The sequence below is a fragment of the Pagrus major genome, chromosome 18 (genome assembly GCF_040436345.1).
Source record: "Pagrus major chromosome 18, Pma_NU_1.0".
Lineage (NCBI taxonomy): Eukaryota > Metazoa > Chordata > Actinopteri > Spariformes > Sparidae > Pagrus > Pagrus major.
The window spans coordinates 15209450-15281538 of NC_133232.1; the positions used below are offsets into that span (position 1 = coordinate 15209450).

A 72089-nucleotide genomic window follows, 5' to 3' on the forward strand; every position below is an offset into this window, starting at 1 on the left:
TGGCCACTAGGAAAACTGTCTTCAAAGCCATGTAATTACATCATCACGTGATGCACTGCGGCCTAAAAAGACTTGTTCCCATAAACTTACCCCCTCTTCACCCCTCTTCAACCTCACTACTGAGGAAAGGAAGGCCCTGGCATCACTCAAAAGAGACCAGAACCATATTGCCAGCAGACAAAGGGAGATGCACTGTAGAGCTAAACACAGTGGACTACCACACCACAGTCACTGATCTGCTTAGTGATACAAACAACTATGAGACACTGAGGTGAGATCCCACCAGTAGCTACAAAAAGAAGGTTATAGAATATCTGCAAAAACTGGAAAAGGACAAAACTGTTGACAGGCCATTATATTACCGACTGTACCAGGGGGAAGCCATCCCATGTATCTATGGACTCCCCAAGATACACAAGGAAGGAGCACCACTCAGACCCATCAGCAGTAGCATCAGCTTAGTTACCTATAACATATTACTTAGCCAGTATCCTAGCTCCTCTGGTCGGTAACACTCAACACCACATCAAAAACTCACAGGATTTCGCCAACAAGGTGAGAGAAATAACACTGGACTCAGTCAAAACAAGGGTTTCTTATGATGTCACATCACTTTTTATATGCATTCCCACTCGAGAAGCTGTTATGATGGTGAATAAACACCTGCTACAGGACAGCACTCTGTCCAGCAGAACAAACTTCAACACAGACTACATTTGTGCCTTGCTGGACCTCTATCTGACGACCGCCTACTTCCAGTACAGTGAAGGTATGTATATATATATGTATATAAGTCATATTGGTTTATTCAGATTTACAGAGCAATTATGTTGGAGTGACACAAAATGGCAAGTTTTCATATAACCACTTAGAGCACATTATTCCATGAATCATTGACTCTATGAATACACATTAAATACATAAACAAAAAACATAATGACTTTTTATGTTTTTGTACATTCATTTAAACACGTGTACCGTCTGATTGTCATTGGTGTTACCTTACTTGTTTGTATATATCAAAGGTTTGTCTGAAATATTTTTTCTCAGTTGTTACGTCCCTGTAAAGCCAGGGGACGAGGGGAGCAACATAGTGAATGTAAAAGAAAGAGGATAAACAGGATTAAACACAAAAATTATTTATTTACAAATAATAATTAAAATAAAAGTAAGTTCAACGAAAACGAGCGCCTTCAAAAGGAAGATGCCGTTGGCCTACGAAGGATGGAAAGACAAACAGTGTTAGCAGAGGTTTAAGAACACTAGGCACACAAACACAAACTCTGGTGTTAACGGTTGAATCACTAACCAAATATTAACACCTGACAGATCATACACTAGCTCACGAGGAACGTCACGGCTGCTTTGGCCCACTGGCACCTGTTGTAAGTCACACAGAACTTTTAACATCACCAAGTCTAAATGGTCATCGGGATCAGGTGTGCACCTCCACCAGCAGGTAAAGAAGAGGGGGAGGAAGAGGGCAGCACCTGAGGGAAAACAAGAACCCAGAACACAACCACACCCACAACACCAGGGCCGTAACATCAGCCTCTGTACAATGTGATTGAATGATGTTTGTTCAGTTGCGCAGCCATGTTTTTGCTATAACTGCTATAACTATATAAAATAGTTGAATCAAGTTGTGATGCAACCATTTAAATCTCCTAAAGCTTATGGAAATAGTCTTTTGGGCTCCAGTGCGTCACGTGACGATGTAATTACAGAGTTTGGCCACTACAAAAACTGTCTTCAATGCCTGGCGCTCCTCCTGGGGACTTGATTTAAGCCTGCAGGTGCTTCTCAAGGTCTGAGGAAGGATCCTCATTGGCTGTTTTGTAAGGATGCCATGTCATCGAATGCTGCTGAAGGACTGTTCCAATGTCTAGGAGCCTACAAAGGGCCGAGTCCTTTACACTGAGAATTCTCAAGGATGCTACCCACAATCCAATGTGCACCGTTTGCCGGGTCTTGGAAAAAAAACTTGGGGAGCGAGACAGAAGCTACCGCAGCCGGTATGCAATATGCATTTAAATGTAAGTATCTTCTGTTTCTACCATAAATTTGCTTGCACCATAAATACATGACATCACAATAAAGCTAAACGAGTCAATAGATTGATTAATAACAGTTATACTTTGGTGACTAAAGCTGTCTGGCTAAGTGTGTGACCTCCAACTTGTTTCTTGCACCAAGGTGACATTGTGTCTTTCACAGGACGAAGGAACACAAGTTTTTATGCCTCTGTATTCAGCATCAGCACTTGTTCACCGGGGAGAGGGACGTGGCGGCCAATGGCTAACAGTGAGAAGCAAATAAAGTGAGATTGTTTAGGTAGTGTGTTGTTCAAAAAGGCTTACTGGTTGTATAATCTGCTTTGCTGTTTCTCTCATTTACGCAGGATTATCCTGGAGAAAATGGGCTTTGGAGCGCAGGTCGCCCATACACAGGCCAAACAAGTGAGGCAATTTAAACACAAGACATAAGGTGGGAGAAGTGGAATATGGATAGGAGCGTTAATAATGTATGCACTGGTGGGTCAGACTTGATTGTAAAATTGAGGTACTTGGTCTTGGCTGTTTAGGAATACAAGTTTCCTGCCTCAGGCCAACAGACGTACTGCAGCAACTTGGACCTGGTCTGCCCTCATAGATGAGGCAGTATAGTCTCACTGCCTGACTGCTTCAATCCAATAGGAGGAGAAGGTGGAGGAGCAGGAGGAGGAGCAGGAGGAGGAGGAGGACGAAGAGGAGGAGGAGGAAGAGGAGCAGGAGGAGGAGCAGGAGGAGGAGGAGGAAGTGGAGGAGAGAGGATCCTTTTCTCTCTCTTTCTCACTCTTATAAAGGAGGACATGAAATATCAGAGAGGATGATGAGATGAGAGGAGAGACACAGGTCAGAGTGTGTTCAGTTCTTTGCTCTCTTACAGCGTTAAAAATGAAAAATGACTTTGGGCCTCTCTTTGATTGTGTTTCAATGTTGCACAATAAATTCATATAAAATTGTAAAATTTCTGGTTCATATTTGATATGATCTCTGTTAATGTGTATGTTATATATAAGAGCCCCGCTGCAGGCTCTTATGATGTGCCCTTGGGCTCATCAGTTACGAAGCACACACACACACACACACACACACACACACACACACACACACACACACTTAGATATGCACACAAAATATAGGCGCATATATAAAGTACCAACCATGTGTTGGATTTTACAGTGTTATCCAGACAATTGTATTTGTAAAGTACAGAAGTCAAAGAGAAAGTAATCAGAATGATGGATCGTGTTGTGACAAGCACCTGAGTGCAGGGGAGCGGTCCATTTCACTGTTGTGCTGAAGTGATCACAGAAGTTCTCATGTATTCTTAGTACAAGTACGACCACATACCTGTGTGACATAGAGGCAAGAGATGATTGTAAATAAGAGAGACAAGAGCTGCAATACATTTCAACAAACCCCATGTCCCGAACAATCAGCACGCACACAGTTTACCCACAACAGCACACACACACAATGCAACAGGTGCTCAAATAATAACAACCTTTTAAACAAGGCCACAGCAGCCCACATACACCAAATCCCCTTGAAAAAGCATTTGTACTCACCTACAGTCGTGGTGAAAGTTTCCATCCACTCATAAAGAACATGTTCATCATGTCAGTCTTCAGCTCCAATGATTCCTACAGCTCTCATGTTTCTGTGATGAATGAGTGGAACACAAACTACTTTGTCACAAAAACATTCATGAAGTTTGGTTCAGTAATGAATTTATTATAGATCTTCTGAACATGTGATCAAACCTGCTGGATCAAAAACATACATACAGTGATTCTAATATTTGGTTAAACGTCTCTCAGCCATGTTCACCTCAGTTAGCTGCTTCTGATCTCCATCCACAAGCTTCTGGTCGTCCTCTGGATGAATATTTAACCTCTCCTCTTGACAGAATCAGTGAAGTTCAACTAAATGTGTTGTCTTCCTGGCACAGACTTGTTTCTTCAGCACAGTCCACATGTTCTGATGAGGTTCAAGTCAGGACTTTGGGAAGCCCATTCAAAAACCTCAGTTCTAGCCTGATTGATCCGTTCATTTACCACTTCTGATGTGTTTGGATCATTGTCCTGTTGAACACCCAGCTGCACCCAAGAGCCAAACTTCTGCTGATGATTTTAGGTTTTCCTGAAGAATTTGGAGACAATCCTCCTTCTTCATTATTCCATTTACTTTCTTTAGAGCAGCAGATCCACTGGCAGCAGAACCGCCCTTAAAGGAATAGTTCACTCTAAAATAAAATTCAGTCATTATCGACTCACCCACATGCTGATGAGAAGTCCGGTGTAGTTTTTTATTCCTCAAAGTGCAGCTGGAGACCCGCGGGGGTACCCTCCGGCAGCAATAATTCATATAACGAGCGTAAGTGGCGCCCGAGACGAAAAGGTCCATAAAACTACACAAAAACTTTGTAATATTCCTCCATACTGCTCGTCCGCTGCAATCCAAGTGTCCTGAAGTGACAACATCCAGAGTTTACTTGAAACGACGTCATTTAGTACATTTTTCTATCCTAAACGGTCACTATGCTATATCTGCCTGGAGGCACGCTCCCACGTGCACGCGAGTCTCCCTCACAGCCGCTTGCACTACGGAAGCCACGCCAGACAAGATCAACAGAACTCGCGATAGATACACACCGGTATTTACATCCTGCTTTGAGCGACCGAGCGACACACAAACACAAGAGGGATCTGCCTGCACAAGTGATTTGAAATTTTGAAACTCTCAGCAGGATGTAAATACCGGTATTTAATAATATTATTTAGTAATATTTCGTTCTAGAGTGAACTATTCCTTTAAGCAGAACACTACCAGCACCATGCTGGACAGTAGGTTTGGTGTTCTTGGGGTTAAAGGCCTCACCTTCTCTCCTCCAGACATATTGCTGCTCATTGTGGTCAAACAGCTCAGTTTTAGTTTCATGTGACCACAGAATTCTTTGTCCATGTGATCAGCAGCAAACGTCAGTCCAGCTTTAAGGTTCTGCGTCTGGATCAAGAGCTTCTTTCTAACATGGCAGCCTCTCAGCTCATGTTGATGTAAAACACACCTGACTGTGGAGACTGACATCTGTCTTCCAGCAGCTTCTAATTCATTGCAGACTTCCTTTTTGGTGGTTTTTAGTTGACTCTTGACCATCCTGACCAGTTTTCTCTCAGCAGCAGGTGATAGTTTGTGTTTTCTGATGGTGGCAGTGACACAACTGTGCCATGCACTTTATACTTACAAACAGCTGTTTGTACAGTTGATCTTGGGACCTGTAACTGCTTGAAATGGCTCCAAGTGACTTTCCTGACTTGTTCAAATCAGTAATGTGCTCTTTCAGATCAACGCTGAGCTCATTAAACTTTCCCATTGTAGTGTTTGTGGCTGAGTCTAATGGCTGTATCAGACAAGCCCTATTAAAATGGGTCCAGAAAAGTCACCAGCTGGTATCAATCAGACCCACTCAGAGGAAGCTAAGATGCTACACAGAACATTTGATTCACACAACTTTCCATAATCACCTAAATTGATCATTAAAGTTACTGTGTGTATATTTATGATCACATGTTCAGAAGATCTATAATAGTCTAACGTTATGATGATTTAGACCAATAGCTTGCTAGCTTGCTCCTCAGGGGTCACCTGCTGCGTGCTGAAGCATGCTGGGAGGAGCCTCGCTGTGGCTTGTGTGTAAAATAAGCCTATCATTTTTTTATACTTGCTATTTACGTTTTTCAATAACATTATTGACACCATGACAAAGGTGGATGTGCACATGTGAGGTCATATATACAGAACATCATATTGGGATTCAATGACTGAATGGTCAGATGCTCATCAGGGGCCCACTTTCTGTCAGGCGGGGCCCGCTCACGTCACAGGCCCCAGTGTGGTTGCAGTGTCTATAGCTACACCCCTGCTGATCAACAGGACATTGATCAGTGTATACATTTGTTATTAAAAGTGGCACACTTATTGCAACATTAGTACATTTATTCAAGTTCTTTATTTTGTGAAACATCTACTCTGTTTTATCTCAGAGGCAAACTACATTTAATAAATACAATGAATACAGTAGATTCTCCTCCTTCAACTAATACTAAAGTGTGGATTAGACTGAACTGTTTTTATACAGATATGTGGTTCTCACAGGACAGCCACGCTACTAACATATGATGTTCATATAGAATATTATGTATATTAAACTATAAAACGCTTTATAAAGGATTTATGATTTGCTCCAGATGGCACCAGACGTTTTCCCCCCTAGTGATCCAGGTGGTGTTATTGTTGGTGGCTGTAAGACAACTGGATCATTTCTGTTTCACTCAGTCGCTGACAACACAGGACAAGAAATGACTTTATTCAATCATTAGTCTATTTATTCTATCATCAGTGATAAACTGTATCACCAGTTCACCTTCCTCTTCTGTGGTGACTGTGTGCCTGGTGGCAGATAAAATGATGTAGTGATAGCGAGGTTTGTAGAGAACCAGTGTAAACACAGATGGTTTTATTGTTCTGTTATATATATATATATATATATATATATATATATATATAGATATATATATTACACTGTGTATTTATATACATTAACTTCATAATGATATGTTGAAGCAAAAAAACAACATACAGTAATATTCATAATATAGTCAAACACTAACAACCTTAAACAGCTACAACAGACACATTAAAGCAGCAGTACTCATACTGAACATTTCATCCTGCTCTACATCTTAGCCGTGCTGATCTGAGACCAAGAGAAGTGTTGGGTCAGTCCATCGCTTCTCCAGCCTGTCATGGTCAGAGGATCGTTTATAAAATATAGTAACAGGTACATTGAAGCAGATTGTAACATGGAGGTACTTTATGAAAATGTGCAGTGTTGTAGGTGAAGTAGTGTCCACAAACATGGTCCTAACCTGACAACTAGTGACCATTTAAAAGCATTGCACCTACAGTTTCAGGGGTGACTACATGTGTTGAGCCAGTCTCTACTCGCAGTTTCCCTCTCAGGCATAGTCAACTCAAATCCGTGTATCATTCGTTCATTCGTTTTTCAAAATAAAACCAAAAATAAGAAAACGAAAAAACAATTCCTTTTCTCAGTATTCGTTTCCTAAACTAAAATGAAAAAACGGAAAACGACTCGTTTTTTTCAGTTTTCGATTTTATGCTCAAATGAATAATGGAAAAAACGGATAACGAGCGTTTCCCGTTTCATGTTGCAAGCATTTGACTGCGGTCAAGCCAGCCGTGGTTCGCGTTCGCTTGGTCAAATCAGCCGCACGTTGTTTTCTAGTGCGCGAATATACGGACATTTACGGTAATCGTAAAGACACCGCTCTAAAGAGCTGCTGGTAGTGACAGTGGGGCGGACTGAAGTCACACAGTCAGACCCGTGAAAATTACGATACTTTTTCAGTAATTATTCCTGGTAATATACTGAAGGTATCACGGAGGTTTGCGTACGGATTTCAAAGTAAAGGACGAAAGTCAAAACGTAAGGATATTTCACCCAACTTTTACGTGGAATAAAAAGCTTATTTTCCATCAGCATACTGCTGAACTTAGTACTCCCCAGACTACCTTCATGCATAATATCAAGTACTTTTACTGTGTACTTTTTGAGTAATCCCCTGTCAAAGTCCTTAACAGAGGACATGATGAGCACATTTCACCCAACTTTGATGTGGAATAAAAAGGTTAACATGTAAGTAGTATTATAGATGTGAAATAGATCATTCTAATTTAAGAGATGCTTGTGTTTGTGTGTGTTTTTTGTAACACCAAAGCAACCCTAAGTAAGTTCAACATCAAAAGCCAGAAACATTTGTTTGAAATCTTTGGTACTCCACAGGACCCAGCTTGCTCTCAACTAGTCTTGCTAGCAGCACTGTCTTACCCTTGTGCTCATCATGTCCTCTGTTAAGGACTTTGACAGAGGATTACTCAAAAAGTACACAGTAAAAGTACTTGATATTATGCATGCAAGTAGTCTGGGGAGTACTAAGTTCAGCAGTATAAGGATCATAGACTACTTATGGAAAATAACCTTTTTATTCCCTGTCAAAGTTGGGCAAATTGTCCTTATTCTCGTCCTCTGTTAAGGACTTTGACAGAGGATTACTCAAAAAGTACACAGTAAAAGTACTTGATATCATGCATGCAAGTAGTCTAGGAAGTACTAAGTTCAGCGGTATAAGAATCATAGACTACTTATGTAAAATAACCTTTTTATTCCCTGTCAAAGTTGGGCAAATTGTCCTTATTCTTGTCCTCTGTTAAGGACTTTGACAGAGGATTACTCAAAAAGTACACAGTAAAAGTACTTGATATCATGCATGCAAGTAGTCTAGGAAGTACTAAGTTCAGCGGTATAAGAATCATAGACTACTTATGGAAAATAACCTTTTTATTCCCTGTCAAAGTTGGGCAAATTGTCCTTATTCTCGTCCTCTGTTAAGGACTTTGACAGAGGATTACTCAAAAAGTACACAGTAAAAGTACTTGATATTATGCATGAAGGTAGTCTGGGGAGTACTAAGTTCAGCAGTATGCTGATGGAAAATAAGCTTTTTATTCCACGTAAAAGTTGGGTGAAATATCCTTACGTTTTGACTTTCGTCCTTTACTTTGAAATCCGTACGCAAACCTCCGTGATACCTTCAGTATATTACCAGGAATAATTACTGAAAAAGTATCGTAATTTTCACGGGTCTGACTGTGTGACTTCAGTCCGCCCCACTGTCACTACCAGCAGCTCTTTAGAGCGGTGTCTTTACGATTACCGTAAATGTCCGTATATTCGCGCACTAGAAAACAACGTGCGGCTGATTTGACCAAGCGAACGCGAACCACGGCTGGCTTGACCGCAGTCAAATGCTTGCAACATGAAACGGGAAACGCTCGTTATCCGTTTTTTCCATTATTCATTTGAGCATAAAATCGAAAACTGAAAAAAACGAGTCGTTATCCGTTTTTTCATTTTAGTTTAGGAAACGAATACTGAGAAAAGGAATTGTTTTTTCGTTTTCTTATTTTTGGTTTTATTTTGAAAAACGAATGAACGAATGATACACGGATTAACTCAGAACTCAGGTTTAGGCTCAGACTTTGATTATTGAGTCTCAACTCACAGCGTCTCTCAGAGCCAAACTGACTGAATTATTCACACTGCTCAAAATAATGAAGGGACCACTTAATGATCACAGTATAACACTGAGTCAGTTAAACTTTAGGGATGTGAAGTGATTGTGAATCAGTTTCAGCTGCTTTGGTGCAAATGAAAGTGACAACAGGTGCAAAAGAAAGACAGCCCCCCAAAAGGGAATGGTTCTTCATGTGGTGGCTACAGATCGTTGCTCTCTCCTGATCCTTCCTGACTGATTCTTCTCTAGTTTTGTGTTCTGCTAGTGTCCTTTTCACTACTGGTAGCATGAGGCGGTACCTGCAGCCCAATCAGGCTCACAGGTAGTCCAGCTCCAGGATGGCACATCCATACGTTCGGTTGCAGGGAGGTTTGCTGTGTCTCCCGGCACAGTCTCAAGAGCATGGAGAAGACACCAGGAGACCGGCCGTTACTCGAGGGGATCTGGACAGGGCTGTAGAAGGGCATCAACCCAGCAGCAGGACCTGTATCTGCTCCTTTATTAGAGGAGGAACAGGAGGAGCACTGCCAGGCCTCTATAAAATTACCTCCAGCAGGCTACTGGTGTGAACCTGTGCTCACAGCCCAGCACAGTGCAGCTCGATTCCCTGTTCTCTTCACAGATGAGAGCAGGTTCACACTGAGCACAAGCGACAGGCGTGAAAGATTCTGGAGACACTGCGGTGAACGTTATGCTGCCTGTAACATCAGCCATCATGACCGGCTTGGTGGTGGGTCAGAGGTGGTCTGGGGAGGCATATATTTGGAGGGTAACACAGACCTCCATGTCATAGCCAACGGTACCCTGACTGCTATTAGGTACTGGAATGAAATCCTCAGAGCAACTGTCAGACCTTACACTGGTGCAGTGGGCCCTGGGTTTCTCCTGGTGCCTCATGTGGCCAGAGTGTGCAGGCAGTTCCTGGATGACGAGGGCAAATATTTAGGACAAACCTAAATCCAATTGAGCACATATGGGACGATATGTATCAGTGCATCCGACGCTGCCAAGCACCACCACAGACTGTCCAGGAGCTCACTGATGTCCTGATCCAGGTCTGGGAGATCCCCTAGGACACCATCCGCCGACTCATGCCCAGACGTTGTCAGGAGTGCATATGGACACACGGGGGCCATACGAACTACTGACACACAATATGAGCTGCTGTGATAAAATTCACACAAGTCTGATCAGCCTGTGACTTCAATGTTTTACTTTGATTTTCGGTGTGATTTTGAATCCAGCCCTCAGTGGGTTGATGGTTTTGGTTTCCATTGACCGTTGTTACGTCATTTTGTTCTCAACAAATCATACAATGTACATCAGTAAAGATTTTAAACTTGAATGATTCGTTCATCAACATCTGATGTGTGATTAAAGTGTTCCCTTCATTTTTTGGAGCAGTGTATTTAATAGCCTAATTTTTATACAATTAATATTCATACTGGTGTAAATCAACAAGTAAAAATCTTTTCTGAGTTTTGCGTGAAAAGAATCAAAGCCTGTACCAAATACAGGCTGAGCTCAGTGACTGAAGCAGATAGAAGCCCAGTACAAGATTTAGAAAATGTGTTGTGATAATTCACTGCAGAGCTGAAACACTAGCCGATAACAGATCAGTCAGTCAAAAGAAAATATGTTGACAACTATTTTGATAAACAATTATCGTTTTAACCATTTGGTGGTTCCAGCTGCACAAATGTAAAGATTTACTTCTTTTCTTTGGCATCGATGACATTTATTATTTATTATTTGGGTTTTAGACTGTAGGTTGGAAAAAGGAAGTGAACTGCATATTTCAGTTAGACAGTATTCACCTGGATTAGGATATTAGTAATTTAATCAACTAATACAAAACAGAAACATTGGAATGATTTATCACTTTGGGGACAATCTGTGGATGTACTTCAGGTGCCTCTAAAATGATGCACCGGAAGCAGTTTTTCATCAGTCCAAAGGCATTTGTTGTCATGCTGTTGTTTGAAGATGTGTTGTTGCTGCAGGATACGTCATCATCTGTGGCTGCACGCTGTGAAACGGTAGGGAGGGAGGGAATGATGGTCACCTCGCCAGACTTAAACAAATTGTTGATTGTTCACGAGTCCCAGATTGCAGTCAAGTCTCAAGTCTCTGTGTGGCGATTTTAGTGTGACTCAAGTCCAAGTCACAGACTCGAGTCCCCATCTTGGTCCTTGGTCCATCTTGGTCCAAGAGACTGAACCCCAAGTTGCTCCTGGTGACTCTTCATCGCTCTGTGAGTGTGTATATAACTGGTTATTGAGCCTGATCAAGGTGCCACCTTGCATTGTAGCCTCTGGCACCTGTGTTGAATGTGTGAATACTGACTTGTGGTCGCTTAGACCATGAAGGAATTTACAGTTACCTCAAGATAGTGACCTGGGAAAACAGTGCTTCTTCCTGCTCTGGTTGCACAATGGCAGATATGCTTTCTTTGAGCCATAATTAGTCCTTCTGTGGGAAAAATCCATCTTGGTGGCAGACTGAAAGTGTGACAGCAGTCTATAGGGAACCAATCTGTATGAGATAGTGTCATTTTTCTACAGCCATTACACAGTGCAATCAGTATTCACTTCAGGATGATAAGTTAAAACACTTCTCACCCTAAATATGTCTTGGTTGGTTGCATTTAATGCAAAAACCAACAGTAACAGATGGTTTGTTAAATTCTTTTATCAGAGAGACAAAACAATGTGACTGAACAGGTCAAAAAGTTTCTTTCATCAACCTCTTATGTCACATGGGTCTTTGTTCATCTCTCTCTCTTCCTCCTGTGATGTAATGCTCTTTAATAAAGGCAGGGAGTGCTCTAAATATAATTTTATAATGATAGAATTTTATGAAATGTTCAGACAGGAAGTTTTCTCAAAGAGTTTGGGAAAAAGTGACTGAAAAGAGCATTTGATTTCCATTTCTGTCCTTCAGTTCAGTGAAATGACAGTAGAAGTTGTGTCTGTGTCGACATAAACCACTTTAATGTATATTTCAAATAATGTTACAGTTGGCTATGTGGGAAATGACAGTAGTATCACAAATATTACATTTCTTTGAGCATTACAGGAACATATTTGTGTCTTGCATGTTTTGTACACAACAAATTATAGCCACTGATTTCCAAAGTATTTTTTCTGAATCTCCCAGGCAGCCACTGATTTTCATTTACTTCCATAAACTATGAAAATATGCCTTCAGTGAATAATGCACATTATTTAGGTCATTGTTGTTCCTGCTGTTATTTCAGGCAGACTGTTGGTACTGTGAAGCAGAGGTGACACTGATACTGTTACTGCACTGCCATGCCACAGACTGGCAGACTGGAATTAAGGTTAGCCAGGTTAGGCATAAGCAGCTAGCTAAATTGTACTTAAGCTACAGTATTATGTGAAATATAGTGGTCGGATTCTCCTGCAGATAAAAGTGGACCTGATTCTGCTGGGTTATCAGACATCAGCATGGTGGTTGTTCCTCTCTTTGGCTCTTCTTCTGGCTCGCTCCAGTTCAGCCATCATGGGCAGAGGACCCTCATACATGTTGGTCTTAATTGCTCTCAGCTTCTCCTGGTAGTCCTTTGGCAAGCCATTCTGCTCTGCTCCCATCACAATGACCTGCAATGGTTGATGAAGCTGAATATAATTACTGTCCTTAAACTTATGTCCCTGGTTTTCTCATCTCCAATAGCAGCCACAAATCCCCAAATATCCTCCCAGCTCACTGCTGATGTTTGAAACTCAGCTGAGCTTCAAAACGTCAAGCTTGAATGTGGTGAAGACATCAGGCACAACTGTGCTGTACAGGAAAACAAAGGATCGTTATGAAAGGTAAAGGCCATCCCAATAAATGATCTACACATATCGTTCAGTGAGTTCCATGACACACACACACACACACACACACACACACACACACACACACACACACATTGATTTAAAGAATAAATAAATAATGTAAAATGACTGTTAAGATCAAAAATGGACAGAGCAATGTCAGCAGCTACTGTTCGTATATTTGAACAACAAGCTGAAGAAGAAGCCGCTGGGCTGAGGAGATGACTGCAAGAGACAAGAGTCAGGAGGATCCATCTCTGACTATCTACAATATGTTATAAGTTGACCAATAGCAGCACTTTACTGTAATAATGTAAAATAAACACAATAAGTAAGATAGAAATGGTGATGAGGTCTGCTAAAGCCTGAAAGGTCTCTATAATACCCTACAATGTCACTACGGCCTTAAGGACTTTCTGAGCAAATGTAAGCTAGGCCACTAGGTGGCGCTATGAGTGAAACAGAATATTGGCCTGTTGATGTCTTCAGGCCGGGACTCTCATCAATCATGACATTTGGAGTAAATTTGACCATGTACAGTGGAGTTATAGCAACTTCCTGTTTCATGGTGCCACATCAGCCTTTGCCGTGCTGCCACAGCCACGCCCTTCAGCGAAATCTCACAACGTTCATAACACAGCATCATCAAGGTATTAAGTGTAAATCGCTCCTTAGAAAATGTGATTTTCTGCTACCAGTAGGGGGCGCTCTGACTGTAACTGAATATTGACATGTAAATGTGTTCAGGCCAGGACTCTTATCAAACATGAAGTGCAGATTCGACGGTGTACAACCAAGTTACAGATACTTCCTGTTTTATGGCAACTGATCACTGATCACGGCCCTGCCACAGCCACGACCTCCAACAAAAACTCAAGCTTTTAATAACTTTAATCATAACGTTGTTAAGATTCCCCTGACAAAATCTGATGTCCGTTGGGTTAAAGCTGTAGGCCGAGTTGGTTAAAGAACAACACGTGCAAATGGCTGACTTCCTGTTGGGTTTAGGTCATGGCACCAAGACCCCTTTTCTGTAGGTCTCAGTGTGATACACGTGTACCAAAGCTCATACATGGAGGTGAAAGTTGTCCCAAGGGGTGCATTTTAGGGAGCACTAGCGAGCCATTTTGCCCCGCCCATCGCTGAAACCCATAAAATACTTACATTTCCACCACGTTTGAATTTTGTGCAAAGCTTCATTAATTTCTGAGCATGCTTAGCCCCTCAAAAAAAGCATGTGATTTACCAGAAGAAAAATTCCTTACATTTCAAGAGTGTCCTCGCAGCGGTCACTGCTCGAGCCTGAATAATGAAAACTGCAAACAGCAGTGAAGAACACAGCCACGCTGTTGAATGAAAACTCACAATGTCCACAACACAGCATCATCAGGGTGGTAAGTGTTTCCTCACCATGTTTGAGGCGGATCAGGTAACCTGGCTAGGGAGAAGCATGTGTCTGCAGACCCGGAGACCTGCACAGTCAGACCCCCACACATGTGGACCCGCACATTCAGACCCCTTGGTCTTTTGCTACAGAGCCACCTGTTTTGTATGCTAATAGTTACAGATACATGGACAATATGGATGGCAGTAGGAACCTGAGTATCGAACGTGAATCACATTGTTCGTTCAATGTCATAAAAGTTTTTGTCGAAAATGTATCTGACAGTGTAACGAACGTTTGACTATACTACGTTTACTATTACTACGATAGTCTTATATGCACGTCAAATACAGTAATATAATATAATATTTAGGCTAAGCAAGCTTAGCTTTTTTTTGGAAGCTCGCTTGGCCGGCACATTTTGTTTAAGTTAGTGTGTGTGTGTGTGTGTGTGTGTGTGTGCAGACTGCAGCGCTTAAATTAAACAGAAATTAAATTATATGTGTGTGGGCCAACGTTTCCACAAAAGCATGACATTTTATATTTTATGAACAGGAGACACTGTGACATTAAACTAAATTAAGTTTTTTGTCCATTGTTATTTTTAGGCATAGTTTGTAGATTTATGACACAGTCTCTTTCTCTCTTTTGAAGGTGCATATAACAATCCAGCATGGACAAAACTTGCCCCAACTGGGGCAATGCAGGACATGCTGCAAACTGGTCCATTGTCCATTCTGCAGCTCAACTTTGTTTCAGCCAACAAAGCTGAACAAATGTAGGAAGCACCTAGAGTCACACTTTAACAGAGCTGTTAATTATCAAGGTAAAGTCTGAACACATTCTCCTAGGACATGGTTTGTGTGTCACGTCCTTCTTGTGTTCGCCGTTCTTGTCTTCTTACCTGATAGATTTCTGTAGTTTGACATATTGAGAAGTCTGCATCTGGGTTTTTCCCCAGATCCTGACAAAAGGGTTCTGGAAAATCATACATGATCCAGCTTTTTCACCAATTTAAGTTTAAAAAATAATAGGGAAGGCCAGGGCATGACTCTTTTTATAAATCGTGGGATCAGTGCATCATATTTTTAAAAACAGCATACCAAATGAAAGAACAATGACTCAGGAAAATATGCCAGCAAAGACTGACTATAATAATTAAATTCAAGTACCGGTATATGTTCTTTTGTTTAAGGATATACAATCCACAGATGTGGACTGGGATGTCGGCCACAGCTTCACTACCACTGCTTGTACTGCAGCTCAACATTAGTAAGGAAACCAAACTTTTTAAAACATCTGGATTTGTGTGAAAAGAAACAAAATGCCCCACAATTTCCAAATTCCACCCCGTTGGCACCACTGACATCCACCAGCCAGGCACCACTGATGTCCACCAGCCAGGCGCCACTGACATCCACCAGCCAGGCGCGACCAATGCCACCGACGTCCACCAGCCAGGTGCCACCAACGGCACCGATGTCCACCATCCAGGCACCACTGACGTCCACCAGCCAGGCACCACTGATGTCCACCAGCCAGGTGCCACTGACATCCACCAGCCAGGCGCCACCAACGCCACCGACGTCCACCAGCCAGGTGCCACCAACGCCACCGACGTCCACCATCCAGGCACCACTGACAGCCACCAGCCAGGCACCACTGATGTCCACCAGCCAGGCACCACTGATGTCCACCAGCCAGGCGCCACTGACATCCACCAGCCAGGCGCCACCATCAGTGCCATCCTTCACTGCACCAGCCAATCCAAGTGGACAGATCAGGCTTTGTGTGAAGCCTGTGCTCAAAAAGAAATGCCCCATATGCCAGGACACAATGAACAAAAAGAACTTAAAAAGGCACACTGAAAGGAAGCACATGGCCAAACATAAAGATATAACTGCCACATCCCACCTTGACAGTGAGTGTGTAGATCCTGAAAATGGGATCTATACTGTCCAGAAATCATTTCTTGGGACCAGTAACCCGCTTCATGTACAAAAGAAGCTATGGGGGGAAAATCAGCAGGTTTTTTGTGAATCTTCAGAGTGCCAGGTGAACATGGAGCTAGCATGGAGGAGTGGCCTGAAAGCTTACCAGTGTATTCACCTGAGGTCTATAACTTACTGTTCATCATATGTTGCCAGTCCAACATTACAGGAAGAGACACTCAGAGAGATGGTCCAAAGCAAGTGGTTTGGGAAAGACAAAATGAAAGTATGCCTTGATCAGCAACTACTTGCAACAAATAACCATAAACCCCTTTCCATACAAACCAAAATCGGAACACCTGAGACCAAAAAATTTATCTCTGTTTATGAGCCAAATGTTTCATACTATAGCCGGCTGGAAAGAGTGATCGTCTCATACGACACTAAAAAGAATTCATGGCACTGTGCATGTACAAAATCAACAAGATCATGCACACACAAATACATAGCAAAATGGCATTTATTTCAAATAAACCGCAGTCTTTTCCGAAAGGTAAGGAGAACCGATGTTGAGGAATGCTTTGACACACCACCATCAACAGCTGATGAACATCGCAAGGAAGATGATGTGTCATATCCTCCATGTGATCACGAGAAGTTGAAACTTATGGTCCAGTACATTCTGAATTTCAAAAAAATACCTGCCGTTCTCCCAGAACATCTACTGCATCCAGGAAACAAAAACTACCCGAAGCATCTGATTCCGGAGGAGATGATGTGCCTGCACTGCCCAGGAAATGTGCCTTTGAGTGACCCAGTCCTCATTACCAGTAAAGGGAGGATTCTCACCTACACAAACATTGTACAAGGTAGGTAAAGATGTTGATACATGTGAGCTGCCTTTTTTATTTTTACATGTATTATACACTGTGTCATGTATAATCTTTTCATTTCCAGATATCTATATCTACAGCAAAACGTGCCCTGAATGCGGGACCCATTTCCGGTACCAAGAGTGGAAAGATGGGCTCCACAACTTCAATGATCGAGTAATATTCGATCTCCAGTTATGCCTTGACATCAGAAACATGTTGCAGGTCATTATTAAATCTAACTTCTTTGAAGTAAAATAAGTGAAACCATTTAGATGGTGATGCTGTTTTTTTCATTAGTATGTATCTCTCTAGGTTCATACTGCAGTGAGCAGAGTTGTCGAATATTTGGAGCGAAACACTGGACTCAAATACCCCTCTGCTGACACAATGCTTCAGGGCTATCTTCACTTTGAAGCGCTCTGTGAACATGATTATCGGTATTCATGTGTCACATGTGGTGACCATCCACCAGTTGTGATCATGGACCTCCACAGGAAGGGTGCCTTCCATTTGTCAGGTAATAACGTTTTCATACATTACAGTAATTCAGGCCCAATTATGCTCAGAACTGGCCTAATCTTTTTCAATATATTTTAGCAAGCGATCTTCCACAACCTCCGGAGGATTTTACTGGAGAGGTTGACCTGGACTCTTTTTGGGATGCACTTTCAATGGAGAGGATTGGCCGTGGATTTGTAACAAGTAATGCAATACAAACTGACAGCAAACTGGTTTGGATCAACTGGATCACGTACTGACCTTCTCGTCAGACTGTCAGACGAGATGAAGTCAAGAGAGTCATATGACAAGGTCTTTCAAAAAGTTTGGGCTGCTTCAGGTAAGCAAAATTTCAATTTCTGTAAAAGCCACTGCCATTGTAATTACTGTTAATAATAATAATAATAATAATAATAATAATAATGGGAACTTACTTCCAAAGGTAATTGGATTCTTATATGATATGTAATACCATAATGCCAGTGAGAGTTTGTGCATTTATAGACCCTTACATTTCTGTCTTTTGTTTCCATCTCAGGAGGCTGGGCTGTGATCATGTGCCCATGCGGCATTGTTTATAGTATTAAGTGTAACATTCGAGCAGAAAGCCCACGTGATTACACTGATCTACTACTCTCCTGGAAGCACATGCCAAATATAGTAATTTATGACTTTGCATGTGGACTCGCCACTCACATGAACATCAGAGATCCAGAGAGGTTGACCTTCAAACCCTTTGAAGGACGTTTAAGTGACCCAACCGAAGAAAATATAGCCCTGGCAAAAGCTGGGCATCTGAAGGTGTCACTGCCTTGGTTGAACTTCAAGAAACTAGTCCCAGACTGTGATGGTCACCCAACAACGGGCTCAGCTGAGCATTATGCTCTATATGATCGATTTCATGAAGACAACACAAGGGATTCCAGAGATGTCTTGAGGAAGCTTGGCCTAGTACCACAACTTGCTGGAAAAGTGAACAGTCAAGTAGCAGAGCAACTATTTGCAAAAATGAAGAAAAATAATTATTTCTTAAACATGGCTTTGCCATCCACCCATCTCTTCCTTATGAGAAATATCATCCACCACTACAATGTCCATAAAAACAAACAATGCCTGGACCAAATTACAAAGGTTTTTGGAAATGGAGTAGCAATGAACAGCTATGGCCAAGCAGTTTTGGGTACTTAAATATCTATTTCCAGTGAAATTACAGCTGTTTTGTACAGTCTTTTTACTTGTACAGCTTTGTTGATAAAACTGTGCTTATTTTTAAGGGAATCTTGCATCTTCAGAGGCATCCACCACTGTTGAAGCTGTTCCAATGGACACTAATGCACCTGCGGGTGAGTAATTATAGGGGCTGGGGGAGCTTTTTTTCTTTCAAGTTCTTAGCTTTTTGTTTTTGTATGGCAATAAGTTCATTTCATGATCAAAATGTGTTCATGTTGTTGACATGTGTGACTGTTTGTCCTAATTGTTTTTTTTTCTTTTCAGTGGAATCACTTCCTCCGACCTGTGTCCAGAGCGTACCTCCTCCGACCTCTGGCCGCAGTGTACCTCCTCCGACCTGTGTCCAGAGTGTACCTCCTCCGACCTGTGTCCAGAGTGTACCTCCTCTGACCTCTGGCCGCAGTGTACCTCCTCCGACCTGTGTCCAGAGTGTACCTCCTCCGACCTCTGGCCGCAGTGTACATCCTCCGACCTGTGTCCAGAGTGTACCTCCTCCGACCTCTGGCCGCAATGTACTTCCTCCGACCTGTGTCCAGAGTGTACCTCCGACGACCTCTGGCCACAGTGTACCTCCTCCGGCCTCTGGTCACAGTGTACCTCCTCCGACCTCTGGTCACAGTGTACCTCCGACGGCCTCTGGCCACAGTGTACCTCCTCCGACCTCTGGCCACAGTGTACCTCCGACGGCCTCTGGTCACAGTGTACCTCCTCCGACCTCTGGCCACAGTGTACCTCCTCCGACCTCCGGCTACAGTGTACCTCCGACTATGATCCTTGGCTATCTAGCACAAATCAAGCCCTGGGAAAATGGCTGGAACCCTATCCAGGACCACCTGGTAAGCTAATTAATATTTATGTTAATTTTTGCAACACATAATTACTAATTTATTTATGGTTCTTTGCAACTCAAATATGTGCTGGACAGAAAGCGGCCAATGGCTGAGATCATTGTAAAAGAAGGGGCTATATGTCTCACTCGGGAAGATTTCTGCAGCCTGGGGTTGCAAAGAAACATGGACTCTCTCGTGAGTATAGTGTGATGGTAAACAAAAGGAAGGCAATGTCAGTATGTGCAGTATAAGCTTTGTTCGTTATGAGTTTGAACATTTTCTTGCAGATTGGAAATGTATGCCTGAAATTGATTCATGAAGCAGCTCAGCAACTTGTATGTATTATTTTTTTTAAGCCTACATATCACATAAAATAACGTTATGTGAATCATAATGGATTTGTTTGTGTGTGGGGGTGTTTCCTACAGGGAAATGACATTTATGTAGAAATATGTACATTGTTCCTACATGAAAGGACCCACAAGAGTCAGGTTACATTAATGTCAACTTTGTCGACATGAAGGACTTCTTGGTCTTTCCAGCATGGACCAATGCAAATGGACCTGGCCACTTTGTTCTCTGTGTAAGTGTGCATTTTCAGTTGTTCAATCCATGAATATTCCAACACAGTCATCTCCAACTCTGAACCTTGTCCTAATGACTTTCAAACTGTTGTGCATCTCCTCACCTATCGCATTAATTTGTAGATCATGAAGCCACTCCTGAGAGAGATCATCTTTTTAGACTCGCAGTACTCTATGCATGAATCTGGATTTGGTGATGCAGAATACATAACCATTTTTAGGTCCACAAATGTGCCACATTCTTACAGCTTGTCATGTTTAGGCTACGTTCCTATAGCCTTTTTAAAAATATATTTTGGCTACGTTCCTATAGCCTTTTAAAAATATATTTTGGCCACGTTCCTATAGCCTTTTTACAGATATATTTTGGCTACGTTCCTATAGCCTTTTTATGGATATATTGGGCTATGTTCCTATAGCATGTTTTGGTTGCACTCCTGTTGCTGTTTGTCTCAGTGGTTGTCAGTTGTTTTTTTAAAATAATTTTCAGTATTTTATTCTGATTGGTGGTCTATTCTCTATGTATGACTGACTTTTCATTTTCATTTGTCCATGCCTGTTTCCTTTAGTGTAACCCTACTAAGAAGATCCCTTTCTCTGAACTGAGTTTGACACGTGTGGCAACCACTGTAGACTCACGCACTGTAAGTGCAACTTTATGCTACAGTACAACATGTTGTTTTTATTGATGTTTTTATTTCTCTCTCTAGACAAATTGCTCAGCAAATTGACCCTGGTCTCTGGACAGAAGGACAGGGCATGATGTTCCAGTAAGTATAAATACATGATTTGTGTGGAAAAATAGTTGACTATTGCCTGTAATGTCCCCTTTTATTTTGGTTCATTTTAGGGCTTGCCACACCAGACATTTGGGAATGACTGTGGGATTTTTATGCTCATGGTAAGGTCTAAGTTTCTTGTGAAAGTATACACAGGCATCAGTCAACAATGTAAATTGATCAATAAACTTGCCTTGTTTTCTATCTCCTATGTTCTAGTATGCTCTTTCCATTGTGACAAGGCAGGGGTTTGCTTTCCATGAGGTAAGTTTAATCAAATATGTTAAACAAAGAAGAAATTTGGTATCCTACAGTTGGTGTCTATGTGGCAACATACTATTCATCTTGAGAAAAGAATCATTATGAGATAAAAATTCTTCTCACCACTGGCACACTTTTTCAGATGGACATGCCTTTGATCAGGGAGTGGTGGTGCCTTCTTCTAATGGAGCGTTTCAAAATAGAAGGGTATGACAATCCTAAAACATGTTTAGATCTATGTTAACAATAAAAACTTAATATGTGATCAACAAGTGATTCGCTAAGCTAACAGTTGCCTCTTTAGTTGTGGCTTAGGAGGATCAAAATAAATGACTAGATCAGTAAAATATCAATTATGACATGTAACACTATGTATGGCTGCCTCAAACAGGAATATTTATACATGTCAGTTGTGCACCAATTATTTAACTTTTCCAAATGTCATAATTTGGATTAAAGTTTTGCTTGTCTTTAAGTCATGGTCAGCGGTTTGCTTTCTGGACAACCGAGGCCAAAAGCCTGGCTAAGGGAGACCTGCCACCCGTGTTCAGGGTGCCTAGACAGAGTGGCCTCACTACTCAAGTTCCACCCCACCTTCAAGCAGTCAGTGGCCGCACTGAGGCTGAAAAGGCACTGGTGGACTTCATTGTGCACTCACAAGGAGCTGAGCAGCATTTGATGGTAGTTTTCAAATTGTTTACATTTTCTCATCACTACTGCTAAAATGAAAAAGGCACTCTGCCACAACAACCCCTTTGTTAGGATTATTCTCAGAAATAGTATCACACACACCACTGAACTCTTTTTTTTAGCTTTAGGATATGCATGTATTTAATTCAACTGCCATTTATAGTCAGTATTTCAGGCAGCTCTTGCCACACAACACACTAAATCATTAATTTCCCAACCCTTGCCTTAGAGTATACTCGGTGGCAAGCCGTCCAAGTGGGCAGCGATGAAGCAGGTCCCTGTTTACCTGGACAGTGAAGAGGAACAGAAGACCCTCTTCTCCCATCTAAAGTCACTCATAGCCAGAACTCCTTCAAATTTTAAATATACTCATGAAGTGCAGTTCATTTGTGATGTTCTTTTTCCAGAGGTGAGCATAACCTTGTGCATGCTACAGAATTTTCAAAGCCGGAATACATGGCATGTTACTTGTAAAGTTCATGTTTCTGTATTGATTTAAATCAATTTAATTGCTAAAATTCTGTTTAGGCCATCATATATGGCATCTCAGAAGTGAATGCCATTTCATGGAAGGAGGTAGAGCAGGTCTTCCTGACAGGGCCTGTTGTACATCAAAGGTAAGAGGAGAGAAGTAGGAATTTCTGAGTACATTGATGGTTCTTCTATTCCAGTATTTATCATTTTGTCTGTTTTCAGTGAAGTGGATGAGTTCTGCAGGAGGCTGGAGAGGCAGATGAGGATAGAAGGAGCACTGCCATAAAGGCTGTGTACCACTCAAGCCCGTACAATAAAACATTTAAAACCATTTCATTTCATCCTTTTCATTGTAGGCTATTTAAGGCTGTTTTGTCAAAATAACCCCATGCAATAGAACATTTAAAAAAGCATTTTATTTCATTATAGGCTATTTAGAAAAAATTTAAAAGTCTTCCAAAAAAAGTTTAAAAGTGTTCCAAGCTTCACAAACAATTAGATCTTGGCGTTTTGTTTGGATTTTGCCCTGTCAAAAAACCACAGTGCGGGTCAAAGCTGTGCAGTTGCAATTTTACAGTCAACCACTAGGTGGCACTGTCGAAAAACCATAAGGGGTCTGAACGTGCGGGTCCACAAGTGTGGGGGTCTGATTGTGCAGGTCTCCGGGTCTGCAGCCACATACTATTGGTGGCTAGGAGGAGCACACAGCTGTTAAAAAAAGACATTTCAGACTGACACTAGGGGGCGCTGTGAGTCTAAGCAAATATTGACATATACATGTGTTTAGGCTGGGTCTCCTTCCATAGTGTGGAGTGTGGGGTAGATTTGAGCAAGTGCAGTGGAGTTACAGCAACTTCCTGTTCCATGGCGAACTATCGAAATCACTTCACCACCACACCTACACTGTTCAGCAATAACTCAAACTTTTAATAACTTTTCCATGCAAGTGTGTTAAAGTTTCTCAGTTTAAGTTGATTGGGCTGAAGCTGTAGGATGTGTTTGTTAGAGTTTAGATTCTCTGCCCAAGCCCGAGCCCGGACTTGTCGATAATTCCCGCCACTATCCCTGGGCCGGGCCGGGCCCTTAATCAAGCATTTGTGTGTTTTTTTTTAATCATTACTTTATTCATTTGCGATCCATTCCATTCTGAATAAACAAACAAGCAGTTTACATGCTTCGTCCTTGTTGCATTATTCATTAAGATAATACTAAACAGATTTCTGTAGTTCAAACAACTTGGAATTGTAGTTGAGAGCGTCAGTTATAACAGCCCACTGTAACGTGGGCTGGTGAAGGGGAAGGTGATGGTCCACTTTAGTGCGGGTGCTCCGGTTACTCGAGACGGCAGGCAACATGTGGGGGTTTCCGCACGGCACTTTGATTCATAATACTGACCACACCATGCCAGGTCTCTACGGCACTAGATGTTACAAGCATACACGCAAACGAACACAGGCCGAGGTTCTTGCACCAACACTTTACAAAATAAAGACAAAATAAAATGGGGAGTCTTCGCTCTGTCGACGGTATCCTTTCTCATGGGTAATGTAACCTGCTCTTCTTCATCGTACAGGTTACATTACCCACTAAACAAAAGGAGGCGCCACCTAGTGGCGCTACATTGAATAACTCTGACTGTTACACCACAGGTATTAAAAAATTGTCGGGTTTAAATCGGGCTCGGGCTCATAATTACAGTTAATGTGTCGGGCCGGGCCGGGCTCAGACACAATGTGCACGGGCTCAGGTAGGGTCGGGCTTGATTTTTTGGGCCTGATCTAAGCTCTAGTGTTTGTTAAAGTACAAAACCTGTAAATCACCAGAAATGAGCTCTAAATTCAAAATGGCTGACTTCCTGCTGGGTTTAGGTCATGACACCAAGAGACTTTTTTGTAGGTCTCGCTAAGATACACGTGGTGACAGTAGCCCCAGGGGCTGCGTTTCATAGTAGAAACCATAAAATACTTTATACTATAATACTACATTTCCACCATGTTTGAATTTTGTGCAAAGTTTCCTGAGATTTTGAGCATTCAGCCCTCAAAATATGAATTATCTGAGAGAATAAAAACTCCTTGCATTGTAGGAGGGTCCTATTTTATTAGATTTGGTCATAGAAGAAAACACACAGATCCTTAAAGTCAGCCATTCATTGTTCAAATCAACTTCATTGCTAATGCACAAATCATATGTCTGAACCATCACAGTTACTGTATAGAGCAGCCATGTAATGACAGCACGTTAGCACTAGCTACATTCCTCAGTCAGCCATGTGAGCTCAGCATGTCAGGATCCAAAGATCCAAGTAAATGTGTGCCCAGCACCACAGGGGGAACAATACTGTATAGTGGACTGGATCCACATTATGAAGACAAAGCGAGAGCACAAAGCCACGCTGTCCCTCTTTCTGCATGCTGTTTTTCTGTCAGGCATGTTTGGAGCTCTCACATGTGCAACAGAACAATCTGGTATTGTAGCTCACAAGGTGTCAGATCTGTAACACATAGCATGGCAGAGGGGGCGTGTCCTGTTCTGACCTGTTGATCACAGAGTCAGGTGACCAGGGCTGTGACCGGACTGAGCCCTATTCCAGATGCTTCACAGAGAGAAATGGGTGATGACGGCCCTGACCTGACACACAATCGTAATCTTTTGTCTTTCTAATTCAAAATAACAGCATTAAACAATAATGTCTGACATCACTCAGAGTGAGAAGGGGCATGAAGAAGGTCATCGTGTGGACTGTTGAGTGGCTCTAATATCACAATACAGAGCCCGATTCTCAACCGTCCTTGTTTATGTTTATATACAACTGGAGGAAATGTCACTGCTTCATTATGTTCACTGGCAAGACTTTGTTCTCTGATAAGCATTGGACATCAGAGACTGGGGTCAACATCGTGCAGGTTCTGTTCCATACAACACTTTGGTTCATTTTTTCAAGTCAAGAAATCTTGTTCATGCTTCAAATCAGTGTTCAATACCTGTTCACCCAAGACAACCACGTCTCCCTCACCTCAGCCAAGAGCTTTGAGTTGCCTAAACAGGTCAGAACATAAAATGAAACATAATCAAAATTATGTTTGGCAAAAAAAACCTTAATGTGTTTCTCTTAAAATGAGTTGCTCTGAGACTTAAAGGAATTACATTTAAGGAAATCAGGATGCTTTGCTCCAATCCCTTACTAACCAAATTTAAGAGGTTCTTATGAAAACAGATGTTAAATATTGAACTATCAGTTACAGTGACAGCGGGTGCCCCTATCTTTATTCAGTGATCTCTATAATACTCTTTCTCTGACATCACTCCACCAGTAACTGAACTGGACCACATAATGTGGATGTTTTTTCTTGCTGTGCCTTCAGGGACCGACAGCCGTGGAGCCGCCCTGATACAACTGCAATACAATGTTGTATCCTGGGGACTTTCTCCAGGGGCGATAAAGAAGTATCCTGTAATGCTGTTTGAATGTCGTCTTCTTTGTAAATGTGAAATTAATTTAAATGAAATGTTGGCAGGTAAGACTTTAGCACGCGACACAGAAGCAGACAGGCTGCCACAAACTGACACTTTAAACAGGAAACAAACAACTTCCTCTGAGACCTGCTGACCCAAAGAGCCCAGCTGCTGTCTTCAACTGTCTCAATGATATCAAATGTTTTTTTCACAACTGAATAAGTCCAAATCAGAAATTGCACTTTTCAACTCCCCACACCAAAACATCAGTGTTATCCACAAACATAAAGCCTCCTGCCAGAAGTCTAGGTGTCATCATTGATTCAGATCTTTCATTCAAACCACACATCAGAAAAGCTATCCAGTCCTGCTTCATGCATTTAAGAACCATCTCCAGAATCAAAGCAATACTGTCACACTCCGACCTGGAAACACTCACTCATGCAATGATCTTTTCTCCCTCCTGTCCAGCATCAACCAAGAGTCTCTCTCCTGCCTCCAACTCGTCCAAACTGCAGCAGCTCGGCTGTTTCTGGTTCTGACAGATGACATCACATCACTCCTGTCCGAGCTTCTCTTCACTGGCTCCCTGTACATTTGAGAATTGAGTCTAAGATGTTACTGATTACTCGTCTGAGTAACAGAGAAGAAATGCTGACCCCATATGAGCCTATCTGCAGCCTTAGATCCTCAGCTGGGATCCTTCTGGTCGTTCCAAAGTCGAGACTCTAAACTAAAGATGACCCTTGGCTTTGGAACGAGCTACCTGAGGAGACAAGATTCGCAGCATCAGTAACTTCTTTTAAATCACTTCTTAAAACACACTTTTATAGACTTGCTTTTATGTGAAATCACCCTTAAACTTAATTTCCACCTTTCATTCCTTTTACTGCTCTCAGACTGTTGGTCTGTTTTTAATTGATGTCTTTTTTCTTACCGTCCTTTACGGCTTTTATTCGTTATCTTAACCTATTAATTGTCCTTTATTCCTTTTACTGCTAATCATCTTTTTATCTGTTCCTCTGATGTGATGTCGTCTTCTTATCGTCCTTTATTGTTTTTATTCTTTGAATTATTTCCATTTTTGCATTAATTTTTTAAATTATTTTTGTATTTATAATTATTTATATTTTCTTCTCACTTCCTTTTCTGTGATTTTGCCTCTTTTATCACTTTTATTCCTTTGACTTGTCATGACTCATATTGACTCTTTGTGTTGTTACATGTTCTGTCCTGCCGTCTTGTTTGAACTCACCTCAGACTGAACCTTGTGTTTGTCATATTGTCTTCCTGAGTTTTGATCGTCAAAGCACTTTGTAAACTCTGTTTTCAAAGGTGTTATGTAAATAAAAGTCTATTATTATTATTATTATTATCATTATATAACCTCATGTTTTGATTTAATGCTGAATTTAAGGGAAGACACCAATGATTTAGAATTTGTTGTGGCTGTTTCACAAAGTTTGTTAAGTTTCTCTTCATGAAACAACTCTTAAAATCACTTCATTTATTAAGGGAGTCTGGTGATGTTGTGGTTTCTGGTTGAATGGTTGGATCAGTTTAAACAGACAGTGTGTTCACAAACAGCTGCTGCTAACACTGACAGGTTAATAGAGTCCTAATATGACATTTACATTTCAGTGAAGCACCTGGAGATCAGACAGGTGATCCATTCACCTGGTCAAAGCTTTTGTTTTACTGCCGTGAGTAGCCTACTGTATCTGGTTACATACACAGCAACAGAAGACAGTAGTACCAAGCAAGAAAGTGAATTATCAGTCTGTGTTATAAGTACATTAAACTGTAAGGCTTTAAATTACCATATACCCATTTAAATCATTTAGTGGTCATACACATGTAAAATAAAACAGAACTATAGATACTGACACACTGTGTAACAGACAGACAGCTAGCTGAATCACTGACTGCTACAGAGAGGAAACTCAAAATTAATTTATTACTAAATCTACCATAATACAATTCAGATTTATTCTTTATATTCATCATTTATATTTTATATTTTGATATATTTATGCAAGAAATAATTTAGTTTGACCTATTTAAGACTCAGTGTAGTGACATTTATCAGCTGCTAGGGGGAGCAGTGCTCCTCCTGCCTCCCTGCAAACTACACCATGAATCAACTCTCCTTCTCCTTCTTCTTCTCCTTCTTCTCCTTCTTCTTCTTCTCCTTCTTCTAGTCGCACAGTGGGTGTATACACTGATTAAAGAATGTGGTCACATAGAGTCCAGACCACCTCTGAATGGGTCCGGATCTCAAATGCGTTTGATGCATTCAGAGCTGTACTCAGGATGGTGTTGACATCAGGTCTGAACAGGCTTTTTTTTAACTTTTGATTTAAGCTATCGTTCCTGTCTATCCTGTTTGAAATACTCTACCAGCAGTCAACAATCACTGTCTATGCTAACAATCTTTACAGACCTTCCGATATATCCACCAATGTCTCCAATCATAGAAGTGATTGAAGGACAAGGTACACCGAGATAAATAAATACAATATAAATGTTCTGCAGCAGATACTCCTCTCATGAAGAGTTTCATATTGAGTTTGTGTTGAATCTGTTTCATTTAACTTCATGATGGTTCTGAAGAAGGTTGTTTGTTCACCTGCACTGTACAGAGAGGAGGCCCTGTCTCCTAGGAATTATGTTTGTATAGTACTACAATCTTTGCATATTGTTTTCATGATCATGTTGTGCTGAACAGGATTATGTTCACACACAACCTTTCTTTGAGTTCATGTAGTGTACCGTGCTGGAGTCACAGGGCTGATGGCCAGGGTTTAAATCCAGACCAGTCTGTGGTTAAGATCAGGGAAAGATCGCTGTTCTGGTTACATTTTAGTTTTAAAAACTCTTCTGCCTCCAGTCAGTCCTAGTCCGTTCTGTATAAAAAGACCATGATCTTTCCCAAACCTGAATTCAGTGGAGCCTCAACACAACCCTGGAACAGTTGAGTATCGCTGCAGTTTCTGGGAGTGGATAGTGTATTTCAAGATTTCCTGTTTTGTTAAGACTAAAGGTGCGTTCACACTGGACTTTTTATTTTTGTCGCTGTCGCTCGTGCCGCTCCAAAAAAATCGCTCTGTCGCTCAGCTGCAGTCGCTCGTCGGCACAATTCAACAGATCGCTCTGATGACGTCATTCAAGCGATTCCAGTGAATTTCACGTCGCTCGGAGGTGCTCATTTCTTCCCGTTTGTATTGGTCCAGCATGGCTGACATTGTACCTGTTGCCGCCGTTTACCTGTTGTGGAAGTCCCACAAGCGCCGTACAACCAAGTGTCGTCGGTTTTGGGTCCATAACATACTCAAGATGCGCACTGATCTCGGTGAATACCACCGGCTATTCCAGGAGCTGCGTCTGGACGGCAACCATTTTCAACGGTATACGCGGCTGACAACAGCCCAGTTTGACGAGCTGTTGGCGAGAATCGGAGGCAGGATTGCCCGGTTGGACACCAACTACAGGCGCTCCATCCCAGCTGAGGAGCGCCTGGCCATTTGTCTCCGGTGAGTGGCTGTGTGTGTGTGTGTGTGTGTGTGTGTCAACGTAAAGCCGGCTTTGCACTTCCGGACCGGTGGAGTTGTATTACGTTTCCATGGTTTTAGTAGTTGTCATAGTTACACATAGATTACGGCAGCCAATCAGCGCTGAGCGACAAGCGACTGACGGCCAGAGACTTGGGATTTCTCATCTCGAGCGACAGAGCGATTGAGCACTTTTTCGCTCCGTTGCTCCGTCGCTGTCGCTCGGAGCCCCAGCGATTTTTCGCCTGAGCGATTAATCGCTCAGTCGCTCATTTGCATTGACTTAATATGTAAACTTGTTGCCAGCAACAAAAATAAAAGGTCCGGTGTGAATGCACCTTAAGGAGACAGGCTGCACTGTTAGTGAACACTTCGCTCACACATTCACTTCATCATTCTTGTGAATGCCTGCAGTGAGGGACTGGCCTTCTGGCAAGGTGGGCAAATTGTAGAGGGACTCTGGAGCCACTCAGAATTGAAAAATATTAACGTCCCTTCATAATTTCAACACTTTGATTAGTCCACTGAGGGTCATTTTTAAAAACTGGCCTTCATTCTGATCCCCTCAATGCTCGTTATTGTGGTGAAGGTGTCATCGTCAGGTGTGCTATTGTCTGAAGACGACTTGGAGGCTTCATGCTCCTGATGAGTAACTCAAATGATTTATAGTTACTCACCAAGTGATCCTGAAGGGACCAGCACATTTCTTTCATGACAGTAAGACTAAATTATTGCGTCAGTGTAACTTACTGTGGCTATAATCTATTGGTTGTTGTGTGGCTGTAAAGGCAGGATGGGATGTTGAAGTTAAGGAATTAAAAATATTCAATGCCAGTCAAATGCAAGTCACATTCAGGCACATGCACCACAGCTGATGGTTGTTGTGGTGTGTCGGGGCAGCCCTCACTACCACTGTCTGTTGTTGTAAATCATATAATCGGATGTGTTGGTATAAATGTATTGCATATAAATGTCATTTTAAGGAGGCTGTGCTGATTCAGGGCTGTTCTATTAGACTGCATTGTTTTTAGCTAGGTGGACCTGATAAACTGGCAATGGAGTCAATGTTTACTTCTGTCAACAGATCCCATTAAAAGACCCAAACAACTTAAAACGCATCTTACGAACTCAAATCAAATCAAATCAATTTATTAATACAGCCCAAAATCACAATCACATCACAATCTCAGTGGGTTTTACAATCCGTTCAGTGAACCACGTCCTCTGTCCTTAGACCCTCGAACTGAATGAGGAAAAACTTCACATATTGAGAAAAAAACCCTTTTAACAGGGAGAAAATGATGTTAGAAACCTCAGGGGGAGCCACAGAGGAGGATCCTCTCCCAGGATGGACAGACATGTAATAGATGTCACATGTATACATATATACATATATATACACACACACATATATATATATATATATATATATATATATATATATATATATATATATATTATATCAAGCTTTGGACACACACATAACACTCGTCCATGTGATTGTTTTTGGGAGGATATGTATATGTATATATATATGCAGATATATGTATATGTATATGTATATATATATATATATATACATATCCTCCCAAAAACAATTTAAAACACATCAGTGAGGCACACACTGGGACACACGTTCCCTCATTACTATGAACACACAATGTGGATTATTTTAGATGAACCCCACACACACTGCCCTGCTGCCACAAACACTCACCAGCACAATGTGGATTAATCCGCAGCTTAAGAACTATTCTGTAAGTTACATTCTGAGGTCGTCATCGTGAATTTTCCTTAACAGTTAGTGACCTTCCTCTATGCTGTGTCTGTCAGCTGTGCAGCTGCCTTTGATATGACTGAAGTACACACCCCTCCATCAGTCCTGGACACATCTGTCTCTCACTAAGCAGCACATCTCAGACTAGACTGGTTATTCTGTCTGTGTACAGGGTGTACGCGCGTCAACCCAAAGATAGCGTACAGCATACAGTTTGTCACAGGTCCCTTTTCAGTAAACATGGACATCCAGCGACAGGTTAAACAGACTACTGATCTGAACGCTGGTCAGAATGGTAGAGGCTGGCACACTGTACTGATCGCTGTTATTCTCCTTGATCAAGCATGTCAATAAACGCTGCTTCTTAAGACATCAGGTCTCCTGGCATCTTCCTCATAACCACAAGGCCACCAGTTCCAAAGAACTTCCATCACACTCATACTTAACTTAAACGTACTACAAGAAGGTTTTAACTGGTTATGAAACAGTCTCTATTTCATCCGATGTCTCTAAATGATCTACAGAAGCAAACAAGACAAGCAGCAAGAAGACGTCTGATTTCTGTATGATTATTAATAATTATAATTATTATTCTTAATGCCTGTCCACAGGTCTGACTTACACAAGATGGATGAGTAGATAACATTTGAACTATTTCATTATTGGAGCGTTGATGATGAATTGAGGAGTGAAGCTGCTCTGTAGTCTGGTGGTACGGCACTAAGATGATGTTTCACCATCGTCATTTGCAGTTATCAATTTAATTAATTAAGATGCATGACCTCATCACTGTGCATCCTGAAAACAGCTCAGTTAAAAAAGGAAATAGTAAAAAATGTGTTGGTTCTTTCTTTCACTTATACTCAGAACAGACACACATGCTAGCTCACACATGGACAACATGCGGCCCCGGGGCCAGTTGTGGGCCATGGACCATCTTATTCCGGCCCGCAATGTCCTCAAAAAAATAAAACTTCTCCAAAAAATCAATTAGAGGCATTAATGAATCCTGTGGCAAACAGCTACAGTGAGTCTGCTTTGCTATTTAGTTTGATTCCCAATGTGTGGCCCTTTGCTTACATTTGTAAGTCAGTATGGCCCTGTGGCCACTCCTGTGTCAGTCAGATCCAGATGTTTTGTCAGGTGGTGGTTCTCACAGAGCGCTTTTCCACAGGGGCCACAGAATCAACAGAAAGTCAAAGTTACTCGTAGCTGCTTTATCTGCAGGATATACTTCATGTTTCTACCTCACTACATTTCGCTCCACTGCATTTATTTGACAGATATAATAACAAGTTACTACAGATTCCCCACTGACACTGAACCTAAATTCTAACAATAACTAAATTTGGTCATTCTTACACCTATTTAAAATCTCCATTCATCTGTTACTGTCTATCTATATTTTTCTATTTTTCTTTCTTTTATATTTCTTTATATTATTTTAAGTAATGTTTGTTGTCTTGCACCTACAGGCCACAGCAAATTCCTCATATGTGAAAACTTACTTGGCATTAAAAGTGATTCTGATTCTGATTCTGATAACAACACATATAATAAGCTGATAAAATAAAACAAGTGTTTGTGAGCCTTTACAAAAAACAAGTGTGTGATTGGTTCTGAGTTTCAGATATCTATGACAAAGAGACATCTCCCCTCTCAACTTTCTTTTTTCTTTTAAGTAACTGTTTAGGGCCCAAAGGGGCAACATTATTTGATATCTCACAAAAAGCAAAGATTTAAGAAAAGTTCAAATTAAATGAAGATAAATTTGAGTGTGAAAGAGAGACTGCAGTTGAAGATATTATCAAAGTAACTGCTGTTTGTGGCTTCTGCAGCAAGGACAAGCAGGATGCATTGAAAGCAGTCTTACCAGCAGGTACTGAGGCGATGGTGGGGCGTACACACAGCTGTTCATTATGTAGGTACGACAGTTGAGCTCCTGGCCTTTTGTCTTCACTGGAAGCTCCACAGGACTGTACGCACCTAACGTCACATTCTCTTGACTGAGTGTGTGCACACATGCATGCACATAGAAACATACACATGGTAGGTGTCAGCTTCACAGGAAAACATTCAGGGAAATCTCTGAGATGCTGTTAAAGACAGTGATGATTGAAACTTTACCTATCTAGAGAGTCCAGATCAGACACATTCATCCTCCACACCACTCCCCACACCTCGTCCCCCAGGCTGTGCTCTATGGTAGCAACACCCCCATGCCATCGGTCACTGGCCAGGCCTTTATGGTTCCCAAACACCAGTTTATAGTCCTGAAAGAGAGAAAAGGTTAGAGTTTCTAAATGTGTAGTTAATTATTATATGTTAATACTGATGCACTCACTGTAATATCAGACCATACCTTGAGTCTGGCAACACAGTATACTGTGGCAGAGGGGTTCTTGAGCTGAAGTCGCTCCTTCAGTAAGTTGCTGCCATATGCAAAGTAGAGGAAAGTGTGGTTGTTCTCCATGCTGTCACTGGGTTCTGTCAGGAGGAAGATGAGAACAAGCAGGGCTGAGGTGAGGAGGATCCTGAGCCGTCAGAAGCAGCCAACAAGCACAGAGGTGGAGACGTGGAGAGTGTTTCGGGCTGAGTTGAGAGAGCATGAGTTGCAGAGTGACAAAATGAAGTACCGGCCTTCCAGCACTCACACACCATTCTTATGCTAATCCCCTGCACTGCCACTGGGCCCTATTCACACTCACAATACATGGTTTGTCTCATGTGTTGAGCCAACAGCACCGAGCTGTACACACACACACACACACACACACACACACACGCACACACACACATACCTGTTTTTACTACACTGTGAGGTCCAATGACTGGGAGCAGCCCGGTGGGATCCACCCTTTCTGAAGGGTCTAGAGACACGATTTTAACTGCTAAAATCATTATATTTTTTTGTAAACATGAAAATGACTTGAAACATCAAAAACTCCCTCAAAAATTTTAAACCTGAATTTTGCCCCCCCCCCTGGGGACCAGTCATGTTGTGTGTATTGGCAAACAATCAATTCCACTGTTAGGAACGGCACAATTCATGACAAGCATTTAATCTAACTAATGTTGGATTGAAACCTTAATATTAGATTAAATAAACACTGGATCTAATGATCCAGACTGTCAGATGCCAGATTTTTCTTCAAATATAGACCAGATTCTGATTCTAAAATAGAATTGTTGGGCAAACACATGATTAAACAGTTGATAAACATGATGGATTATTTACCTGTCCTCTTTAAGAAATCAGGCTTGCTGCTCCACCTGATCATATTGGTTCAACATTAAAGATGTTATCACCCCAGCACACTGTTACCCTTAACACCATACAATTCATTGACACAACACACTACCATCCACATTTGAGATTCTTTCAATAGCCAAAAGTTGAGCAAGATGATTTCACTTATATATATTTGCTGCTCTTTTACTTAGTATGATTGAACATGTTGCAAATAAAATAATTTCAAAATTGAATACTGGTTTGTCAAATGATCTCCAACAGGTATGACAAACAGCAGACCTGCCTTACAAAAGAGGAGACAAAACATTATGACTTTCTACTGAATCTGATGATCAGATACAATGTTTGCTTCCAAAATGCATCTGGCGGGAAAAAACCTCGACCTACTGTACAAAAGGGACAGACAAGGCTCTTATTTTCACAAAACTTTTATTTAGAACGGCCTTTGCATTTTTTAATAGCTGCAACGATTAATCGATTAGTTGTCAACTATCAAATTAATCTGCAACTATCTTGATAATTGATTTATCAGTTTGAGTAATTTTTTAAGGAAAAAAAAGTTCAGCTTCTTAAATGTGAAACCAGAGAGTGATATTTTCTGTTCTCTTTAGTCTAGTAATCTTTGGGTTGTGGACAAAACAAGACATTTGAGGACATCATGTTGGGCTTTGAGAAACACTGATCCACATTTTTCACCATTTTCTTACATTTTCTGGACCAAACAACTAATCAATTAATCGAGAAGATAATCAACAAATGAATTGATAATGAAAATATTCGTTAGTCGCAGTAAAACATTCATCCCCAGTCACAAGTGCAAAGAGCATCACATGTATCAACATACATTAAGTAAATTCTTCTTCCACTTTCACGCTGAATGGCAGTGATACAATTTTTAACATAGAACTTTACCTCCAACCAGCTTCTTTGTTTTAAGCGCTTCTGGTGAAGCCTTAATACAGGCAACACAGCCCAACTTTCCTGGTACTTTAACCACCATTAAAAGCTACACTAAAAATCTGTCGACATAACGAGATATGGAGATATGTGGAGTAGAGGCTGACATTTGTTCGGGAATCCCACGGGTCACGGGATTCCCGCGGGATGAGAGTCAACCTTACTATTAATCACGTGATTGGGACGGTACAGGATAAAAAAGTTAACGGGAGCAGATGGGAGCGGGAACCAACCAATAGGACAACAACAACAAAAAACATAGGACAGGCTCGCCGCCGCTTTGTAGTTTTCTTTCCATAAGCCTATACTGTTATGCAAGTCAAAAGAACTACATGACCCAGAAGCCAACAGTGCTTCCGGCCGCCGCTTTCCACCGCTTTCTGTCGGAATATCAATTGTCCGACTCGGTGTACTCCCAGGCCTGGACTACACGTATATGGATAATTTTTTAAGCGGATATTTTTGTCCTCGTTTTAAAAAAAAAACTCTGTCCACACCACAGAAATATCTCTGTCCATACGAAGAGGCAAAACTGAAAACGATCACCTCTGAAGCCTGCAATGCCATGCCCGGCCGATAGGTGGCGATTAGCAAAATGTAAAATACCACAGAAGAAGAACGTTATGAGCATGCGCAGTCAAACGGTCCAGAAGAAGCAGTCAAACGGCGGCAGTTAGGGTAAGAAGTTACGGTGAAGAAACAAGTGATGCCCTGGACACTCCTCATCAACCACACTCCCTGCCACGAAATTGTCCCACCATTTGCTGGTCCGACCCGGTCTGACCCAAAACCGATTTTAAACCGTGGACGCTTGGGGCTATCCAGCAATATTGGGCGCAGCAGACGCCTTTGCGTACCGGTGGAGTGCAGTTGATGCAACAACGTTACGTTCATGTGTAGAGCTGAGATGAGACCTAAAAGTGTAAAGCACACATAGATAGCCCGGTACATGTTGGTCACTGTTGTTGACAACCGTTTTGCTTCAATGCGCATGTGTGAACGGCTTGTCGCTAGGCGCTTGACGTCATCACGTCAACACCAGCTCCGTTTAACATCGCTACACGGATCCACTCAATCGGATATTTTTTTATTTCTCCACTTTTTTATCCGTTTAAAAATATCTCCGTTTATGTGGGTGAAATCGCTGTGTTCGTGTGGTTGAGAGGCCCAATTGGACAGAAAAATGTGCGCTTAGAAATATATCGTATTCGTGTAGTCCAGGCCTCAGGAGCCCCAAGTCGGAAAGTTGATATTCCAACCAAAAGGGGGCGTGCCTCGGTGAAATGTTGTGAGACAGCTGCGAGATTTCCCACTTTGCAACTCGGGCGAGTGGTGTCCCATGTATCTGGAATGCAGCATAAGAGGCACACTTACAAATCAAATTCTGTTTGGGTTTATTCAACTAAGGTAGGCATGGTGTGACCCATGTATTGTTTTCTTGTTTATTTGTTGTTTTTTTTACTGTAACTGACCTCCAAAACAGCTCGAAACATGGACTTAGCAGGTGGTCCTCCATAGAAAAACTATAGGGACCACAGGCAATGTATTATTTATGTTTTGTGGCCTTTAGTGAAGGTTTTTTGTTTGGATTAAGGCAATAAATGCCTTCCTATATTACCACAGATGAACTGTTCCTGTTGCCATATCTTTTGAAATAACACTGCGGAAAGTAATCTAAAAAGAATGAGGAGAAGATCAGCAGAGCGGTGCAAGAGTGGGAGTCATTCTGAATGGGAGTGGGATAGGAGTGGGAGTCATTTTTTTTTACTCTGGCCCGGGATTGGGACGGGACAAGATTTTTTTCTGTGGGAGTGGGATGGGACAGGAGTGATAATCCACTCCCGTGTCACCCTCTAATGTGGAGCTCTTTGTTCACCGGATCAGTTAGAAATAACGCAGGGGGGAATAATACAAACAGAAACAGCCACAGTAATGTTTGATAAGAGCTGCAGACGGCCAGCACACCTTCAACAGGTAAACAACTTATTTTACTGAACCGTGCGGTGTAATGTAAAAACACTCAGCGTACCAACTCGACTCAAGTCACGGCTCGGTGTGACTACCCCCAAAACAATGGGAAAACGCCATAATGTTAGCGCAGCAGTGAACTCGCGAAAAGCGTAATAGGTCCCCTTTAATACAGGTAACATACTCCAACTTTCCTGATTCTATGAAAGCCACCAGTGTCTTTCCCACAGAATGACAGTCAAGCTAACTACTTAAAATTGTTTGATTTCATTTTATAAATATGAACATGTAAGAACTAGTGCAAAGGGCATCACGTGTCAACACACATTCAGTAAATTCTTCTTGCACTTTCATGCTGAATGGCATTGATAAGATTTTTAACATAGAACTTTACCGCCGTCCAGCTTCTTTGTTTAAGTGCTTCTGGTGATGCCTTAATACAAGCAACACACTCCGACTTTCCTGGTACTTTCTCAGAGTTTATGAAGGCCATTAGTGTCTTTTCAACAGCGTGCACCTCCGCAAATGACCAACTCCTCCTCTTTGTGTTTTCTAAGACAGACAGAAAAAAGAAAAAGACTATCAGGGGTGTATAGCGATGTAAAAGATTAATCGTTGACCAATCAGCCTAATTAATTTGATCAAATGTGTAATTTCATCAAACAATGTCCTGAAAGGTGATATTCTGACACCAAGTCAAAGCCTTTTTTTTTTTTTTAAACAGTATGGTAACCTGATTTTTTTTTACAGCATCAGTTGTATTGACTGACCTGATATATATTTCACATTGTAGGAATAAACTGGGGATCTCAAAGATTAAAAGCTAGTATAAAGGAGAGAAGTGGTTGTCTCCAGGAGTCTTAGAGTGGCAAGGTGTAGGGTTGGTGTTCCCGTTAAAGAGCACGGATACAGCTGTCCAGTTTAGGGTTCATTTATTTGGCTGTGGTCTGTAATAACAATACAAAGTAACCATCAGTATAGCAAACACCATACATGATACACAAACATAATAAGAAACTAAGATTACAAAGGTCTGTATTCAGTACTCAAATACATCACATAACTTAAACCAATCACCTCACACGAGGCACACCGACAGCATAACTTAGCTTATTAGCTTTAACAACACACACCGGCATAAGATATCATTAGCCTATGCACGGCTAAACAATACACATTAACACAACGTTAACATCCAACTTAGGCAGTACAACGTAATTAGACTCACCTTCTGGCATTTACACACAGCAATAAACCCAGAGAGGTACAGGTGAATGTTGGGAAAGGGCAAAGGAAATTACAGTCTACCCGCTGCTGTATCGGGAGAAAACAACATTCACCGCACGGCACTTCACACACAGGTGCAGTGTGTTCAACAGTATCGGCTATCAGAAACGGCTATGGTGCGTTCAAGAACGTGGAACATATGACAACTTACAGAAACAAGCTATAACTGAATATAACTCAACTCAACAAAGCAAGTCAACAATACACAAACAGTGTGGGCTTTCTAACACAGCTGTCCCCAACTGTCTGCACAGACAGTCGAATCCAAGGTAGAAAGGCCACTCAGGCAGGTGGATCTTTAGCAGCATCTTCAAGCTTAGGAAGCTGGACCAGACGAGCTACTGGTCGAATGTATGTCCTATCCTTAACCTTGATGGCAGCAGTCCGGAAGCGTCGATCGGCTCCAGGATAAGTAGCTGTTACCTTCCCAACAGGCCATAAAGCTCATGGGAGCTGGAGATCCACAATGAGCACCACTTGGTTTGGTTCGAGGTGTTTCCCATCCTTCCGCCACTTCTGTCTCTTCTGTAGCCAGGCAGGTAGTGACCGATGAATCTGGACCAGAAGTGATCGACGAGGACTTGGCTCGACGATTCCCAAGGGTGTTACTAGGGTCATAGACGGCCTGAGGAAGTGATGCATCATAGCGTCCCATCAGTAGAATGCTAGGTGTGATGGGATCTGGATCAGCTATGTCTGATGAGACGTAGCCTAGGGGCTTAGCATTCAGGATGCCCTCCACTTCCACAAGAACTGTGCAGAGCACTGTTTCAGGCACGGACTGCTCCTTAAGTACGACCTTGAGAGCAGTCTTCACGGACCTCACTTCCCTCTCCCACGCCCCACCGAAGTGGGGAGCACTGGGATTGAAACAGAACTCTGTTCCTTCAGGTGAGGGACCATGGCCTCAAAGGCCTCACGTAGCTCTCGGGCTCCACCAACAAAATTTGTTCCGTTATCGGACAGGAGCTTGAAGGGTTTTCCTCTTCTGGCTATGAAACGTCCAGGGTTCCTACGCAAGTATGGAAAAGTATGGAATTTGATTTTATAAATTTCCAGGTCTGGAAAAGTATGGAAAATTGAAACTATTGTATGGAAAAATATTCATGTTTCCAAGACTTTTATCATTGTTCTGTTTTCTAATTATGAATATAAAAAAAAGAGAAATGTTTTTTTAAGGCGCTTGGCAGCGCAGCTAAAATGTTTGTGTGAGAGCACACAGAAGGTTACGCGTCCCAGAAAACATTTGGGCAGATTGAAAAGTTGAATGCTGCCCAGTAGGTGGCGGTAATGCTCCCTGAAATGGGTAGCAAACTGCCATAAACCTCAGAAGAAGAACAAGAAGAAGAGAATGTACTACACTCCAGTCCGGTAGGTGGCAGCAATGCACCTGTAAACTGGATGCCAGCCGCCAAGCAAAACCAACAGAAGAAGAAGAGGAAGAAGAAGAAGGGCAGGTGATGTCCACACTGTTCGTGAGCGAGCTATCCAAATGCCTTGTATGACCGTCGACAGAACTCATAATGGGAAGATGTAAATTTTCTGACGAGTGGTTTAGAAATCCGAAATATAAAGACTGGTTGGCCAAGGACACTGGACAGATAAAAAAAAAGCTAAATGCAGAATTTGTATGAAGTCGTTTGACATCTCTAACATGGGGGAGGCGACGGTTGCGAGTCACATGCAGGGGAAAAAACACTGCCGTCTTTTCACCGCATCCTCTGCACCGAGAGTCGCAATGTTTTTGACTCAACCCACCGAATGATGAACGGTGAGAACATTATTGAACATTATGAATTCAGTCTATTTGTTTTAGTTAGGTAACTTACAGTGTTAATTTCAAATGTTTACATACTGAAATGAATTATGTTTAAGTTAGGCTGCCGGTCATGTTTATTGTATGTTTACTTTATTTGCACAATCAATCAATAGTAGTATTTAATCTTATGATGTAAGCTGGCTACAGTGCACTGACATGCCGTCTATCATAGCGGACTATTTAATGTGTCTCGTCGGCGATAAAAAAAAAAAAAGAGAGAGAGAGACAGAGAGAGACCCACTGTGGCCGCAGCGTAGAGCCACAGTGACTCTGCCACAGCCTGATAGTTGATAAGTGAAGGGAGGTGAGGTGACGGCTTAAATGTTATGTGACACAAAGTATTATTTCAGAGGGCCAGTGCACTTCTTACTGCTTGTGTGTTTACAGACTCCAGTGTCATGATGCGCTGAAGAAAACTTGTTATGGTCAGAGTCTCCGTTGCCATGGTTACCAACAAGCGTTTGAGCCAGCGCAGTAATATTTAGAACGTAATCAGGCAATTTGACCGGAACGTCTTTATGGGTGTCCATTATCACTTTTTTTTTTTTTTTTTGTTTAATCAGAATCGAGTATTCACCCAGACCATGGTATAACACGTGTTATTATCTTTAAAGGCAATTCAATCATTCTGGTGTTTAAATGTTCATTATTGCTGGATGTGAAGCTGATATGTATAGTAATTATTATTTTGCAATGAGCCCAAATTGTTTATCTTTTTCAGTGACACAGCTCCAGCTACATCCAGTGATACAGCTGCAGCTACATCCAGTAGCTTGATGAGGACCTTTGTAAGTGGGCCAGAGGTTCTGTCTGCGGAAGTGTACTGGGCACTTGATGTCATTGAGAAGAATGGATCCCTCAACAGCTGTGCTGGAAAGAGTCAACTTTTCTGCCTTATGTTTCCAGACAGTAATATTGCCTCAAAGTTCACCTGCGGGGATGACAAGGCAGCTTACCTGACAACATTTGGCATTGCACCACATTTCTCATCACTTCTCTTGTCAAAAGTGAAATTTGCTAGTGACTATATCCTACTGTTTGATGAAAGTTTGAACCGCCCCCTCCAGTCAAAACAACTTGATGTGCACGTACGCTTTTGGGATGGAGACTGTGTAAACACAAGGTTTTACGACTCTCATTTTCTTGGACATGCATGTGCTGATGACCTCTACAGTCCACTATGCACAAACTGCAACACTGTTAGCATTCATGGCATATTGCAGCTAGCAATGGATGGACCAAATGTAAACTGGAAGCTGTTTGACACACTGTCCAGGGACTTGGAAGAGGAGATTGGCTCCAAACTCCTCAACATAGGGAGCTGTGGTCTACATGTAATGCACAATGCATTTAAAGCTGGCAGCAACACAACCACCTGGGACATTGAGCACACTCTAAATAGTCTTTACCGGCTTTTTAAGGACTCCCCAGCCAGATGTGATGATTATGCAAAAGTAACAGGTTCAACTGTTTTTCCTCTCAATTACTGTCAACATAGACGGCTAGAGAATGTCACAGTCCTAGAAAGAGCCATTACAATATGACCACAGGTCCAGACATATGTGGCTAATGTTAAGGCCTCTAAAGTGCCACATCCAAAAAACAGGTCTTTTGACTGTATTGAAAAGGAATGCTCTGACCCCATGTTTTTGGTAAAGGCCAACACCTTCCTCTCCATTGCACAAGAGTGCACAGCTTTTCTAATCAAATATCAAACTGATCAGCCCATGCTACCTTTCCTGACAGATGATCTTTTCATTATACTGAAGCACCTTCTCCAGAGATTTGTCACTGACGAAACACTTAAGAGGGTGTAGACACCACTGAGGCTCTTCTCAGAAGACTTCAAGGAGCAAGCAAATCACAAAGATGCCTCCCTTATCAATATAGGATTTGTTGCAGACAAACTACTTTCAGAGTTGAAACTGAAGAAGCTGCTGGATAAATGCCCCCTTAAGTACACTCTGGTGAGAAACCTAGCATGGCTGGATCCACAGAAGATCAAAGAGAAACCAGACACTTGTGAGAAACAACTGAAACTCTGCTTGCAGATCATCTCCAGAGCTGGACGAGTTAGAGAGAGCAAGTGTGACAGAATCCTCAACCAGTTCAGGGACTTCACTGTGATGTGCAAAACAAGTGAGGATGCCTCACAGTGGCCGACAGGTGCCCACTCCAGACTGGACACCTTCTTCTATGCACAGCTGGCCAAACAGCATCAATTCAGAGATCTGTGGGAAATTGTCCAAAAGATTCTTCTGTTGTCCCATGGCCAGGCTCTGTAGAACGAGGGTTCTCTATTAATAAGAACATTGTTGTCGAAAACATGAAGGAGAGAACTTTGATTGCCCAGCGGGTAATTGTGGACCACTTGCACCATGTGGGTGGGGTAGCTAAGGTACAGATGACCAAAGAACTACTTCAGTCTGCACGCTTTGCACGACAGAGATACCATTTGTACCTTGAGGAGGAGAAGAAGAAGAAGGAGCAATCACGGCAAACACAGAAACGGAGGACCGTACAGGATGAAGTTGACCAACTCAAGAAGAAGAGAATAAAGCTTCAGACACACATAAATGCACTCCTGGCATCAGCAGATGAACTCGCAGTTGAAGCAGAAGTCACTGACAAGATATATGTCCTCACTAAATCAAATGCCCTCCGGAAAGCTGCCAAAGACAAAAAACAACAGCTAATGCAGTATGATAAAGAATTAGAAAAGAAAATCTCAGAAATTAATGCACTTTGAGGCCATGCAGTCTGTCTGTCTTTGTGTGTGTGTCTGTGTCTTTGTGTCTGTATCTGTAAATGTGTCTGTTTTTGTGTGTGTCTGTCATGTGTCTGTGTCTGTCTTTGTGTGTGTGTGTGTGTGTGTGTGTGTCTGTGTCTGTGTGTGTGTGTGTCTGTATCTGTCTGTGTCTGTCAATCAGACAGTTCCAGTCAGTTCCTTTTCACAGTCCCTCAGTGGTTCTTTGTTGTGGGTTTTGATGTAAAAACAAGTCAGTTAAATATGTTATACCTGCTGTTTACATTTTATTCCATTTTTGCATGCAGGTCTCAAAAGCCATTCTTTTAATGTATTATTTATTTTACTTTAAAGTCATTTGTTAAACAGTATTTACAAGTATGTTTTATGTTGAAGCATTTGATGCCAGTGACCAAAGCCTTTCCTAGTTCTTTATTTTAATTTATAATGTTTAATTTATGATTTGTTAATTTATTTTAGTATTAATTGACTTACTTTATAGTTACTTGTTAAACACTATTAAAATGTTTATTTGATGTTTAAGAATGCCAGTGAGGCCAAGTCTTTTTTTGTAACTTCCCTTGTGTTACTCCAGGGGTTTGAGAGATGTAGACAGTACAGTAGTTCAACTGTTCACATGCAACTTAAAATAAAAAAGCTGTGCACTGAATTCATCTGGATTTGGTCTTTATTTATTTGTATGAGCTACATTACCTAGCTATAATCTTCTGGAAATTATTTGGTGACTTAATGGCATACATATTCAGAATAATAAAAACAAACGATTAAATTCCATAATTTATTTACATGATGCACATCTATTTACTCAAATGTCACAAATTATTAGAATTTTTTAACGAGAAGTCTGGAAATTAGGGTCTGGAAAAAGTATGGAATTTTGAAATTTCAAATGTGTAGGAACCCTGAATGTCGTAGGGACTTTAGAAAGGCGTCAGCGTCGAGGCTCTCCAGGAGGTCTAGATGTACACAGCGGGTTGTCATGCACTTGAAGACAATGCCCCAACACTTCTCTGTTCGACGTCCGATCTTCACTGTGAAGGGGCCAAAACAATCAACTCCAGGCGAATAGGAGAGTGGCTTATAGAGACGTAGACGAGCAGGTGGCAAATCCGCCATCTTGGGAAGGAGGATTAGTGCGCCATGCCTGGCATTGCATGCAGCGACTCTGATACCTCTTGACTGCTTCCCTCCCCTGCAGGATCCAAAACCGACGCCGCAGTTCACCCAGCACTCTTTCAGGTCCAGGATGCAGGAGGGTCTCATAAAAATCCTGGATGATAAGGTTGGTCAGCGGATGCTTTGGGTCTTGCAAGACCGGGTGGATGGTGTCTGGTTCTAAATGATCTGCTCTCCGTAACCTCCCCCCGACTCTGAGGAGTACTGTATCCTTGTCATACTCGGGAGATAGGGAGCACAAACGACTGGAGGTTGGTAAGGGCCGGTCGGAGATGAGAGCTTTGACCTCTTCTGGAAATGACTCTAATTGCGCTTGTTTTAGGAGGAGATTCTTAGCTTTGATGTAGTCAGCTGCTTCACTGGGCGAGTCAGAGTTTGGATCGGCCGCCCTGTGAAGGGACCGTGCTGTTGTCTGCATGAGGTCCTTCCATGTGGAGAACTGGCTGACGTCAGGTAGTAGGTAGGACAGGTGTCGACAGTCTCATGTCCGCAGAAGGAGAATTTCTTCAGCTCGCTATCATCTGCCTCTGGATAGGATGATAAGTTGGTCGGCCAGCGTGACGTAGGAAATCAGGGCCTTGGTGCCAATGATGTGGTTGGGACAGCTCCTTCAGGGTCTTGCCCCGCGTGATGTCATCAGCAGGGTTGTTCGCACTATCCACGTACCTCCAGTTGCTCACCTCCGTGAGACTCTGGATCTCTGCCACACGTGTTCCCATGAAGACCTTATAGTGGCAAGATTCCGACCTGATCCAGTGTAGAACTGTAGTGGAGTCGGACCAGAGGATGATCTTCCTGATGGGTAAAGTGAGCTCAGTGTGAAGGACGCTGGCTAGTTGAGCACCGGTGAGTGCAGCACTCAGCTCTAGCCATGGCATGGACAGCTGTTTCTTTGGCGCTACACAGGACCTGGCCAGGACAAATGAGACATGAACTTCCCTCTGAGCATCTTCTCTCCGTAGGTAAGCAACAGACCCATAAGCCCTCTCAGAAGTGTCACAGAAGATGTGCAGATCTCTGCTGGATGTGTCTGTAGACGCTAGTGCATAACATCTGGGGATTTCCATCTGCATGAGGTCTGGAATCTCCCGTTCCCAGGCAAGCCATCTGTCACAAAGGCTCTGTGGCTGGATTGGGTTATCCCAGCCGATTTGTTCCTTCCAAAGATCCTGGACTAAAATCTTGGCTCTGGTGGTAAATGGTACAATATAACCTAGCGGGTCATATTGACAGGCAAGTACCTTGTAGACGCTCCTCAATGTGGGTCCAGTTCTCTCCCATCGTAGCCCAAGAGTTGGCTCCTGAAGGTCCATGCTGGATTGGGAGAGCCATAGCTCACTGCTCTCGGATCTGGTGTCGGATGGAAGATGTTAAATGACTGCCGGGACATTGCTAGCCCACTGGCATATCTCGAAGCCCCCAGTGTGGAGTAGCTGGCGCAGGCCATCGACAAGATCCTTTGCTTCCTCCTTTGAGTGGGTGCTGCGGAGACAGTTATCCACATAGAACGACTGCTGAACACAATCAATGAGATGGCTTTTGGACTCACTCGTGTCCTGGACGTGCCGCTGCAGGGTGTAGATGGCACAGCAAGGGCTGCACATAGTGCCAAATGGCAGGACTTGCCATTCGTAGATCTTTGGCTCTTCAGTCCTTTTCATATCCTGCCAGATGAAGCGCAGGACTGGTTTGTTGGCTGGCAGAAGGCGTATCTGGTGGAACATACCTTTGATATCACCACTCACTGCAACTGGGTACTGCCAAAACTGAATAAGGACTCCTAGCAGTGATGGGCCTAGGGCAGGTCCAGGGAGGAGAAGGACGTTGAGAGACTTTCCTTCATACTGAAAGGAGCAGTTAAAGACAATCCTGTCTTTGCTGTTGTGCCACACCATATGGTGAGGTATAAACCAGGATTCTGGAGTTGATGTCGCTGCCTTGGGTGGCACCGCTGCTAAGTAGCCCATCTTCTCTAGTTTCTGGATCTCTTGACAATAGACCTTGACGTGCTGTGGGTCTTTGGCGAGTCTCCTCTCAGTTCTACGAAGACTTGGCAACACTGCTTCCATAAGAGCTTGAAGGGTGGCGTAGTTGGCCCGGCGAAGCAGTGGTGTAGCATATCTTTGGACCCCGTCAACATTGACTCTGACAGTGGATGTCTGGAGCAGGTTTAAGGCTTGCTGATCTTGCTTCGATCGGGTCACCTGCTTCTCGCTCGTATAAGGCAGTGTATCAATCTGCCAAAGACGTTTAACGTTCTTGAAAAACTCAGCGGTAGGGGAAGCTGTTGCTGTGAACAGGCACTGTTGCTTGGATGCAGGAACTTGGTCGATACTGGTGGGACCTTGTGACCAGCCAAGCTTGGTGTGGACTGCGATGGGTCCCCCTGAGGGGCCCAACTGCACCGGCTCTATGGGTGTCAGGAGATGAGGCATGTCAGATCCAATGAGCAGCAGGGGTTGAGCGTGGTCTACAGGAGTTAAAGGTAGGCTGCGGAGGTGCTTATATCTGCATTGGAGAGTTCTCACTGGATAAGAATGTTCTGAGAGTCCCAGGTTGTCAGTGGTGAATGCCTGACGTATGTGATACTTCTCTTCAGGTTTGGGCAGGGAAGACAAGTAAAAGGCGACTGATGTACCGTGAAGCTGCACTACCTCTTGGTGAACAGTTCGAAGGGTAAGTGTTTCAGGCTGTGTGGGGAGGTTCAGGCGTTGCAAAGCGTGTGGCAAGATGATGCTTCGCTCCGAGCCGTCGTCTAGTACTGCACAGGTCTCCAGTACTCTGTCTTGATTATGAAGTAAGACTTTCACAACCTTCAACATCACCTTGGGGGATCTGTTTGGTCTATCCAGGTACGCCTTTGCAGTCGGAGCGGTCACCATGAGCACACTCTGCTGGGTTTGCCTGACTGCATCGTGCAGTACTGTTAGATGTTGCTCCTTACAGGTATTGCACGGTCGTTTGAGGGTGCAAACATTAGGCTTGTGAGTTCGTCCGCACTTCCAACACCGCTGTCCATCCACTATCCACTTGATTATCTGGTTTGTGTTCAGTTTCTTGAACTCTGGGCAAGCGTTCAGGAAATGTTCTTTATTGTGGCACGTGTAAACGTTGGCCTGCATGTAAACGGTGACGTTACATGTAAATATGTCTCATACGGCAGTAGTCTGCAATTTTAGCTAGCTAGCTAGCCAACGTCAGCTACAAACTGCTAACGTTAGTGTTGGGTGAATACATATGACAGCAACATAAGGAGCTAATGTTAGCTATGTCGACTACATAATGCAGAGTAATAATACATTTCCCCAACAAAACAAACAAGCTCATTCCTTGTCCAACAGAGACACAGCTACCTTGGCATCCGTGTTTGGGTCTTCGACTCTATCAGTTAATGCCATCGCTGAAAAGCCACTCCGATGTTGACTCTAATTTTACTTCTTGTGCTATCTAACTTCTTTTTTTGGTAGCCTTCTCGAGTTCAGTTCTTTTCTTTCTTAGGTAGGTACCGCTGGTGATGAGAAGTGTGGCTGTAGTTTCTCTGCCATTCTTGTCGTACACAGTCCGTCACAGCTCCAGCAGTGTGTTTCATAGACCCGGTCACGCACAATGAGTGATGCGCGGAGTCAGCACAGGGTGGGCAGGGTGGTCAGGTAAGGGCAGATCGATTGACAGGTAGTCAAAATTGATGGCCGGTTAAATTGACTGGATTAAATTTTTACAGCCCTGTCGCTGGGAGACCATGGATTTTTTTCGTTTTTTTTCAAATCACTTCATATTTTGAATGCTGTCAGGTTGTTAAGAAATGTTATACAAATATGATAGAAAATGAACAGAATTACCTACCCACGCTTTAATACAGGACTCCATCTTCTGTCAAATGTATTCTTTTGTAGCCTTAGCAGGTAGGTTATTCACTCCATCTCGTAAATTTCCAGGATCTTTTGGGTCCACAGATGGTATTGTAGGTGGCTCAGGCTTTAACCTATTAATTATAATGCTGTTAACTGCTGCAGCTAGCAAGATCTGCAATAAATAGTTTGCTGCTCTTCCCTCTATTCCTTTGGGTTTTACCCCTAATACAGCGAACCATGGGTCTTCAGGGATGTTAGCATGGAACACCTCTCAGAGGGATCGATATACCTCATCCCAGAATGGTCTTAGTGTGGAGCATGACCAGAATGTGTAAATGATTACCTATTTGTGCTCCACACCTTCTCCAACATTTGTTACTGTGTGTTGGGCCCATTTTTGCCATTATGTGTGGCGTTCAAAAATACCTGGGAAGAACTTTCCACTTGAATTCCTCCATGTGTTTGAGCTGGTAACCAAGTGTGCTTCAGGACAAATTACCTCCCAGTATTCCCTCAATATCTCTTGTTGCATCTCACCCTCCCATCTTTCTTTAATTTGTGCTGAATTATTTGGGTTCAGAAGTAAAAATTCCTGATATAATTTGAAGATTACTTTTCCCTCATCATTCCCAAATTGTAAATGCATCAGAAATCGCTCTTCTCCTGTGGAAATTACAATTTTGTCCCAATCTTTGTGTTTTGTTAGAAGGTGTCTCAATTGTAGATACCTAAAAAAGTCAGTTTTGGGGAGGAGGAACTAATTTCTTAATTTATCAATTGGCTTCATAGTGATCATAGTGAAATGACCACATAATTGGTGGATGTATTTAAATCCATATTCTGACCATCTTTTTAATCCCATATCTAATTGGGCAGGTGTGAAATTTCTAATTGAGCCTGTGCTTGTCAGAGGAGAGATTGATCTGGGTAGTTTAAATGAGGATTGTATTTTTCTCCATATCCTTAAAGGGGATATGGTCCACTCTCCCATCTCAGTCTTTTTCAGAGAGACATCTAGGAAGGGTAGCTCCGATAGAGGTTGTTGACATAGGCTTTTTTCAATGTTGAGCCATCGTGTATCTGTGAGGTCCCTGATCCACACTGTCAGAGGTTTTAGTTGTGCTGTCCAAAAGTAATATCTAAGATTTGGGAGTCCTAGTCCTCCTGCCATTTTGGTGATTTGCAAGGTTTTAAGTCTAACCCTTGGACGTTTCCCTTGCCAAATGAATATAGAGAACAACTGGTCTAATTTTTCAAATGTGCATTTAGGTATCTCTAATGGTAGCGTTTGAAATGGATCAACCTGGGCAGTAAATTCATCCGTATGCTCTCTATGCATCCTAGTAGGGATAAAGGGAGTGCTGTCCATCTGTCCAAATCATTGCTAATACTTTTAATTATTTTCTTATAATTGGCATCATACATTTACTGTAATGATGGGATGGATAAACACTGATCAATGAGACAATACAATTTGAATTTTTTCAATGTTTGAATTAGGAACCGCCAAGATACACAACCAAAAGCCTTATGTGTTTCTAGTGATGAATCATTGCCTCTTGCTTATTCCCCTGTGAATGTGTTATTAAATTTAGCATTACATTTATTGTCTCCATAATACCTTCCATCAATAAATCCGTTTAGATCAAGATGTATAATATGGGTACTGATTTTGCTTACTTGTTTAACCAGAATGGTTGTTAATATATGAAGGTCTCAATTCAGTAACGATATAGACCGATATTTGCTTAATTCCAGGAGGGGGCCATGATTCCAAATTTGAGAGTGTGATGGTATGCTTTTCTTTTATAAAATTCATTAGCAAAGCCATCTGGGCCTGGGCTTTTATTATTTTTTAATGTCGAGATTATCTCCTGTATATCCTCTTCCTTTATAGGTTCATCTAATTCTTTTGTCAATGAATCTGAGAATTTAGTTAGTTTGCTGTCTTTCAGGTAATGCATTAATTGTTCATCATCAGAATAGGCATCCGTGTTTTGGTTTAAAGCCTTATAAAAATCAGCGAATGATTCAGCAATTTCATCTGACTTTGTGAGAAAAGTAGTTAGATTTTTAGATTTTAACTTTTGTACAATATTTGACAATTGCTGTTTCCTTAAAAGAAATGCCAGCAATCTGCTTGCTCTGTTTCCATGTTCGTAGAATTTTTGCTTTGCAAATCGTAGATTGCCCTCAATTTTGTCAGAAATTAGGTTATTTAGTTCTCTTCGTGCCTCTTTGAGAGGGGTCAATAGACTGGTGGATGGTGCCTGTTTGTGTTGTTGTTCTAACTGTTTGATTGTCTCCTATAGTTCTTTTTGTCTAGCTTCTTTTCTTTTTTTTGGCACTCAAAAGTGCAATAATACGGCCCCTAATATAGGCTTTGGCACAATCCCATAAAATAAGTGCTGATACTTCTGGAGTGGAGTTCGTTTCTAGGTAGAATTTGGTTCAGTTTTAACAAAGGTAATTAATTTTTCGTCATTTAGGAGAGATGTGTTTAACCTCCACTGCTTGGATGTTGGTCTATGTCCCAGGTCCCAGGACATCAGCAGGGGGGCATGATCTGAAACCGTGATTGGGAGTATTTTTATATCAACTACTCTATGGATCTCATATTTGGGAGTAAAGAAATAGTCAATTCTAGAATAAGATTGATGCCTACTTGAATAACATGTAAAGTCTTTACGGTTTGGTAAATTTTGTCTCCATATGTCTACTATACTGGACTCTATGGATTGACCATTTAACATCTTGTTCATTCTTGAGAGTGGGGTCTTTGGAGCAGGCTGTCTGTCCAGAGTTTGTGACATGACACAGTTAAAATCTCCTCCCATTAGGAGGAGTCCAGTACTATGCTGTAATAGAAAGTTGAAAACAGTTTTTATAAAGACTGGGTCATCCTCATTTGGAGCATATACATTCATTAGGGATATCTCAGTCCCATCAAAGGTTCCATTTACTAGAATATATCTGCCTTTTGTGTCCTAATGAGTTGCTGTGGCTGTACAATTTATTGATCTGTGCACTAAGATAGACACTCCTCTCCTTCTCTCTGACTTGTGTGAAGAGTAGTAGACTTTGTCTGCCCAGGACCTTTTTAACTTTTCATGCTCTATTTCTGGGCGGTGGGTCTCCTGTAAAAATGCAATATGGCATCTGGCTTGTCTCAGCTGGCTTAAGATCTTCTTTCTTTTGATTGACTGTGGAGTCATCTGACATTATAACTTACTATTTTAAGTGATCCCATAATTTAAGGTGTGTTTGATATACAATAGGGGTGAAGCTAGACATGAGGAGGGAAAGAAAGAAAAGTAACAGATAAACAAAAGAAAAAAAACAGCTCAAAGAAAAGGACATTGTCACTGTAGTTACTGAGATTGAGGCATTGTAAAACACATTAACATATGTGCTCTTCTGGAGCAGTGGGATCCCAGGGGAACACAGGATCTGAACTTTCAGGCAAAACAATCCTTTAACAGTCATGTAGGAACACGGACCAACCGATAACTAGGAGTAGGAGTATCTGGGCCTGCCCTATTGGCTCCCGGGCCTAAGCTGCTGGTTAACAGGCAGATCTTCAACCTGAGTCTTGAATTTACTCACTGTGTTTTGCATCTCGACCATTTCGTCTGACCATGTAGATAAATCACCTTCCACCTCTTTGATGTTGACTTTCATTTGGTCTATTTCAGAGCGTATCGCTGTTGTGTTGTCACCTCATTGCCTGTAGCTCGCTTTTCAGATGGTTACAATATTCAGAGAGTATGTTCTTTATTTCTTCACATATTATTGAGCCTATGTCTGCTCGTAGGGAAGAAAAGGATTTCTGATTTCAGCGTGTTAATCTCCATCGCTGCGTGTTGTCGCTGGTTAGGTGATGTTTGATGTTCTCTGCGGATGCACCAGGCCTGTTGCTGGAGGACCCGTCGAACTTAACTTAACGAAAATGATGACAAGGACCACTGTGTTACTTATTTGAAACACAAATTATTATACTGCAATTATTTCTACCAACTTTGAAAGTGTTTTATAGATGCAGTTTGTCTTCAGGTCCCCTGCATTAATGCTGTAACTAAGGGTCCTCTAACTAACCAAATGTCAGATGTTATGATTGTTTTTATTTTAAAAGCTTTTATTGGAGCTGTTTGTCTTCAGGCCTACTGCATCCATGCAGTAATTACAGGTCCTATAAATTGTTCCAATGTTAGATGGTATGATTTTATGCCAATGGCCTATATTTAACTACTTCTATCTCTGTTTGTTAGGGCCACTTCAGGTACAGTTTTCACGAAGTACGTTCCAGGTTCCAAGTCCTGCACTGATAATGGAATGTCTTTACCTTGTGACAGTTTGATAAGCTAGGGTTTCTTACAAGAAGGTAGTGAAAATGGAATTTGGAGTTAATTATTTAGCCAACAAAAAATCAAAGAAATTGACATTAACTCACTGTGGTGAAACTTGGGGTATGCCATTCCAATGGTTTTAGACGGCTCAATAAATCCTTGAAAATGTACATGTAAATTTGAATGTGATATTTTCCCTTGTAAATATATGTTCAGCACTGTATTGTATATTTCTACATATGTTCACAGTTGTGCAATGTGGAAATTGGCAATTACTGCAAAAAAAAGTTAGTTTGTGCCTTAAGATGTTCTATGAATTAGGTGATGTTTTTGTATGCATTTTGTAATGAATGAGGCACAAGAGTCCCACAAAAGGTGCTGTGGGAATAAAACAAATGTATTTTTTTTCTAATCTAGCCCAAAAAAAATCAATTTATTGTTCTGTGAGGGCTCTGTGTGTTCAGTGTTTATTGCAAATGAACCAAATCATGGTAACAATTTGTTAATAAAATACAGGTACGCTAACATCACGTGTATGGTCTTTTTAAACTGTTCATTAAGTGAAAGGGCAAGATTCACAAAAGTCTTGCAGGACAATACCACAGCATGTCTTTACAGTATTTCTAGTGAACATTTTTGGTTTAAACGGTAAATATTCTAGTGCTTCTAGTGCCCAATTAATTTGTTGAGAAATAAAGTGCACATTGTGTCATCCATAATAAAACCTTTAATGATACAGCACGTTTAGTCAGTTCCCTTAGATTGATACTGTTTCATAACATAATGTTTGTCACTACAACAAAAGTAATGCCTTGACAACTTCAGGTTGGTAATAGGTCACCCTCTGCAAAGAGAATTGTCTACCATCAGACACTTTGCAGTATTTCAGTTCGCAATAAAGGTGTACAGTTCAGCAGCTGAAAATGCATCTGTAGGAGCACCCCATCCCTTTTCCTGCATCAGAAGACAGCAGAAATCAAAAGAGTTTCATCACGTGGATATTGGCCTTTGGGTGTGCCTGCCTTTGGGTGGCCAGCTGATCCATGTCTGTTGTTTTGAGTTTGTCCTCAGCGCCATACATCTCTGGAACAGTGTACATCAAAATAGGGAGACCGAGTACACCATTGCCTGCCTTTTCTCTTATCTTGTGTGAAGTATATGTGAGATACATGTTTTGGTTATTGGAGGAATGCCAGTTTATTTACATAAAATTTGCAAATTGATGGATAGTGTTACAGGCCATTGCCCGTTACATCCCTCTAGGTGGAGCTAAATGTAGACATTTCACATTCTTATTCATAACTTTGCAAGGAGGAGTCCGATTGCCTTGGTTTTAGGTTCTTATTTTAGATCTCAATGGCAGCTTGGCAAATGTTATTGTCGCTGTCTTCTCTTGCTCTGAATTTTATTCAACAGGAATGGGATGAACATTTTTGATCTGTAACTTGTAACTAAAGCTGTCAGACAAATGTAGTGGCGTAAAAACTAGGGATGCTCCGATCAGGGTTTTTTGCCCCCGATACGAGTCCGAGTCCTTTGATTTTTGAGTATCTGCCGATACCGAGTCCCGATCCGATACTCTTATAATACATTTAAAAAATTAAAAAGATCGAAGAAAACTATCCAAGGTGTCCCTTATTTTTTATTATATTTTACCACCCCTCGATATCCCAAATTTACATATCTGACAGTTTGCAACTGCATCGTTCTCGTCACTCACTTTAAAATACTTCCACACAGCAGACATGGTGCGCCACAACTCGCCACTCCGCTTCAAAACAAACTGGCGTGCTGGTCTTCTGCGCATGCGCATGTCGTAAACGGTGGTAGTAAATACTCATTTTATTTTTTTTATTTTGAATCACCAATAGCCCATATATCAACAATCTAATACAAATAATGACTAAATAAATATATATAAAACCGATCTCTGATCGGGTCGTAACGTCCGAGTCCCGATCGAGTCTTCAGTGGCGTGATCGGCCCCGATTTCCGAGTCACGTGATCGGATCGGTACAACCCTAGTAAAAACTACATTTGTCTCTGAGTAGTGAAGTGGAAGTATAAGTTACATAAAATGGAACTGCTCGAATAGACATAAATACCTCAAATTTGTACACAAGTACAGTTTTTGAGTAAATGTTACTTTACACCACTGTGTGTAATTGTGTTATGGAAAGAGGAAAAAACACACCATCTCCTCCTTGTCCTGTTAACCTCTCTCATGTGCTCTGATCAAAACTTTACTTGCATATGATTTGTTTCACTGTGTTAGACAAGGTGAGGACCCAAACGCAGATAACACACAGGAGGCAGGATTGGAGGGGGAACAAAAAGAGAGTTTTAATAACAAACAGCTGAAATGCAAAAAACAGGAGAACTAGACAAACCGAAAATGAGTCACAAGGACCAAAAACAAAGTAGCAACTAAAAAGCTTAAACAAAGTGCAACAGAAAAGCAAAGTTCAAATCAAACGAGAAACAAGAAACTAAAATCAGAAACATACCAAACGGACCACAGGAGGAACTGAAAAGCAAGAAGAGACACTTGAGGGCATATTATCAAAATAAAAGAAACATAAGAACAAGACACTAACTCATGACATGATTTTATGTTTAAATCAGTTCAGGTGAATGAAGGAGAGGAGGGCAGGGGTACCAGGGCCTACCTGAACAAGGTTCAGGAAGCAGAATTGGATTAGGCTTCTATCCAAGAAATCACTGGAAAAGTAATCCTGAAGGGTTTGGAAAACGTTGATCCAAAACTGTGCGCTTTGTTTTCTCAGGATTCCCCACCTCGATTCAGTCCGCTGGTTTGTGGTACTGCGTTCATAGATGAAACTTTGGACACTGGCAAAACTATCAGTGGGGTTGCTGCGCAAAAAGACAAGCATGTTTTTGATGTGCCCATTTTCTATGCCTCTGTCAATGTGCAGTTGCTCTGGGCATCCACCCAAGTGCACAACGGATGTGATGAAGTAGTTATTACTTTGAGATCGTTATTTATTCTGTAGGCCTCCATCAACACATAGCGACTAGAACCATCACAATCTTGTTGCTGCTGTTAAAAATATGCACTACGTCTTTAAGTATATACAAATAAGTATATACAATACTCAAAATTAGTTAAAGATATTGGGATATGGGTGCATATATGCAATCAAGTGAAACACTTACTGTATATATCCCAATATCCCTTGTGGATGTTTGTGTAGCATGAAGGAGCAAAAAACTTTCATTTTGGTATCAGAATCAGAAATACTTTGTTTATATATTATTATTATTATTATTATTATTATTACTTTTATTATTATTTCTGCATATTCTGAACTTTGAATGGGAGCAGCTGTAACTTAAATAATTTCCCTTCAGGGATAATAAACACAACAAAAACAAAACAAAAATACAAGAAATGTATACTCCACTAGCATAAATATACATACAGAGCAATAAATAATGGCAAAGTTGAAAGCTTCCACAGGCAGGAATGATTTCCTGTGGTGCTCTGTGGTGCATCTTGGTGGGATTAGTCTAGTGCTGAATATACTCCTGTGGCTGACCACCACATCATGGAGTGGATGGGAGCTACTGTCCAAGATGACATGTAACTTGGACAGCATCCTCCTCTCTGACACCACCGTCAGAGAGTCCAGCTCCACCCCCCACAACGTCACTGGCCTTGCGGATCAGTCTGTTCAGTCTTTTTGCGTCTGCTACCCTCAGCCTGCTGCCCCAGCACACAACAGCATAGAGTATAGCACTGGCCACCACAGACTCATAACACATCCTGAGCATAGTCCGGCAGATGTTGAATGACCTCAGTCATCTCAGAAAATAGAGATGACTCTGTCCCTTTCTGTAGAGGGCGTTAGTGTTCTTAACCCAGTCCAGTTTATTATCAATGTGGACTCCCAGATACTTATAATCCTCCACAATGTCCACACTGACCCCCTGGATGGAAACGGGTCAACAGCCCCTTGGTCCCCCTCAGGTTCACAACCAGTTCCTTGGTCTTTGTCACAGCTGTAGATGGTTCCGCTCACACCATGTGACAAAGTTGTCCACAGTAGTCCTGTACTCATCCTCAGCACCTTCACCGATACATCCAACTATTGCTGAGTCATGGAACTTCTGGAGATGACAGGTCTCTGTGCATTAGTTGAAGTCTGTGGTGTAGAGGGTGAAGAGGAAGGGAGAGAGGGGAGGTGTAGAGTCAATTGGTTGTAGTGTATAGTGAGTTTGGAGTCCAGGGGAGGAGGAGTGGGGAGGGATCTCACAGGAGGATGAAAGGCCGTAAGGAGGAGGAGGGGGTGGAGAGGGTGGTAGTTGGTAGACAGCAGTAGGATTGATGGTGGTGTTATCAGGGGTCGCAGGGGCCTCAGTATCAAATCTGTTAAAAAACAGATTGAGTTCGTTGGCCCGGTCCATGCTGCTTTCAACTCCTCTATTGCTAGCTGACCTGAATCCAGTGATGGTCCTCATTCCTCTCCAGACCTCTCTCGTGTTGTTCTGCTGAAGTTTCTGCTCCAGCTTCCTCCTGTAGTTTTTTTCCCCCTGCCTGACCTTCACCTTTAGGTGTCCCTGTGTTGTTCTCACCTCCCTGTTGCCAGCTCTGAAAGCCCTCTTCTTTTCATTGAGGATTTCTTTGATGTCCTTTGTTACCTACGGCTTGTTATTTGGGCAACAATGCACAGTCTCAGCTGGAACAGTGGAGTCACAAAAGTTGATATAATCCGTGATGCACTCATGAGCCCATCAATGTCTTCTCCATGCGGCTCACAAAGTGACTGCCATTCCGTGACCTCAAAACATTCCTAAAGTGTCTCATAAGGTTCCTCCGACCATCTCCTCACTGTCCTTGTGAAAAGTATCATGTGAAAGTAGCTGCTTCTAGTGATAAACATGCAGATAATTATCACCAGACTCTCCCATTTTCCTCAGCGATGATTGAGTGATTGAGCGATTGGTTTACCAGCCTGCAGCTTGACTGTTTTGGTTCAGTGATCTCATCAGTCTCGTTTCTAAGAACAGTAGGCAGCGGTTTTTGGCGAAAAGCTTAACAAATTCACGCTATATTACCTGTCCAGCAACATACTGTACAAGATAGTACAGTGTTGAATAACAAAGAAAATGTACTAAAGATCTAATCTTGCTCCCAGGTTTGGTTGGTTTACAGAAAAAGTAAGAAGAGAGTCTCAGTATACAGAATTATCTTTAATTCATAAAAGATTTACAATATTTACATATAACACACCTATACGTATGGCAGGGTAAGCCAAAGATCTTGGCACTCTTCTCAGAATTCTCAAAAACATTACTTTCCCTCTTTTGGCTGATTGTCACTTATATACAGTTATTGTCTCTATGTACATTGTGCTTGTTTTATCTGGCAAACAAGGTTTAAGTATAACAGGGTAAAATACAAACACACACACACACACACACACACACACGCACGCAGTCATTTGGATTCCTGCTGTTGAGGATGGAGTCCACAGCATCAACAGTGTTAAGGAAACATCTCTGCTGGCTCAAAGTCGTACACATTTAGGCACGTTTAGGCATCAACTCACCTTAACTCCAACATGTGACAATGCATGAACTTATGATATATCTGTCAGTATTACATGGTAAAGTGCACATCAAATGTCTTTGGTTTAATAATTATTGCCTTGTTTGTTTTTCATAAAGAGAGCAAAGCCTTTCTGACTCTTACTGTCTCCATGCCCAGCACATCTTTGGAAGCTTCGAGTTAACTTCAGCTTTTCAGCTGATTAAGACAAGTTGTTACATTTTAGAAGAGCTGAAGTCCAAGAGTATCACCCAGAGTCCGTCTCTGCCAGCCTAGAAGATATGACACTGCGACTCAACTCAAAGGCCTGTAGGCAGGACCTCAGCTCCTGAAGATCTCCCTTCAATCCCATCAAAGTAGAATAAGTGCCCTTGTTGAAAAATCTCCCTCAGAGTCCTTTAAAGAACATAGAGCTTTCTCTCACTTCTCGTCACTCACGGAGCAGTCCACAGCTATGATGTCCTGTATTTCTGTGATTTTAACCATCTCCTCTGGGATCTCCACCTCTATGGGGATCTTCAGCTCCTCAGGGATCTTCTCTTCTGAGGAGCTGCGGCTTGACAGTTTGTCCAGCTCATCCTCCAACTCGCAGATGCGTTCAGCGACACAGTGGGCAGTGAGTCGGGCCTCAGGGTCGTGATCCCAGCATTCCATGATGGTGGCGCAGATCACTGCGACACCCTGTCAGGGGAGATAGAGAGCAAGGAATCTCAGACTCCACACTAAATTAAAGTCTTAGGACTGTTTGGGTAAAGATTCTCACCTCTCATTCAAGAGGCTTCTTCAGCTCTAACTAACTGGAGGGGAGTTGCAGGCTTTTAAACTCTGTGTGGGAATGTCCTTAGAGAGTCGTTGAGGTAAGGAAGCGGCTTCTCAACCAAACTCAACTTATTTTAATGCAATATTTACACATAACCACCAATACAACTACAATCGTCTGTTGACAAAGGAGCATCATACATCAGAGCATCCTGGTTATGTGTGTTTACATATACATACATATATATGTAATGCAGAAATTAAATTTGCTTTAATTTTTTTGAGGAATTGTTGTTTATTTATTAGTTTGTGTTTCTTGAAAGGAGCTCTTTGTTGTGTTTACATGGACGTAGTGTATATAAATGCATAAGACTATATGTGGGGTGGACCTCAGAAAGCACAGCCAATGCTTTTGCAGGTGCTAATGGGGATCCTAATAAAAAGCTAAGATAAAGATAAGATAAAATATGTTTGTAAAATACAATATATTGTAAAGATTAAACTAGTGGTTCCCAAACTCTTGTGACACCATTCAGGCTCATTTGTACTCAGTGTTAGATACGTATATGGACAAGGACAGAGCCGTCTGTATGTACTCTGATTTAATTTCAGCCATATTTGTGCACGTTTTCTGAAAGCTTACGGATGTGGACAAAACTGAGCAGTACCACCAGAAATCATAGGGTGCAGTGTAGCCAATAATTCAAGTAAAAGGACCATAGGTAACAATGAGGAAGTTTGAAGAATCGCGGACATTCAAAAGTACTCGAAATGACAAATCAGTTGACAAATTCCAATGTATTTAAAGCAACACTAGGTAGTTTTTCGACCTTAAAATAATGTTTCTAAACTCAGTTAAGTGGTAGAAAAACGGTTAATAGGATGAATGGTGACGTCTCTGCAGCCTGAGGGGGGTCGCGCCAGCAGAAACTGCACTGTGTAACTTCCCAGAGCGGGTCGGAACCTATCTGACGTAAAGGCGTCTAGTGCGACCTGCTTTACGGCATACGTCACACGTTTATTCGTCTGTGGATTTAGCCAGCAGCTATTTGGATTTTTCGTAAACCAAGGCCATGGCTGAGCCAGCTAAAAAAGCCAAGAAGGTATTGTCTGAGGAGGCGAAGAAAAGAAAAAGAGAAAGTGATAGAACAGAGCCCGGACAAGGATAAATATTGGACCAGCTTACACTCGGTGGTGCGAGCTGAGTAAGAAATGGGTTTCAAGACTGATGGCGACCTAGCCTTGATGCTACTGGATTTGTAAGTCATATATTACATATATACATATTTATTATCTTATCGACTTTTACTTTGAGTTGATTTGTTGTTATGTGGTGTTCATTGGGGCACTATTTGTCCACAGTTTATAACAGTAATTAAGCCGGGAGATAATCTAATGCTGTCCGTTTCGATAGCTTGCACGTTTTCATGTAGTGACTGTAAACGATGACTAACTTACTAAAACACTATGAACGTCTTGTCTTGAAAAGTTGCAGATTCCTTAGTTCATGCAGATAATCAATGTAATTGTTGAACAGTGTGGTCGGGAGGTAACGTTAGGCTATTATTATCGGTAACGTTAGCATGCTACTTACTGTTGTCGTACCGAGTTGGTTGTAGTTATTACACCAAACACAACATCAACTTGCGATTGTATTTAGTAACGCCCGAAAAACAGTTATATTTTCAGACGTTACTGAACACATTCACGCCCAAGCGCGTGTTTTGGAAGTAACTTAGTCGGTGCAATCACTATAACCAACTCGGTATGAGAATAATTCTAGCATGCTAATGTGCTGTGCAGCCTATATGCTAACAAACTACCAACTGCTATCTCTGAATCTAGGTTTTTTCAGACGATTTCGTGATTCGCCGACTCCGTCAACAAATTCATGTGTATTCATTTTCCCCAGGGATGCTCATACAGCGACAGTATTTACGACACTGGTAACAAATAATTGCGCTTCTCAGCCAGCTGGGGGTAGTAATGAGTCCAAACTACCTAGTGTTGCTTTAATGGCCTTACAGACCACAGACACACCATCACAACGTCCTCTACCATTGCCATGTTTGTTGTTGTAATAAAGTCTTGACTTTGGACAGTTAAGGTTACAGCATTTGAGATTGATGTATCTATTTTTGTAAAGTAGAATCATCAATCATCAATGACGTGACGTATTTACTTTTTGGTTTAAATATATATGAAATACTATGCGTTTGTGCATTTAAAAGATATCAAGATCAATCACATAAAGTCTGTCTGCATGTATTTGAATCATCTACCGTCTAAATGAAAACATTAGCAGAAGACTATATTCAGCGTTGATGGTGTATTATTTAATGATGAAACCAAGGGACAACATCTGAAAATTAGCATTTTGGCTGACATATTTATAATGATGTTGATTAATGTGCTCTGTCCATGTAAAAATAAATAAAATAAACCAGGAAATTCCTACAGAATGATCAACAACAATGCATATCCTCACTGCGTATTGTATGTAAATGTCATTCCAATATAGCAGCACATACCTGATGCCTGAGCCAGGTGTCTGGGATCTCAGGTCTTCCTCTGTCTCTCAGCACGTTGTCCTTCATGCTCTCCACACAGGGGTGCTCTCGCACTTTAGAGCCATATGCCGGCTCGTACTCCTTCATCTCTGTAAACACAAACACAAGCCATGGATTAGATATTGACTGCAAATCAACACAGTCCCAACTGCAGAAGGTATGCTTTCTTCATATCATTTTGTCCATGCCATCATGTTTCTGTCACTTCCAGGCAAGTATGTGATGATAACAAGATGTAGAGGAGTTGGCTCAGTTCACCATGAATACAACAATTGCATATGTCATGTCATTTAAAAAAATATAAAAAAGAGTCAAACAGGTGGCCTATCGAGCTAATGTTATTAGAAAGTGTAAAAGCATCCTGGTATGAGGTAATTTTACCTCAACGACTGAGCTGTTAGTTCCACCCAAGCTGTCAGCTTTGTACACTGGCACTGGTGATGGTGGGAAATAAATTGTCTTCTATGATGTCTCCATGGGAGGGTAAAAAGCTCACTCTGGCACTTGAAAAATTATTGTTTCTAAAAACAACAAATTGGCTTCTGCTAATGAGCAATTAGTTGCAACCTCAGACCATAGCATACACCAAAATCACAATATGTCTTTTTTTTTTTTTTTTTAAGGATATCATGCAGAAGAACCAGCAGGGGAAAAAACGAGCGTAACGTCAAAATCATGAAAAATGAAAAACAAAGTTCCAGGACTGGTTCCAGACCTCATGAAACTGAACTCACAACAGCTGCAGTCTGTCTTCAGCACTAAAGAGAGGGCTCTCAGGATCTCACAGTTGCTGTGAAATGAGACACTAGTTGCTGCAAAGTCATCCTACTTTACCCATCTGAGCCAGAAAATGATACGCATATTTCCATAGTGTAAGCACCTTCTTCCTTGTGTAGGTTGGTGATTTTTCTTTTTTTTTTGTAAAGGGGGATATATTACTAATTAACCATCAATAGGTGGTGTTCCCACCCATCTATTGATGAAGGAATATAGAAGTGATCGCCAATCAGATCAAAATTCCACAATCAGTCCGGAAAGTGAGGTTGAAGTTAACATTTGAAACAGCAATAATCTAACCATGTATTTAATTAGTTGCTGATCTGGAGTTTTCATTCATATCACATGGTCTTCAGCAGCAGATGGAGATTTCCCAGTTGAAATGGATCTCAGGCAGCAGCTGTTCAATCATAGCTTAGCAACCATAAGGCCTGTCCAGCTTTGGATTTCTTCACATTTAATCGTTGTGAATGAACCTGTAGTACATTGCAAAAACTATATTTCTAAGTTGGTGAGTTAATCCTTTATTTAGATCCATGGTGCCCAAACTTTTTCCCTTGGAATGCCAAAATTGAAACTTAATGGTGTGTTAAAAGCAAGTACCTATATTTATTATAATTTATCGTATTGTATTGTATTGTATTGTATTGTATTGGATCCAAACTACAGTCCAATTAACTAGCTTCCTATGCATCATGTTGAAGCAGAGAAGGTGAACCCAAAATGCACAAGATAGTAGGCAGGGAGTGTAATGGATGAAGTTTCAATCTTGGTCACAGCAAAACAAGGAATAGGCAAACACAAAGACAGGCTCGGGGATACTCAACAGCAGAAATGGGAAAACAGCAACAGCACGGGCACAGACACTAAGCAGAAGACTCAACAATGACTGAACAAAAGATTGGACTTAAATACAAACTAAATAAATGAAAGAATGAGGTGCAGTGGAGACTCTGAGTGAGGCGGAGAAACACAGGAGAAACACCCTGCATTCCAATACCATCATATTATTTAGGGGTAATGTTTGGGGTTGAGAGGACAAAAAAGGAGACATCTTGTAAAGATAGGGACTCGAGTCCGACTGAAGTCGCCAAACACAGAGACTTGAGACTTGACTTAGACTTGTATTCAAAATACAGGTGCATCTCAATAAATTAGAATATCGTGGAAAAGTTAATTTATTTTAGTAATTCAATTTAAAAAAACGGAACTCATATATTAAATAGATTAATTTCACACAAAGTGAAATATTTCAAGCCTTTATTTGTTTTAATCTTGATGATTATGGCTTACAGCTCATGAAAACCCAAAATTCAGTATCTCAGAAAATTAGATTACATAAGACCAGTAAAAAAAGGATTTTTAATACAGAAATGTCGGCCTTCTGAAAAGTATGTTCTTGTATATGCACTCAGTACTTGGTCTGGGCTCCTTTTGCATGAATTACTGCATCAATGCGGCGTGGCATGGAGTCGATCAGCCTGTGGCACTGCTGAGGTGTTATGAAAGCCCAGGTTGCTTCGATAACGGCCTTCAGCTCGTCTGCATTGTTGGGTCTCGTGTCTCTCATCTTCCTCTTGACAATACCCCATAACTTTTCTATGGGGTTCAGGTCAGGCGAGTTTGCTGGCCAATCAAGCACAGTAATCCCATGGTCATTAAACCAGGTATTGGTACTTTTGGCAGTGTGGGCAGGTGCGAAGTCCTGCTGGAAAATGAAATCAGCATCTCCATAAAGCTTGTCAGCAGAAGGAAGCATGAAGTGCTCTAAAATTTCCTGGTAGACGGCTGCGTTGACTTTGGACTTGATAAAACACAGTGGACCAACACCAGAGACATGGCTCCCCAAATCATCACTGACTGTTGAAACTTCACACTGGACTTCAATGCACTGACTCCTGCTTCAGTCCACTCCTTGTGAAGCTCCCCCACATTTTTGAATGGCCTTTGCTTGACAATCCTCTCAAGGCTGCGGTTATCCCTGTTGCGTGTGCACCTTTTCCTACCACACTTTTTCCTTCCACTCAACTTTCTATGAATATGCTTGGATACAGCACTCTTTGAACAGCCAGCTTCTTTAGCAATGACCTTTTGAGGCTTACCCTCCTTGTGGAGGGTGTCAATGACTGTCTTCTGCACAACTGTCAGGTCAGCAGTCTTCCCCATGATTGTGAAGCCTACTGAACCAGACTGAGACCATTTAAAGGCTCAGGAAACCTTTGCAGGTGTTTTGAGTTAATTAGTTGATTAGAGTGTGACACCTGGAGACTGCAATATTGAACTTTTTCACAATATTCTAATTTTCTGAGATACTGAATTTTGGGTTTTCATGAGCTGTAAGCCGTAATCATCAAGAGTAAAACAAATAAAGGCTTGAAATATTTCACTTTATGTGTAATGAATCTATATAATATGAGTTCTGTTTTTTTTTAAATTGAATTACTGAAATAAATAAACTTTTCCATGATATTCTAATTTACTGAGATGCACCTGTATTTGAGACTCATCTCGGACTCACTTGTGAACAGTCTTTGTCTGGCGAGCTGACAGTCATTCCCACTCTCCCTCCCTCACCTTTCACAAGCTCGCGGCCACAGATGATGATGTATGCTGGCGAGCACACTGACAGCTGCTGTGCCATTTGTCATCACCTTTGCTTCACACATGGCCCAAACAAAAGACCTGCCAAATGCAACGCCTGCGTGATCAAAATAAAAGATGCTGGATCGACCACGTCAAACTTTATCAAGCACCTGAAAACACATCTGGATAGTTCATTTAGTCAGTTAAACGTTAGCATTCATGGATGGTTAGCAAACATGTTTAGCTCAGCATAATAAGCTATTTAACGTTGCTTGGCTGGTGAATATTTTGAAAAGATTAGTGTATGCTTGCCACACTTGCTCGCATAGAGCAGGCTACGCCACAACAGTAAAAATGCTCAGGTAGTTTAGTAGTCCACATTCTGACTTGCAAAAAAAGACTTGTGAGCATCTCTGGCATCTTGTCCAGCAATGATTTGAGGCGTATTGCTGTGGGGGTTGCTGCCATGCACTTGTTAATGGATTAAATGAGCTGACAAAGTACACAGGGAGGATACAGGACAGCAGTATAACAGCTTTTGACCTATTAATTATTAAAAATTCCTGCGCTGAAATACGTGTTACTGTGGAATGATTTTTACATAAATCCACAGCTTATAGGCTACAAATCAATTATAATATAGCTTTCTGAACAGTTCACCATCAGCAGCTGAATTTATTAGTAATTTAGCTTTTGCAGTCACGCTGAAATCAAATATATATTATCATAAATCCTGTGGTTGGTTCACTTGCTCTCATACCACGAACAAACCACATCAGTCTGTTCAGAAGTGATCCAATACCCAACATTTCAAAGTCCAAGGTCTAAGTCCAGTTGTCCAAGCACACTAAACGAGAAATCAGTTTAGGTGTAAATGCACCCTATAAAGACACTGTAGTGAGATTATTTTCAAATGAAAAGGTATGTTATAATGAAATCTAGGAAAAGCTGCAGTGGTTTTATTTAAGTCAGGCCCCTGTGGTGTCTGCCGCTGTGTCTTCAAACACAGGAAGTTGGAAGGTTGAAGAGGAACCCCCGGACAGGAAGTTGGAGGGCTGGGATTAAGACTGTGTGCAGAGAAGCTGACTCTACAGGGCCACACTTCCTGTTTTTGACATGTGTATTTTCAAACAGGATCCTGCCTGGCCTGGCCCATTCCCCTGGAGGTTATTCATGCCAGGGCTGGTATTGTCCTCAGCTCTCTGCTGTTTAGATCTCCTACTGTGGAGCTAGTATAAATACCACATATTTTCCTCGACTGGATACACCTGAAAAAAGGAACAGCAGAGCAGGCTGATCTAAAAAGAGAAAGTTGGAAACAGAAATAAAAGGAGGTGGCGTGTTTTCTAAACATGAAGGCATGACTAAGTAGAGAAAGGTCTCATTTAACACCCAGATGATGATTGGGCTTCTACAATTTCGTCATCATGTTTCTGAATGATATCTGGGACATTAGAGAAGTAGACAGACATACAGACCATCACTGCTGTCTATACAAGAAGCATCCCTACTGCAGCTCCGGACATTTGGAAGCTATGAGAAAAATGTCATGTGTGGTTTAAGAACAGATTTCACAAGAGACTGCAACCACAGCCTCAGTCTCAGATTCCACTTGCTGTCTGGGGCCAATGGTTAAAGTCCTAGTATATCCAATCTAAGGGGCGGAAAGTGGTTTACGACAGTTTCCTTTTCAGATTATTTGTCTGAAACCTTTGTGGCCTGGAGGATAGCAGAAACCTCTGTGACTGGATACATTGTCTGGGACATGATATCTTAAAAAAAAAAAACAGCTCCATGTTTGGCATTCAACAGACCTTTGTCTCCGAACATGAGACAGATCCCACATTTAGGCAGTACAAACTACAACATAAGAAGTAGAAATTAACCTGCAGAATCTCTGATGAACTGCAACCTCTCATCAAAACAAAATCTTCTCCTTATACAAGTGAAGCATCCCACCCCCAAAAAGAGCTTTGGGCTGAATCGCTGCAGCTGGTTTATGGAACATTTGGTTGCTGTGAACGTTTAAGGTGTTTTTTGGGGGGGGATTTTTAGCTCCTGAGTGAAATTGGCGAACACACAACTTTGCTGCAAGCAGGTGAATGACGTCCCATTTGTGTCCAGGCCTGAAAGTGACTCAGTGCAGTTGATAGCAATATTATTGACTCCACTACTTACATTCTGTGACACATAATTTTGGGTGAAAAGCAATCATAAATCAGGCTTTAACTGCTTGTAGTGTCTGCATAACATGTTTGCTTTGTATAAATATACTATACATAGTGCTAAACTTACTCTGTCTTTTTTAGCTCCTGTGTTTAGTTGCTTCCATTCTTCGCTTGCCCTGTGCTGACATAACATTGTGTCTACCTCATCTTTATTTAAAAGGTCCAGTGTGTATGATTTAGTGGCACGTATCAGTGAGGTTGCAGATTGAACAATATACACTTCCTCGTCTCACCCTCCCCTACGTGGCCTAAAAACTTAAGAAACGTGAAGGGCCCTCTACACAGCCACTAACCCTAACCCTCGCCAGGTCTGGCGAAAACATGGCCAGGTTCCATAATAACTTGGACCTGCTCCCTCTGTAGATATAAAATGATTATTCTAAGGTGATGAAAACACAATGGTTGTTGGTTTCAGTTTCTGCCAAAAGATTCCCATAAATCCTAAACATTGGGTCCTTAAATAGTTACATCAGACTAAACATTAGTCGCTTAGCTAACACTGACACATATCATGCACATGTGAGAAGTTTGCCTTCAGGACTTTCTAACAGACAGCCTTTCTAACAAATGGATAATGTTGTGAAAGGCTCTATTTCATCCAAAACAATGGACTTTTCCAAAAAACTTATCAAGTAGTTGTGTTGGCTTAACCTAACCATGTAGTTGTGTTGCCTAAACCTAACCATGTAATTGTGTCACTTAAACCTAACCATGTCGTTGTGTAAACTTATTGTAAGAATAATATCAGTCACTACAGTGCTAGAACCAAAAGACATGTATCATGTAACACCTATCTCATTGGTAGTCAAATATAAGTGTAGAAATGACAACTTGTGGTTTTAGGAAGCTTTTCATGCTGCAATGTTTTTCTTAAAAAGCGAAGGTTGGGGAGTCACGTGTGACCGCTGACCAAGATGGCTGCCTGAAAATTACTCTCCCAAGAAATCACCCAACTTCGTCCTAATTCTACGGCAATCTTCGCTACATGAGAAATAAAACCGGGTGAAACCGCCGATAAGTACTGTCCAAACAAATTGGTCCGGAGATGGCAGGAAATGGCTCAAGTGAGCGATATTCTCAAAGACATACAGTCTGACGTTCAATCAGTTAAATCATCTCAGGCAAAGATGAAGACTGATGTCGCTGCTATCTATGAGAGGCTCGACCAAGCTGAGTCGCGAATTATGGACTTGGAGACGGAGAACACGCGGCTGTCTAAAGAAATAAAAGAGCGAGCCAAACAATATGAAGACCTGCAGAGAGCTGTGCAAGATGCTGCTAATAGAGACAGACGTCTCAACCTGCGCCTGGTTGGGCTAAAGGAGAAACTGGAGAGTGGGGCGCCGCGGGAATATGTGAGAGGGATCATCTCCGAGGTACTGGGGATACACCTGGCTGAAAACGAGCTCCAGCAAGTGCACTGCTCCCTGGCGCCAATGCCCAATGAGGGCCAACCACCGAGACCCATCATCATGCGCTTCCACAGCTATCTAGAGCAGGACCGAGTGCTGAACGCGGCGAGGGACGGATACCGGGAGAAAAGAGAGATGAAGTGGCAAGGCGACAACATTATGTTCTTCCCTGACATGACCAAAGAGGTGGTGGAAAAGAGACAAAAGTTTTCCGACATCAGGAAGAAGCTTCATGAGATGGATGATACGCTTTTCATGGAAAGGACGCAAGGTGAGCTTCGAGGACCATCGCAAAGCCATAGAGCTTATCACAAAAGAAGCAGAACCAGAGTGATCTAACCGTGGCAATGTAAAAAGGTGGGCAAAATATGCAATTCCAAATACAACCCAGTGATTTAAGTAATAGACACTTGGTAATGCAGACAAGGCAGTGGACTTTTGTTTGAACCATGCATGGACACCTGTTGGACACAATTACATAGGGGCTAATGATTATCTATAGACTGATAGCTTTGACTTGGAGGCTTACCACAGTAAAGCTTTTTCATTAGACCGAGCAAGGTTTTTTTTTTTTTTTTTTTTCCCGTACCTCTTCATTTTGGTTGAGGCTGTGGGTTATTTTAGTTGAAAGTACATTGTATCTAACTGAAAAGGCAGGCCTCCATAACACTTGTCTGGCATTTTTATTTATTTATTTATTTTTCTTTTCCATTTTATTTATTTACCTACTTATCTTCTCTTTTTTTGAGCTGTGAAACTACAGCATTTTGTCAAATTGCCTGTCTCTAATAAGACATAAGCTCGGATAACACAGTGCTGCAAATCACAACATGTAGTGTAAAATGTGGGATGTTGGCAGAAGGGGATTGGGGAGGTTTTGGGGGGCATTTCTTGGAAGCGCCCCACGCTAATAGGGAGGGTTCTTCTCAATGAAGAGTGAGAAGTGGGGAGTGACAGTGGGAGGGTTTTTTCTATTGTTCATGTTTTGTTACTGTTTCAGAGTTGGTTCATTTTGTTGTGATAATCAGTTAAGAATGTGTTCAAGAGCCTGCACAGGAAGGGTAATTATTATGGGTTTAAGTTGGACAGCACAGAAACACCTATATCGACCGGATCGGTCGATCAGAATATCAACGGAATAAAAGACCCGGTAAAGAGGAGGAAATGTTCAAGCTATCTGAAATCTCAACAGACTGATGTGGCATTTATCCAAGAGACACACCTGGTTAACTCAGAGGTGGTTAAACTTAAAAGAGATTGGGTTGGGCAGATATTCCCAAAGCAATTTTGGTGCATAAGAAACTGAATTTTGTATTATTAAAACAACACAAAGGTGAGGATGGTAGACTCATATGTGTGGAGGCCATAGTTAATGGAATGAAGTTAAATCTATGCAATATATATGCCCCCAATGTGGAGGACGCAAATTTTTTTCACAAAGTGAATAAATTGTTAGGGGGCATTGTCGATGGGCATACAGTAATGGGAGGAGACCTCAACCAAATCCAGGATAATGTCCTAGATAGAACAACCTATAGTAAGATTATACCGAAGGATAGACAGGCAATACATTTACTTATGAAAGACCTAGGGTTAGTGGACATATGGAGATGAATTAACCTGAGAGAAAAGGAGTACACTTTTTACTCTCATAAACATAAATCCCACTCAAGATTAGATTATTTTCTAATTTCTAAAAGTATGATTGAATCTATTGTAGGATGCAGGATTGGCTTATCGCTCTCACAGATCATGCAACAGTGGAACTCTGTCTAGCAGCCGGATGCAAATGGCTTCCATCAAAAGAAATAGGTGGAGATTCAATACATCGCTATACCAAGACCCAGTATTTGATAGGTTACTGTTTCAGGACCTCAAAAGCTTCTTTAAAATAATGTCAGATCCACAGAGAAAATGGGCACAGTGTGGGAGGTATCAAAAGCTTTTATAAGGGGTAAGATTATAGCATACTCTTGTAAAAAGAAAAGAGAAAGCATTGAAAAGTTGAAGAAACTGGAATCTCAACTAAAAGAGAAAGAAAAGCAGTTAGCAAATAGTTACAGTGATTCATTACTTAAACAAGTGTGCGCTCTGAAATTGGATTTAAATGAGATTTATAACAAAAAGGCTGAATACGCTCTGTTCAGATTGAAAACACATTTTTATGAAAATGGGGAAAAATCGGGCAAGCTATTGGCCAGACAACTTAAGCAAAGAGAGGCCGGCTATGTGATTACTGGTATTACAAATGTAAAGGAAGAAGTGGTCACTAGTATAAAGGAAATTAATCTAGTGTTTCAAAACTTTTATTCAAAACTTTATACTTCAGAGATAGATTCGGATACAGACAAGCTGAATACATTTTTTTCCAAAATCAAACTTAACAAGATATCCTCAGATCAAGTGGGAGAGCTGGGCGCCCCTATTTCAGAATCAGAAGTTAAAGCAGCCATCCGATGCATGAAACCTGGAAAGTCTCCAGGACTAGACGGCTTTCCAGTGGAGTATTACAAAAAACACATAGATATGCTGGCACCTGTTCTGACTGCAGTTTACTCAGAATCACTGTCACAGGGGCATCTCCCGAATACATTTAATGAGGCTTTGATATCATTGATCCTCAAAAAAGATAAGGATCCATTGGATCCAGGTAGCTTCCGACCAGTTAGTTTAATCAATGTGGATTGTAAAGTGCTCACTAACGTCCTGGCAATGGGGCTAGAGAATATTTTACCAGACATTATTCATGAAGACCAGGTAGGATTTGTGAAGGGGAGGTCTTCCTCAGACAATCTCAGACGGTTGCTCCACCTTATGTGGAAGAGCCGTCAAGAAAACACCCCAGTAGCAGCCTTCTCCCTTAATGCGGAGAAGGCATTTGATAGGGTTGAGTGGGGTTTTTTAATACATGTCTTGGAAGCTTTTGTTTTCGGGTCAGGATTTGTCAACTGGGTTAAACTGATCTATACAGCACCAAGAGCATCAGTCCTCACCAATGGACAAATGTCCCCCTTCTTTCAGCTCTCACGGGGAACGAAGCAAGGAGATCCGTTATCACCTTTATTTTTTATTTTATTCCTTGAACCTCTGGCAATTGCAATAAGGGTGGAGGCAGGAATTACAGGAGTGAAGGCAGGAGGTAGAGAATATAAATTGTTTCTGTATGTGGATGACATCCCTTGGCTTTCTGCAGACCCGAATTCATCAGCCCCTATTCTTCTAGACACAATTGAAAAGTTTTCACAAATTTCTGGCTCTAAAATCAATTGGCACAAGTCAGAGGTTATGCCGGTGTCCAGGGGATGCCATCCAGCAGCGGTTAGTGCACTCCGATTCAAATGGATATCATCAGGGATGAAGTATCTTGGTATTAGACTGACTGCTGACATGAGTAATATTA

General features: G+C 41.7%; 2 protein-coding genes across 2 annotated transcripts in view; both read right to left on the reverse strand.

The window, feature by feature from the left end:
• Positions 1 to 1418: 1418 nt before the first annotated feature.
• Positions 1419 to 33837, reverse strand: ggctb (gamma-glutamylcyclotransferase b). Its single transcript, XM_073486455.1, has 8 exons — positions 33727 to 33837; positions 33492 to 33637; positions 33238 to 33370; positions 12667 to 12825; positions 9983 to 10123; positions 9750 to 9841; positions 9556 to 9655; positions 1419 to 1490 (listed from the first exon to the last, which is right to left on the reverse strand). The coding sequence occupies exons 1-8, from the start codon at positions 33835 to 33837 to the stop codon at positions 1419 to 1421; spliced, it is 954 nt and encodes a 317-aa protein (XP_073342556.1).
• Positions 33838 to 57983: 24146 nt separating this feature from the next.
• LOC141013740 (TGF-beta receptor type-2-like) overlaps positions 57984 to 72089 on the reverse strand; it is a 76168-nt gene continuing 62062 nt past the window's right edge. Inside the window, exons 9-10 of the mRNA XM_073487583.1 lie at positions 61651 to 61778; positions 57984 to 59041 (exon numbers count right to left, since the gene is read on the reverse strand). Coding sequence (XP_073343684.1) covers positions 58781 to 59041; positions 61651 to 61778 — 389 coding nt within the window. The 3' untranslated portion in view covers positions 57984 to 58780. The remainder of the gene's footprint in view (positions 59042 to 61650; positions 61779 to 72089) is intronic.

Coding starts and splice junctions, on each gene's coding strand:
- ggctb (XM_073486455.1), bottom strand. CDS start 33,837: ATGGAGAACAACCACACTTTCCTCTACTTTGCATATGGCAGCAACTTA. Junction 10,124..12,666: donor GGAACAACCACCATGCTGAT/GTCTGATAACCC, acceptor CTCGTCATCCAG/GAACTGCCTGCACACTCTGG. Junction 1,491..9,555: donor AAACCTCCCTGCAACCGAAC/GTATGGATGTGC, acceptor GTTTTCCCTCAG/GTGCTGCCCTCTTCCTCCCC.